We start from the raw sequence: 72,089 nt of genomic DNA on the forward strand, positions 1-72,089 counted from the left end.
GTTTCCCTTTATAATGAGGTCCCTGCCCCTCACCCCCGTTTTTTATCAAAGTCAGAGGTAATAATAAGTTACACAGATTTGTCTGTCCTCATGGGCTCCAGGTCATATTTGTGGGTACCAGCTTGTTCTTCTCCCCACCATACATCCATCTTTCTTTCCTAACTGCCTGCTATTCTCTGGCTTCAAGGTGCTGCGTCAAACATGACCATAGCTTTACAGAAACTACTTAACTAGCTCCTATACTTATGTAAAGTCAAATCCCTGTAAGATATAACTGCATTTACTTTCACATAAAACCAAGATTTTTGTGAAGATAAAATTGAATCTAAATTCACTTTATTCCTAGTATGTCAAGAGAAAATGTATCATGAAGTATTTTCTCATTTTTTTTTCAGTTTTCTATATATGAAGACAAATAATGGATATGAAAAAAACAGCAGGGTTATATACAATTTTTAGAAAGTGTGTTGAACTATGTTAAATCTCTTTTGGAAATTTTAGAGGAAAAGACTTCACCATCAGCAGCAATCATCTGATGAAGAAGGAAGGTGACAACATTGGGAAAAAATTCCCTTGAGAAATAAGTCGATTTATTTTATCTTAGGCCAGGAGAAGCATAACAACAAAAGTGAAGACTGTTATACATTGCTCTTACAGCTTCTAACTTACTACACAGCTGACATTATTATCATGTTCTGTCTCCTCCTGCTAGAATGCAAGTTTTATGAGGAGTTTTATGAGGATGGACATTCTTTTCTGTTTTCTTCTTTAAATAGTACCAAGCACAGAGGATATAACCTGGCACAAAATAAGTGCACAATAAGTATTAGATTGATGAAGAAATAAATGAAGGAGTGACTGTATGAATGATTACAGTGCTTTCCTTTCCTCAGGCTATTTGTGTTTTAATGGAAAAGGAACTCCATGTGGTTAAAATAAAAATCAGCCTCTGTGCTCTTAATTTCAAAAGAACTGTCTTAGCATATAAAAGCAACACAAATATGTTGCTCAAGGCATTCAAGAACATGACTGAGGAAAAACAAAACAATACAAAATGACAACAAAAACCCTTTTATTCCTGCTACAGGCTGAATGTTTATGTTCCCATCCCCCAATCCATGTGTTGAAACCTAATGTCAATATAATGGTATTAAGACGTGGGCTTTTACAGTGCGATTACAGGTCATGAGAATGGACACTTCAAGAATGGAATTAGTACCCTTATAAATGAGGCCCTAGAGAGCTCCCTTGCCCCTTCTGCCATGAGGATACAATGAAAAGTTGGCAGTCTACAACCCAGAAGAGAGCTCTCACCAGAAATATGCTGGCACTGTAACTTGGACTTCCTGTCTCCAAAACTGTAAGAAATAAATGTTTATTGTTTATAAGCCCATAGTCTGTGTTGCTTTGTTATGGCAGTGCAAACAAACTAAGACAATTCCTCTTCCCTAAAGTTTATGTAATCTAGGCAGTTTCTCTTAATTTTTTTTCTCTTTCCCCATTAACTGGCAGTGACACTCTTCTTCCTCACATACTAATCTTCTCTTGACTTGTTAGCCAAGCTTCTTGCCTTTTATTTTTTCAAACAATCCTAGTTCCATTTAATCTACCTCTTCTTTTAGTTTTTGTAGTTATGAAGCTGAATCCATTTAACTGAGTTTCAAGGCCTATATTAACTCAACAAGAATTTTTACAAAAATTAACTCAAAATGGATTAAAGACTTACATATAAAACCTGAACCCCCTAGAAGAAAATGTAGGAAAATAACTTCCTGATATTGGTTTTGGCAAAGATTTTTTGCATATGACACAAAAAGTATAAGCAACAAAAGCAAAAATATACCTGTAGAACTACCTCAGTTAAAAAGCTTCTGCACAGTAAAGGAAACCCTCAACAAAATGAAAAAGCAACCTATGGAATGGGAAAAATATTGACAAGAAGCTAGTTTCTGACAAGAAGTTAGTGTCTAAAATATATAAGGAACTCTTATAGCTCAATAGAAAAGCAAAAAACCACAAATAATCCAATTTTTAAAATGGGCAAAGAAACTAAATAGATATTTATCCAAAGAAGATATACAAATGGCAAACAAGTTTATGAAAGGTGCTCAACATCACTAATCATCAGGAAAAATACAGGTCAAAACGACGAGATATCATTTCATTCCTGTTACAATGGCTATTATCTAAAAGACAAAATATAACTGCTGGTGAGGATGTGAAGAAAAGGGAGCCCTTATACATTGTTGGTGGGAGTGTATATTGGTGCAGCCATTATGGAAAAGAGTATGAAGGTTCCTTAAAAAATTAAAAATAGATCTGCTATATGATCCAGAAATCCCACTGATGTGTATATATCGAAAGAATTGAAAATAGTATCGCAAAGAGGTTTCTGCATTCCCATATTTATTGCAGCATTTTTCACAATAGTCAAAATATGGAAACTACCTAAGCATCCATCCATGCATGAATGGTGAGTAAAATGTCACACACACACACACACACACACACACACACACACACACACACACACACACATCCAATGGAATATTATTCAGCAGTAAAAAAGAAGGAAATCTTGCTATTTGTGACAACATGAATGGAACTTAAGGACATTATCCTAAGTGAAATAAGTCAGAAACAGAAAGACAAATACTGTATGGTATCACTTACATGTGAAATCCCCCCAAAAAGTCAATATCAAAAAACAAAGCATAGAATAGTGTTTGCTAGGGGCTGGAGTTGGCGGGAATGGGGAGACGTTCGTGTCAAGACTAGCTAAGCCATTCCATGGCACTGCCACCTTGGCATCCATTTTGTTTGGCCAAGGGGCCGGCAGGAGCCTTAAATTAACATTAGCCCATCATGCAAGCATATGCCCTAGATAACAGCCCACAGAGTCACAGGTAAATGAAAGTTCCTGATATGACTTCCCCAATGTGATAAACAGTCTCTTCTACCTCCCAGTGCCTTCTTGTGCACCTCTTAGGTAAGACCCCATGGAGCTTACCAAAATTCCTCTTTGTGGGTTGACTTTGTCACAGGCCTTAGCCCAGGAACCCCAAAGCATTCCACCAACAGACCCTAATAACGGCACATCACTCTCGCTCTTCCCGCACCCTGCCTTGACCTACCCATGTGGCTCGTGAGGCATGCCTTGTAGTTCCACCAAGACCTGTGAGTAATAAATATTGAGATAACTATTTCAGTTCCTCTCGTGGCCTTTTGTTGAACTGTGCTCATCATATGGCACCCTGTGGTTCTACTTAACAACTGTTGATTTAACAAAATCATAACAGTTGTTCAAAGAGTACAAACTTTCAGTTGCTAAAGTTCTGAGGATTTAATGTACAGCATGGTGACTATACTTAATGCTGCATTGTATATTTGAAATTGGCTGAAAGACTAGATCTGAAGCATTCTCAAAAAAAAAAAAGTAATTATGTGAGGTGATAGATGTGCTAATGAACGTGTTTGTGGTCATCATTGTATCCTCAGTGCTTGCTCTATAATAATTGTTTAGAAATGCTTGTAAATAGAATAAATAACTTGTTGAATCATATTTCTTTTTGGATCAAAGCGTTAATGGTATTTTAAAAATATTCTTGATGTTGGTATTTTTCTACCTTTGCAACAGATCTATAATTTTATTATATCCAGATCGATAAAATTTTCTTTATTTCTACTTTTTTGGGATTGTTTTATTCCTACTATATGATGCTTATTTTCTTTATTTCCTAATTTATGATCAAATTTTGTGGTTATTCCAGAGACATTGATGGTAGAATCTCTCTGTTCTTATGGTACAGAGAGATATTATTAGGCTTAGGGTAGGGTTAAGGTTGTACTACATGGGTCATTGAAATTAAAGCTATTTTATTCTTAATTAGATTTCTACATCCATATTTTGGGGGGTTCCACATGAGCACTCATGTGCTAAGACTGGTAAACTTTTTAAAAAATATAGCTCTAGTGAAGTAAGTTTGATTTTTATTGTGGTTTATGCCTTTATATATTTTAACTCTTTATTCTTTGTCTTATTTCATTGTCTGTATTAAGTTTCTGACGATGTATTTTTTACATGTGCAAAAATCACATTATTCTGTCCAAAGAGTAATGATAGATCATGTATTATGGGGTCACTAGGAAAATATTTTCTATTTGGGGTCACAGTTATGAATAAAGGTGGTCTGTTTCTGAATCTCAGCATTGCCTTGCCTTGATGTAGTGTCTAGAGTTACTTCAGCTATTCACCAATGGACAAAACTAAGACACAAAGGGTAGCAGAGTAGAAAACATTGTAAAATCTGGCCTTCATGCTGACTTGAGATGATAAGTCTTCTTATTGTTAAAGAAAATTACACGGAGCAGACATTATCCAAACATGCAATCCTCTAAAAGATTCTCCAAGAAAAATCCTGGTAATTGTACACCCCTGTTTTTTTAAATCTTTTGAGGTGCTTTGACTCTGTTCATTTTACACTTCAATGACAGTTTGCTTGTAAAAATTTTGGTTCACCCTTCTTTCCATGAATACTTCATACGGTATTCTTTCTTTAAACAATGCAAAATTATAATATGGAAAAGCCTCAGGAGAATTAACTTCCTTCTTTTTTAGGTTATTTGATTTTTATAACATGGATGCCAGATTCTGCCCTTTTCTCTGATGTGCAGTAAGTTTACTAAAGTATATCTTATCCTATCATTTTTCTTTTTCTTTGGAGGGAAGCAGTATGCACTTTTAGTCTATAGATGTGTTTTGTTTTCTTTCTCAATTACTGTACTGCCTTTGAACCATTTTCCTTTCTTTTATTTGTTTGGTTCTCTTCTTTGTAGATACACATTATCTGTAAACTGGACCTTTTTTTTTTCTTTTTCTGTATGAACATTATTTTTTCTATAAAAGTGGTATGTATATGTATTTTTTTGCATGTGTCTGTGTAGAAGATTGTTCAATAATAGGACTGAAAAAAGTATTCTCTTATAATTCTTTTGATTTCATTAGGGCTTATGATGTCTTATTCTCATTTCCTTTTTAAATTATGTGCACTTTTTCCTTATTATGTTATCAATCTCTAAATGTTGATCTCTTCTACTGTTTTATATGAAAAGAATCAACTCATACTTATTCAGTAGTTTTATCAGCATTTTGTGGTCTACCTCATTATTTTATGCAGTTATATTTATTCTTCTGCTTCCTCTTAATGTTTCCAGTTCTCTATCTAACTTTTTGATCTGGATGATTATTCAATTTATTTTACCATCTTTTCAATAAATATATTTAGTTAAGTTTATGAATATTTTTCTAAACACACTTTAGCTGTATCACATAGGTTCTAGTAGGTCATGGCATTAGGATAGTCTGTTCCAAGATTGAAGGTTGGTGAGAATAATGAATTGCCATTTGTTCAAAGTTGCTTTCCTTTGGTTTAGTCTTCAAGCACCTACAAATATGCAAAGTTTGTGAACATGGTGTCCTGTTTGCCTCTAGATTGTCTCATAGAGATGCACAGGATGTCGGGATTCTTGGCAGACATCCCAGAGTGAGATACCTGCCCAGTTAAAAGATAAGTATTGCCCTTTATGTCTCCAGACTTACAGGAACCCCAAACAAGATTACACCAAAATATAGAAAATAATATTCCTACCTGTGACATAGAATTACCGTCACTATTATTCTAATATTTTGGGACAATCCTTCATTATCTTTGTATGGAGTATAAGACCTAGATATTTTCCATTTGTTCTATTAGAGGCTTTCCAAATTCAAACCTGGTCATCACCTGCTATAATAGTAAATGTTTTACTTTAATGTGTCCTTTAGAGAAAATAACTTAAGGTGTCTTACTTTAGAATTTATCTACTTGGTTTATAAATTAGTTCATTTAATTTAATAAACTATTCTCACTGAGTGTCAGAGGAAAGAATAGGATACTTGAAGTTAAAAGATCAGAGTCTGAGGTTAAGCTTCATTAATCAGGAGCATGAGAAAATTCTTAAAACTAATTTATAGATTTCTACTTTGTAACAGGATACTAGTAGTATTTTTTGAGAAGTTAATGTGATAATATATATGTAAATAATCAAATTACACACAAAGAATAGTTATCATACTTGTTTTCCTGATAACAACACCATTGTATCTTACTAATTTTTAGTGTTATAATCTTTCTGGGTATAATACATTAAAGATGAGAACTCATTCTACATTTTCTATTTTAACCAAGGGATTTGATCTACTTGAGCTCCCATGTAAAATGTGAGAAATTCCAGAGTAATAAATTAGAAAATATAGGTAATGAAATGGCATATTTACACATAGTAGATTCTTAAGCTGCTGGTCATAGTTTTTTTTGTTTTTTTAAATTGACGTATAGTTGATTTACAATGCTGTGTTAGCTTCTGCTGTACAGAAAAGTGATTCAGGTATACATATATATACATTGTTTTTTTAATACTATTTTCCATTATGGTTTATCACAGGATATTGAATATGGTTCTCTGTGCTATATAGTAGGACCTTGTTGTTTATCCATTTTATATATAATAGTTTGGATCTGCCAATCTCAAACTCCCAATCCATCCCTCTCCCACCTCCATTCCCCTTGGCAATCACAAGTCTGTTCTCTATGTCTGTGAGTCTATTTCTGTTTTGTAGATAAGTTTGGTCATAGTTTTTGGTTTTTTTTTTTTTTGGTTTTTTTTTTTTAGAATTACTTAACCAGATAACTCTTGATTGACTTTTCACTTTGGAATGATTGCTGTGGCATTTGAAGAAACAGAAGATTAAAGTATAGCTATTTTATAGCAATCCCCCATTTATTTATGTGTGATTGTTTTTGTTATATTTCAAAATGTGAGTTATATTTAGGGATTATTAATGAGATGGGCATAGTAATGTCATCCACAACTTATTTCTCTTAGGAGATGACATTGGCTTAAATTTCATTTTCAAGTGGTAATTGGTATGTCTGTTTTTTATGCTTTTCAAAAGCATTTTCTTGGTTTTATTTGTGTATGTACTTGCAAGAGCACTAAATAATTTTTATTTGAATTAATTGGTTTGATGTGTGCAAAAATAGTATAATCAATAGATTCAATTAACTCTTACTGAGAACTTGTGCAAAGCACTTTAGCACAAAAGATAAGCACAGTGCGAAATACAGTCTTGAGTTAAACATGAGATTGACTTCATAGGGCAACATTCACTTCACATTTATTTCATATCCTCTTCCCATATTGATAACATATCAAAGTTAATGAGCTGGGTGGTTAGTGAACTCTGCATGTACTCTCAGATGAAGAACACACTTAGTGTGCCTTATTAGGATCTCATTCTGAATATAATAAGGCTGCTTACTTTTTTAAAAATCTTAGTGATAAACCAATCTACTGATTATTTTTTAAAGTCCAAGTAATACATTTTTAAGTGATCATGCAAACCATCTGTCAAAATAATTCAGAAGCTGGCATTTTTTACTTACACGATGAAATTAACCTACAAACTAATTTAGAATACTACTCAACTTTAGTGCAACTAAAATGCAGAAATTATATTCAAAGCAAGACTATATTCTCTGAATGGGCCACAGATTTTTGAAATTGGGTCTATTATGACTACAGTTAAGTTGAAAATAATGAGCTGCTTGTTTTTCATTATTTACAGGACATTTAAAATAGAGTGGGATACAAAAAAATTGGATTTTATGTTCAGCAACTGGCATCAGTAAGGAAGTGAAAATTGTTACATATACAATATATACATATATCCTTACTTTCAGCTCTAGAAGATAAATGTGACCTGTGTTTTGTTGAACTGTTAATAAGTATATGAGTAGAAATGCCTTACAGGCAAGTTACAAACTCTATGTTACACTGCAGTGAAAGGAAAGAGATGGGCACTGTCTGGAGGATAACAAGGGGATAAACAGGATTAAAATTATACCATTATTGTATTAGAGAGATTTGTATTATTTTAGAGAGATAGATGGACATAACAGGTGACAGAGCATAGAAATTACCTATGTATTTATCCCAATTCATCACAGAGTATTATTAAACATTTCAAAACTTTCTAATTAAATATATAAACATCTTTATAGGTAAGTACTACAAATCTCCATTTAATTGGCTCATTATTTTAAAAAGTTCAGATTTAAAGAAAACATTGTAAATTATTAACCCAGGCCTAAATCACTTTAACTGTTGATTAACTGGATGAAAATTATTAGTATGTTTCCTTTGTTATTTTGTCACCAACTTGAGATACATACTTACACACACACACACATATCACAAGTTGATGGAAGGAATATAGCACATATTTTGGGAGAAAGAAAAATTTCCTTTACTGAATGAGCATTTCACTAAGGTTCATAACACTCTTATGAAAACAGAAGGTGTAACTTAATATTATGCTTGGTACAATTTATCAAAACTGAAATAAAATTCTAGTTCTGACATTTGATGAAAAGACCTAGACTTCATGGTCTTGCATTATTTTCCATACTAGTCCAGTTTACTGTGTATCCTTCCTCCTTGCCTATTACCTGACAAATTCAGAACTGAACCAACTAGCAGATCGTTAAAGACTGAGTACCTAATGCCATTTTTATTGAGGTTGTTAGTCTGCAAAACCCAGGTACATTCTCTGCTCTCACCTCAAAACGATTCCAGATATCCAATCATACCCACAATTGAAGCTAGACTCTGACAAAGTTTTATTTGACGGTGAGTGTAAAATCTAATATTCCATTTTTGCATGAAAAGTGACTAACGCATTTGTGCAGCAATGGTTATCTAAGGAAGGAACAATAAATACTAGCATACTGTTAGGGGGAGTATTGCCATAAATGGTCTATTTCTATTTACCTGTTATCATAAAAATTATGACTCTTTCTATAAAATCAAAGCAAATAGATCAAATTTTTGTGTTTGAAATCATCATTAAAATTGACCATGGACAGTTTATTTGATTCCTCTAAATTTCTAAAGCTAAAATAGGGGTATGTTCATGTTTATTTGTATATTGGATAAACATTTTTTGTGGTAATCTTAACATTTCTGTTTGTAAATTATTCAAACCATTTTCTGATGCTCAAATTGGTTTGCTCACAGCAATGTCGTTCTGGAAGTAAATGATATAGAGCTGGTCCAGCTTCCTGGTTAAAACCGGAATGAAGAGCAGTTTCTGTAGGTTGCATCTAAAAGTAGAATTTGGAGACAAATTGGGCAGTTGGAGTGGGGGTTGTCGGGGGGGAGTTGTCTCTATGATGATGTGGTTTCGTGAAAAATCAATTACTGATCCACTTTATCCTATGGAGTACATACATTGATTGGCACTTTTTTAAAAGATTTTTTTTTAAGTTTTTGTTTGTTTGTTTTTTAATGCAGGACAATAAAAGACGTATCTTGAAAACTGAAATGCACTAAATGTTGGCAAGGGTAAAGAAGACTATGTGGCATTTCTTTTAGATGAGAAAAATGGTTTAATATTTCTAACATACCTTTCTCACAAATCCCTTTATACAGAATGCATCAATCTATGAATGTCACCTTTGTCACTGTCATCATTAGTATTCCTTCTGATAGTTCTATTACTGTATAGGCACTAAAGTAGGCGCTGTCATAGCCTGTAAGAATAGGGGAATGGAAATCTTTCCTAATATTTGTTTTCTCAGCTCACTCCAGAGTTATATAATGTTACTGTTTTTCTATTTATTTGCCATCAAAATTATTGACAATGTTACAAAGTGGACCAATTAGAAATTGATTCTTTTTCAAGGAAAAAATCTAGGGCCATACATATGAAGAAAATAGTAGAAAGGTTTACATAAAAGGTCCCAAGACCAACAAAAATCTTTAAACAATGGCATATTCTGATCCAAAGGAGATCTATAATTTTTCAATTAGTGAAAATAGATAGTTTAAGCTCCTACTGTATCAGTTTGTAGTTTTTATCTTATATTAATTCATCATTCTTTAAACTGAGTAAAGATACAATTATTTTCAGTTAGGCAAAGGAAATTATTTTTAAAAGTTGGTTTGTCATCTTCCTAAATGAACTCCTTCTCACAACTCACACTTACCACACAATTTTTTTAATCAAATAATGAGCCTATTTAATATTTTCTCTTACAAAATAAGATGCATATGAGCATCACTTTTTGTTACCAGTCTTACAAGACATAATTCTTATATGAATTAGAATTTGCTGCCATTCTGGGTTATATCTGATATAAATAATTTGTAAGATAAATATATTCAATTCCTAGAGCTACCATAACAAATTACTACCAACTGGTATCTTAACATATCAGAAATTTATGCTTTCACAGTTCTGGGGATGAGAAATCCAAAATCAATTTGTGGGCAGGGCTATGGGTGGAATCCTCCCTTGCCTCTTCCTAGCTCCGGATGGTGGCTTTCAATCCTGGTGTTCCTTGGCTTGCAGTTGCATTTTTTCAATTTCTGTCTCTGCTGTGCACCATGCTGGTGCCCTCCTATGTATCTCTGTGTCTAAATTTCCCTTTTCTTTTAAGTATAGAAGTCATATTGTATTAAGGCCTACACTAATAACCACATCTTTACTTGATTACGTCTCCAAAGACCCTATTTCCAAATAAGGTTACACAGGTACTGGGGGTTATGACTTTAACATATCTTTTTGGGGGACACAATTCAACCCTTAACAATAAAGGTCATGATAGGCAGGTGCTGTATAATGATAGTTATTCAGGTACACATAATAAGTAGTAATCGGATCAAAGATGCTCATTAGCAAGTAGAATTCTCTAGAAACTCAGCTGGGGGTCATAAATAATGGTTTCAAACCTTGTGAGGGAGAAAGACAAGATAGTGGCAGGCTCCCAATACTAGAGTAGCTTTACTAAAACATAGATCCTATACATGAATAAAAAACAAGGACCTATTTCCTAGGTAAGACTCAAAATTCAGGAACTAGACTGCTAGCAATAAACATGGAACTGGTGTCATTTCTTCAGAATAGAATTTCTCCTGCATGTTAAGATAGACACAATGCACTGAGAAAAGTGTGAAACCTGAAGTTAGGAAATCAAGTGGAAATTTTGGAGGTCAGAGAAGAAGTACAAAAGTTAGAAACCAATTATTAAAATGCACACATCCATATATTTTCTAGTATTATTCATGTAATATATCTGACTTTTTCAGTAAGTCGAGTCTAAAATTTCAATACATTACCCTAGTTTAAAAAATTTTTTCCCTTAAAACCCTTACAAGTTAATTTAATTATTAATAAACATATGCAGTTTAGAATATTAGCCATTCAAAATGGCAGTGCTCTCTGACAAGTTCCAGCGGACTGTATTTTTCTGATCAAATACAGTTTGGGTACACTCCACTGTATTCTTCCTCTGTCTTCTCTAATTGGACAGCAGTCTCTGGTATGTCATTGGGCACCTAACTACATAATTAAATAACAGAGTGTGAAATAAAGCCTCACCTGTTTCTGTAAGTTCAGTTTGTAATTATATTACCTATATTAATTGCATTTGTCCATTACATGCATATTATATTATTTCATATTTAGGATTTTTGTATTATGCACTCTTATAATGGGTTTTTGAATTAGTATTCATTAAAATTCAAGAGTATTCATCTGATTATTGGTAACAAGTATTAAAAATATTCAGCCAGGCAATTTTTAAAGTATTTTACCTATTGACTCAGTAATCACAATAATCATATGGATTAGTTAATATTAACATCTTCGTTTTTAAGATGAGAAAACTAAAGCACAGGGAGACTAAATAATTTCCCTGTGGTTACTCAGGAGGTAAATGTAAAAGTCAGACTATACATTTACCCTGTCACACTCCAGAATCTAGCCTCTTATGCTGTTCATTGTCTCTCTGAGGTTGTGAGATGTGTTCCCAAGACAGTATAGTGGAACTGAATAGGAGCATTTAAAGGATGCAATATTGAATTTTAAAAGTTTTAAAACTGTTTTAAAATTAGTGGGAGAAAACTGGTATTTGTGTAATGGAGAACATGAGGAGAGTCTCTGTAGTATGAGGATCTATGAGTCAGAAGTTTATGAAGTTACACTTACACATCTAGAACCTGAGTAGTTATTTGGGGACAAAGTTTTTCAAATATCAATACATTGTTTCTGGTTTTACAAGAATTTATGAGACCTGGAAACTGGTATTTGGAATTAGTGATGCTTATTCATTCAGCAAACATAGGAATAACTTATTTGAATCTGGAACCTTGGTAGACATTAGGCAGATATTTAAAAATTATATATTATATGTAATATAATATATAATTATATGTTAGAAATATATATGGCAGATGTGGCATCAGGAAAGACTACATAGATACAGTAACAACATATGTGGGAAGAACATTCTAAAAAAAAGATAACCTGTGGAAAGGCCCAAAAGCCAGTGCCATCATGCCACAGTCATTACTGTGATTTCTCTGCCCTTCTTTCCTTTGTACTGCAAGGGGCTGACCCCTGCAATATTCCCAGGTGCACTTGCTCACTGGCTCTATGTTTTACTAATGGGAAGCACAGGAAAAAGACTGGATGGTAAAGAAGGCAGGATATTTCTTCCATTTCATCCTTTTCAGATCCTAAGTTTTATCCACTATGGTTCCAGCTCCTGATTGACATCTGCTCTTCATGTAGTTCCAGTTCCCATTAGAAAGCCTAGTATCCTGGGCTCTGGTCACGTGAACTCTTCCCTTTTTCCTCTCTGTTCCTAGGCATGGTGGCTGTTGCTTTTACTAACCTCTGGGATACCTGATCCTCTTTTTTTTTTTTTCTTTTTGCCTTTAAAACGCTTCCAATAAGTTTGTATTTGCAGTATTTAAAGCACAGTTTGCAAGTGAGTTCACTCAGAGGCAAGGTATAGAGAAGAAAAACGTTAGACAAAGAGATCTGGCAAAGGAAACTGAGAAAGGAAAGATAGGGGAAAAAAGTGGAGAACCAACAGAGTAATGCCATGGAAGCCAAGAACAGTTCATGGAGCAATGTTCACCAATGTACAATATCCAGGGAAGAGAGTCTGAGTCGTTTTTTTTGGAAAATCAGGAGGTTATTGGTTTCTTATTGATAGGAAAGAGAGTTAAGTTTGGGCAAGAAGTTTAAGGAGAAATCAAAAGTCTGAATGCTCACTAAGTGGGGAATGAGAGAAAGAGCTGTCCAAGATAAGCTAAGGGACTGATGAAGAGTGTTAATGGCTGAAAATCATCAGCTTTTATGCATTCTCCCTAGCACTTCTTAGGTGCCTAGGTACAGAACAAGAAAACTTCAATTGTAGAGGTAATCTACATTTTATAGGTTATACAGAAACATATAGAGGAGAAGCTATTGCAGATTCCAAAGAAAGTGGATCAAGTGACCAGCTACAGATCTAAGATGGGAATGGGAGAAGATTAATAATGTGGAATAAAATGGTGATTACACAGGGTTGTGATATGTATAAAAATCATACATATATTTTACAACATAATAAGGCATATATAAAGATGTTTATGTCTCTGAACACCTCAGAAGAAGAGGTGTTCTAAGCTAAAAGAAGAGCGCCAAAATCATTCAAGGATGATAAAAGGCTTGGTGAAGGCTAAAAGAGAAGTAGTCTTTGAAGGAGATCCTTCAATGAAGCCCCAAAGGGATATGATGCTATTTGTGAAGATATTACGAGTGTAGGAGTATTTATTTATGATGAAATGGTGGCCCCATATGGTATGGGTTATAGTGAATGTCAGTAGGTGAATAATGAATCCAGGGTTCAGGATTACAGAGCAGTGTGAGAAACAGCATAAGAGAAAAAAAAATTATAGATCCAAACAGTCTGTTTTTTAAGATGGGAACAAAAATAATAGGTATGTTGGACTGCATTTAACTGGTGGGCCTAATTACCCCAAATTTCCAAATATGCTATGATAAATATTGAATCCTAGAGCACTTTTATGCCTTTTAATTTTAAATATTCATATTGGTTTCCCTTACTCCTAACCTCATTTCTTAAATTTCTGAAAATGTATATGCATGTGTGTGCCTACCTGAGCCAGTCTGTTTCAATCTCTCTAAAATTTTTTTATTTCTCACTGTGTAAAAATTTGGAGTAATACATCCTTACGAATTAGATGTTCACAAAGAGAATTAAAAATCCCAGGAAAGAATTGAAAAATAGAGAGCAGTCAGCAAAAACTTTCCCTACTCAAATCTGAAGAATTTTTAAAGCTATTTCATTAAGGTCGGCTGTTCCCTTACACATCATACATAGGTTTACTGGCAAATGCCTGTGAAAGACAAAATAATTATGGTATATTAATCATGGACTCATGAATTCATTTGATTCATAAAGACAACAAGATGTTACTTATTATTATTTTTTTTTATATTTCATTCTGGTTGTATCTAATTTTTAAACAAACTTGGTGACCCTGCCGCATGTTATTCCCAGATTAGGTCTTCTTTTGTCAGGTCCTGTTCTACAGTCGAACTAAAATATGCTAGGAAGGTAAATCTGCAGTGAAACCATTGCAGTTATTGCAAAAATATTTTCTAAAAATATTTGGATTAAACACCTTTTGATTATTCATACTACCATTTCTGTCTTTCTCTAAAAAACTTGAAAGACAGAAAGACAGAAAAGGCTTAAATATTCAGAGAATATGGTCCTTACTTATTCTTGTAATTTGTCAGTATTACACTAAAGATAGAGCTGCTTCCAAAAAATATCCCAAAACAACACTTGGAGGAAAAAATTAATAATTTTGCACAATGATATGAGGGTAGAATGTAATAGTCATAAAGTATAATCTTCTAAAGCAGTTGGGTATTATGATATGAAGGTAGAATATACTAGTCATAATCTTCTGAATCAGTTCAGGATCAGTTAAGAGAAGAACTACCACTGTATATAATTTTTAAATAAGAAAATTTTTCATTGGACTAAGATCTTACATAGTGAAGCTATGATAGTAAAGAACACAAAAAGGAGGAATGAGAGAAAAACCCACACCAGGCCTCCTGAATCAGTGGTGTGGGTAGGCATGTTAGAGCGTGCAGAGAGTTCGGGAAGCCAGCCATGTCCTGCTCTTGCAGGGGGCCTGAGGAGTGGGCTTTGGAAGTCTGTTGCCTCTTGTCATGCATGTTTCAATGAATTTGTTCCAAGCATATGAATGTGAGTCCCAGAGTTGCAATTGGTTAGCAGGGACCAGGGGAAAGAAGAGCTCAATGCAGAGTGGGAAGAGTGAGGAGAAGGAACTTGCTGGTCATCCTTCTTCAAGGACTCTAACCATGATGACCTTCAGAGAATAATAACAGACTCAACTTCCTCCTCCAAATTTTGCTTAATTATTTTCCTTCAAAGTCAAGGGGATTCTCTGAAATGTAGTGTCATCATTTCAGATTCTATTATCTTTGTTTTTTTTAATTTTTTTGTAGTAATGGACTGCTTCTGCCATTATATAGCTTCACTGGAAGAGAAAATAGCATGTGTTATCATAAACACTGTAAAATGCCAAAATATATATAATTTTTACTAGTGATTGCCTGGATGCAATGTGTTATTCTTTTTCAATATTTAAAGAAGCTCAGGTATCAACCAGGTGGTTGATATTGCAAATTTTTTTGCCTAGCCTTCATTTTTTTCACACTATACTTTATATTAACCTATTGCCAATAATACCAATAATCTCAAAGACGTTTTACACTTGAGGCAATTAACTCATTTCAAAACAAAAAAGAAAACAGTGGTTTCATATAGTAATTAGGTTGGCCCAGTATAATAGTTATGGTAATGCTAAATGTTGTAACCTACAAACACAAAGTTACATTTGTTCAAACAAATTAGAATAATAGGATTTTATTATACTCTAACATAAACTCCAAAATAGTGTTTCTGATCAGCAGTTTTCCTCTAACTGCTGATTTATAAAGCATCATAAATTCATTCATTATGAATCATAATTCACAAAGAACTAGATCCTTCTAGTTTATGACTCAGCTGTCCCAAGATGGCTTTCCTCATCTGCACTTGGATGAAAATAAGAAGAGCATAGTTATTTAGATATGACATAGTTTAACGAGCCTTACATCAAATAGAACAGTTATGTGGCCTTGTGTGATTTTCCAAGAGCCTGGAAACTCAATTATACTACATGACTATGTAGAAGAGAAATGAATTCGAGGAGCTGCAAGCCAGTGTCCTTCAAGCCAGATGAGTTGGAAAATATTATTGAAATTAGTTAGTTTGGGGAATATTGTGTTCTAGAAAATAAAGTTAATTGTTTGGGAATATTTTAGTATTTCTTACTTCACATTTCTCTTTCCCACTTTTGCATCTCACATGCTTTCTGGTTAGCTTATGATGTTTGTGAGACATTCAAGGTCTAAAATTATTTATTGTCACGTTTCTTTGCACCACAACATAAAAGATCGGGAAAGTTATCTAAAGTTTGCACATGAGAAAAATGCTGAAGACAGTTGGATCCTTAGAAGTCATGACAAAAGTCTGAAGATTTGGTGATGTGTGTGTTTGGGGTGAGAGGGTGATTAATTAGTATAATTTTCACAGTTACCAACTGTGAAATCAGTCAATCTAATTTTCAATTTAATGAGGTCATTGTTACTTTATGGGATCGAGCATAGTCTACATGCTGAAGTTGGAGAAGTGTTTGAGGGCCAAACAATTCTAAAAGCATCTTCTGGGAATAAGTTGTGCATGGTGACTGGGAGATCCTTCCTACTCATTTTGGTATCCATGATTTCTCAAAGACTATGAAAGACTAGATAGTCACACTTCTCATACAGAATCCAGTACTGACCCCACTAAATCTGATGTGGAGAATTAGTCCACTTTCCCTGATATCCCAGCCCACAGTCTAGCATGAGGTGAAAGAATATCAATATCTGTTTTCCTCTGTTAATAGCCACCACAAAATGGAATAGTGCATTTGAAAAACAAAGCTATGCAAAGGGCTTCAATCAATATTCTTTAAATTTTCAATACCAATGACACTTAAGATAATGCATTTATCTTCAGAAAGTAACCAAGTCCTCTTAGGTTTGATAAGTATTTTCATAGTTAAATTATTTCCATGATATTGTTTTATTGCAAACTTGACTTCCCCTTTGAGATTTATGTTATCTAATAATGCGGGGTTATTTTTAAATTTCCATTAATTGGTTATATTATAAACTTGACTTTTCCTTTGAATTTTGTATTATTTAATAAAAGGGTTATTTTAATATTTTCATTTTAAGTTATATGTCTATTATAGTATGAAATAATTACCAAGTTTTATTTTTAGGAATTAATTGATACTTTCATCGTTACCTAATATGGATCAATGCTTTCTCGTGCTCTAATTTGATTTAAAGGTGTATTATCTAGGTGCACGATTTATCATTTGAGATATTTCTTATAAATAGAATATTTATTAATTTCTTATTTTTCATTGTTAATTCTTTTATATCTAATTTATTTGACAAAATCAAATTTCTAACAGCATTTTTTTCTGTTTGGAACTTCATGAACATGAAAATGCTATTACTTAATTCAACTGTATACAAAATTGTATCCTATATAGAAATATCTGGGTTTTGCTATTTATTTATCCTACAATAATTTTTATCTGTTATTTATATTTTAAAACCTGGTTATCTTGTTTTGTGTTGCAATTTTTTGATCCCCTCCCCACCCTTCTTTTTAAATGTCAACCGTTCTGCTTAAACATCTTCTACATGAATTCTGTTAGAGTCTTAGTCTCAAACATTGTAATACATGCCTAAATGTTATATACCAATTTTAGTGCATTCCAGTTAATTTGCACTCTAATTGAATTTTATTTAGCTGTCCTGCAGAGGGAGACTAGGTTCTCAATGTCTCCTTTACTTAAGGTTTTGAATAAGTAAATATTATTTATTCTGTAAATTGGTACAACCACTATGGAGAACAGTATGGAGGTTGTTTTGAAAACTAAAAATAGAACTACCATATGATACAGCAATCCTACTCCTGGCCATATATCCGGAGAAAACCATAATTCTGAAAGATGCATGCACCCCAATGTTCATTGCAGCACTATTTACAACAGCCAGGGCATGGAAGAAAACAAAATGTCCATCAACAGAGGAATGGATAAAGAAGATGTGGTACGTATATACAAAAGGATGTTACTCAGTCATAAAAAAAAGTGAAGTAATGCCATTTGCAGCAACATGGATGGACCTAGAGATTATCATACTAAGTGAAGTAAGTCAGACAGAGAAAGACAAATATCATATAATATCGCTTATATGTGGAATCTAAAAACATGATACAAATGAACTTATTTACAAAACAGAAACAGACTCAAAGACTTAGAAAACAAAGTTATGGTTACCAAAGGGGAAAGGTGGGGAGAGGGATAAATTAGGAGTTTGGGACTAACATATACACACTACTATATATGAAACAGGTAATCAATAAGAACCTACTGTATAGCATAGGGAATTCTACTCAATATTCTGTAATAACCTATATGGGAAAAAAATCTGAAAAAGAATGGATATGTATGTATGTATAACTGAATCACTTTGCTGTACACCTGAAACTAACACAGCATTGTAAACTTTACTCCAATATAAAATAAATTTTAAAAAATATTTATTCCAATATAATAGGATGGAGCTCTTTTCTTGCCAAAAACCAATAAAAGAAACACTAAATTCTTCAGAGATAACTGGTTCCAAATCCAGCTTCTTTCCTGTTCTTCCTCTACTTTTTTCTTTCTTTCTTTCTTTTTTTAAAGTAAAATAACACATCCTCACACCCTGGTATATCTCTACCCTTCCCTGGTGTATCTGGGGTTTAGCCAAGGCTCTCTGCAGAATTTACACGACAAAACAAGGGTTTAATATCTCCTCCCCTCCACAACTCAGAAATCTTTATTCACATTGGCCTCATTTTGAGCAAGATCAACACCAAGTATTCTGAGCTATACACAAATTCTGCAGGGATCATTGTGTCTACAGGGTTTACATATATGCATTCTGCACAGAGAAAATCAAACAAACAAAACTATATAAAAACAAACAAACAAAACTATATAAGGTGTTTTCTAGTTAATCAAATGATTGTACTATATGCCTGTTGAAATTTGGTTAAGTTCAAAATAATTTTTCTTCAACATTATTCAGTGGTTCATAAATTTTGTTATATATCAGAATAATCTGGGAATTTTTCTTTTTAATGAAAATAACGGACCACAGTCTGAGGATATTCTGGCATGGACTCTCCCCTCAAGATTTTTTTTAAATTAAACTTTTTTGCTGTTTTTTATTTTGAGATACTTGTAGATTTACATGCAGTTGTAAGAAACTATACAGAGAGAGCTTGTGTACCTTTAATCTGTTTCCCAGAATGGTAGCATCTTGCAAATCATAGTTCAATGTCATAATCAGGATATTGATAAAGTAAAAATAACGAACCAAGGAGTGCAGGATTTGTGTTTGAACTATCAGAATGGCAGGAAATTGGGGAGGGAGACTTAAAGGGGTGAATCCTGAAATCCCTGCACAAATTCTCCTTAAAACCATAACTGACTCCAAAACTTGTTCATGCGTAGGCTGAGACTCTGAGAAACACAGGGGAAAGCTAGAGATGTGATGTTAAAAAGCTTAGCAAAGATTTCAGAAGCTCCTTCCTGCCAGAGAGGTCAAGTTTCTAGATTAAACTAAAAATTAGAGCTGTGCCAACTAAATGCAACATTTGATCCTGATAAGAGACAAAAAACAATAAAATGAGAAAGTCTAAAATATTTTTTCATTGAATTTTCAGAAAGAGATGAGGGAACGACTGGGGTAGAGAACTGTTTGAAAGGATAACGATTGAGAATTTTCTGATATTAACGATAGAGCTAAAAAGAAGAAGCCCTATGAACCACAGGAATAAGAATAAAATCACATTGAGGCACATCATTGTAAAACTGTAAAAAATCAAAGTAGAGAGAAAAACCTTAAGGCAGCCAAGGAATAAAGGGAGGTTACCTTCAAAGAGGCAACAGATAAAAAGAGATTCTTTTTCTATGAAAACAATGCAGACCAAAAGGCAATAGAGTATAACCTTTCAAAGAGTTGAAAGAAAAACCCTCCTGACATATAATTTTGTGTCCTTTGATAGTATTCTTTCAAGAATGAAACAAACACTGAAAGAATTTTAATAGAAGAACTGCATCAAAATTGAAAAACATCAAAGCATCCTTCAGAAAAAAATGGAAAATGAACTCAGAAAAGAAGCTCAACTTGGATGAAGGAATTAAAAAAAATACAATGACTAAATATTAGGGAAAATCTAGATAAATACTGACATATAAAACAATGATATCTTATGGAATTTTAAATATATACAGAATTCAAATACCAAGAAACAACTGCACGCTAGCTGGATAAACAGAAAGCAGAAGTAAAATGTTAGAAAGGCCTTGTATTTTTATTGGTAAGTCAAGAATACTAGTTTTCATTATTTTATTATTTAACAATAATAAAAAGTATATAACCAACGAGCCAATAAAATATTCAATATAGATTAATGCAAGGAATGAGAGGGAGAAAAATGGACCCACACACATATGATCAATGTGTTTCAACATAGATGCTAAGGCAAATTTATTGGGGAAAAGAAAGTCTTTCCGATAAATGGTACTAGAGATATCCTAAAAAGATGCCTACAAGAAAAAAATACATTGATTAGTATTGACAAATTTTTAATTACTTATAGAACTTGGTGTAGAAATTAAGGTAACAACAAGGAGATATGTTTTAATAAGTACTTCCAAAGATACAATATTTTTAAAGCAATTTTTTACTGAATATGTTGCAGATATATTTACAATGTTGATGCTGTTATTTTTGGATGGTAATAACTGTGATGCTTACTTATATGTTAGTTCTTAAAATATCATGTAAAATATGACAAATCTACACTTATATAAACATAAGTCTAGATCTCAGTTTATTTACTCTGTTACTTACTACACATGACTACATTTCTCAAAGGAATGTTTACCTCTATTATAATTTCTTCATGTATCTTTTCAAGATTAATCAATTACCTAAAACAATAATTAACATGTTCTCACTATATTCTTTGGCATATAACAGCAAACACCATGTTTCATCAACTTTTGTATATTCTCTCTGTCATTTACTACCTCCTTCAAAGAAGGGATTTTAAATGGAACTAAAATTCAAAAATACATATATGTGTTTTTGTATATGTATTTATAGATACGTATACATTCACAAGTGTGTTGGATTTTAGTAAAATAGTAATTAGGAAAACTGTTTTTAGGAAATTGGCTTTAGGGAAATTTAAAGAGGTAAAAGTTTACTACTTCCAAATGTTTACAGCAATTTGAATTACTAATGAAATATTTCTAAGAAGTAAGTTGAGCACTGTAAGTGGAAACATAAATTATTTTTAAATTACATTATCTATTTGCATACAAATTATTATTATTTTTTTTTTTTTGCGGTACGCGGGCCTCTCACTGTTGTGGCCTCTCCCATTGCCGAGCACAGGCTCTGGACGCGCAGCCTCAGCGGCCATGGCTCACAGGCCCAGCCGCTCCGCGGCATGTGGGATCTTCCCGGACCGGGGCACGAACCCGTGTCCCCTGCATCGGCAGGCGGACTCCCAACCACTGCGCCACCAAGGAAACCCCAAATTATTATTATTAATAATAAAATGTTAACAATAATATTTATGGACTATTAATACATGCCAGCCACTTTGCTAAACACTTTAAACAAGTTATCCCTATTAATTTTCATAACAGCATTTCATAGGAAGGCACAGTTATTATATTTCTTATCAAATAACAAAAGACAGAAATAAAGTGACTTGTTCTTTAACCCATCCAATAATAGAAGTTAAAACTCAAAACTAGTCCCAGCTAATATTGGAATTTGACTTCTCTATACTTCGTTTGATTATATTGCTAAAGTTCTCCAAATATCCTGCTTTTGCAGTGAAGTTAACATACACCTATGCTATTTTACAATATTTGCTCAGCAAACACTTTCTTTGAAAAGTCTTATTTTTCGATTTTTCAAAACTTAAATGCCAACACAAACTTTCCAAATGTTTAGATCTTTACATTAATGGAATCTGATTTACTGAGATTAGCAAATAGAAGCAAGAATTAAGTTTCTCTACTGAATCATCAAAGATATGACAGTAACCCCATATTACTGTCTACTGAATAAAATAATAATACTATACATAACAACAATAATAATAGGGATATATTAGTAATAAATAATTTTATTACTGTATTAGCTCATTTAAAATAAGATATTGATTTTAATCTCCAATTTTTTGTGACTTAGTACAAAAAAAATTTATTTCACCCTTAACTAAAATCAAAAGCAGGTGCTCCTGGTCTGTAGCAGGAGTGGCAGAAACTTAATGAGCTATATTTCACACAGTTATTTGGGGATGGGATTTCAGAATTTCTAATATCTTAAATATGTGGCTTGCAGATTTTTCATCAACATCCAGTGGGCACAAAAGGGAATAACAAGAAGACAAATCCACACTTTACCATCTTCAGATACAAAATAGACATTTCTGATGCTTACTCTTCATTGTAAGAACAAGTCACCCTACTTAGAAACAAGGAATAAGAAATATAGTCCTTGGTTGGTTCAGTAGTTTGAGGCAAAACTCTAAACCATGGAAGAGGACACAGATCTTTTCTAAACATCTAGTTACACAAAGAGAAAGCTGCAATTTGAGAATGTATGTATGAAAATTTTGATACCTAGACTTCCTTAAGCAAATGAGTAATAAATCAAGGAAAGTGACATAAGAAGGCTTAGAATTAAAATATACTAAATTGGTTTGGCACAGGCCTCTGGCCGAAAGACAAAATACTGGCAGGACATAGAATTTGGCAATGCAGAAGTTGTGTAAACTGTTCGGTTTAAGACTTGAAAGATAGATTTTTCCTGGCTTATCCAGTCATAACACTGGTATTCATAACTTCCTTGTTACAGGAGAAAAATGTAGTAATGGTGCTCAAGAGAGCTGGTTTACGATCCTAAGAAGTCCTTGTTATTTCACACATTGATCTCCTCTGGCTGCCTGACTGGAGATGTACATTATAGGAAGCTGATGGAACTGCCAAAGTGATGGAGAAGCAAGTACTCAGTGTTTTCATGACATAATGAAGATATATGCAGCTCCACATCAATAATATGAATCCAAAAATTAAAAGTATTTTCATTTTATAAAGCAGGAGTTTCTACTGTATATCACAACTCTTCTGCAGAATTAAATTCTCAATGTACTGTAAGGATTTCAAACTTCTTTTAGGCTAATTTGGATGAAATTAAACATATACATCATTCTAACAAGTATCTGCCAAATGATTGTGAACTTTGGAAATGAGAAAGGGATTAATGGTAATGTATTCCATAATCGTGTCCTCTCTGTAACAGTTCAATTATTTTTCCATGAGAATTTATTATTTCTTTCCAACAGACATTGGACAGACTTTTAATAGACACTGCTGAAAGTAACATAGAAAATGATTCTGAGTTCAGTAAACTTCACAGCTGTTACTTTTCTCATTATCTAAGTGACAGGCCTAATAACCCATGTCAAAATAACAGGCGAAAAATAAAGGGGTAGTACACAATCCTCTTTGTGGTTTGAAAGGATTAAGTGACAAATGAAAGCATGAAAAAAGTTGTAAACAAAGGAGGTGTAAGATCAACAGAAGGAAGTTCATTGAACACATGGCAACCATTTTCTTCAGGAAAGCAGTATGCATCAAAGACAGTCTGCAATGGAGAAGACAGTACAATAACTTAGCAAACATGATCCTGCCAGCTAGTATATTAATAATTATAGCACCGAAAGAGTGAAACTGAAGATGTACTACAGTCATTTAATTTCTGCTATTGGTGTATTTTTAAGGGAGGACAGAAAGGCAAAAATCATGCATTAACTAAGTGAAGTTATATCAGATACTTTCCTTTTGATTTTAAGTAAACACTTTGATTTGCAAATGAAGCAACCAACAAGGTATTAATCTCCAAAATACACAAACAGCTCATGCAGCTCAATATCAAAACAACAAACAACCCAATCAAAAAATAGGTGGAAGACCTAAATAGACATTTCTCCAAAGAAGACATACAGATGGCCAACAAACACATGAAAAGATGCTCAACATCACTAATTATTAGAGAAATGCAAATCAAAACTACAATGAGGTATCACCTCACACTGAGCAGAATGGCCACCATCAAAAAATCTACAAAAAATAAACGGTGGAGAGGGTGTGGAGAAAAGGGAACCCTCTTGCACTGTTGGTGGGAGTGTAAATTGATACAGCAACTATGGAAAACAGTATGGAGTTCCCTTAAAAAACTAATAATAGAACTACCATATGACCCAGCAATCCCACTACTGGGCATATACCCAGAGAAAACCATAATTCAAAAAGATACATGCACCCTAATGTTCATAGCAGTACTATTTACAATAGCCAGGACATGGAAGAAACCTAAATGTCCACTGACAGATGAATGGATAAAGAAGATGTGGTACATCTATACAATGGAATATTACTCAGCCATACAAAGAGACAAAATTGGGCCATTTGTAGAGATGTAGATGGACCTAGAGACTGTCATGGAGAGTAAAGTAATCCAGAAAGAGAAAAATCTTGTATATTAACGCATATATGTGGAATCTAGAAAAATGGTATAGATGATCCTATTTGCAAAGCAGAAATAGAGACACAGACATAGAGAACAAATGTATGGATACCAAGGGGGAGAGTAAGGGGGTGGGAGGAATTGGGAGATTGTGATTGACACATATACACTATTGATACTAGGTATAAAATAGGTAACTAATGAGAACATACTGTATAGCACAGGGAACTCTACTTAATGCACTGTGGTGACCTGAATGGGAAGGAAGTCCAAAAGGGAGGGGATATATGTATATGTATGGCTGATTCATTTTGCTGTACAGTAGAAACTAACTCAACATTGTAAAGCAACTATACTCCAATAAAAATTAATTTAAAAAATAATACAGTTAAATGAAATTTAAGAAAGAAAAATTGTTTACTGTTATTAGGACAATTGCCCAGTGAACTATGAAATTTGAATAAAAAGTAATGTGACAAGATCCATTAATTACAATCCTATAATTATGTTTATGTTTATAGTCTGTGATGACAAAAATATTATTCCCATCTAAATTAACATTCCAGAGCATATAATTTTCATGAGGCTGGTTTAATTATTGTATCTATCATTTGAGCATCCCTTGGTTCAACAATACATGTCTTTTTCTTCCTTTTTCCAGCAATACTGTTCACTGTGTCCATCTATCATGTATAGATATCCAATGATCCAATGTGGAGGCTCAACATTCAACCCAAAGACTTGGAAAGTTACGTCTGTGACTTTATTACCTTAATTTCTCAGAACTTTTTAAAAACCTTTAAGCATGTAACTTAGAGAAGTCATCACTCTTTTTTTTAAAAAAACAGCTTTATTGAAGTACAATTGATTTATAAAAATTTTCACATATTTAATGTATACAATGCAGTGAGTGTGGACATATGCACACATCTGTGAAACCATCACTACAATCATTGTAAAAAAAACAATATCCAGGGCTTCCCTGGTGGCGCAGTGGTTGAGAGTCCGCCTGCCAATGCAGGGGACACGGGTTCGTGCTACGGTCCGGGAAGATCCCACATGCTGCAGAGCAGCTGGGCCCGTGAGCCATTGGCCGCTGAGCCTGCGCTTCTGGAGCCTGTGCTCCGCAACGGGAGAGGCCATAACAGTGAGAGGCCCGCGTACCGCAAAAAACAAAAAACAATATCTATCATCTCCAAAATTTCCTAGGGCCCCTTTAGTTTTGTTTGTTTGTTTATTGGTGTGGTTTATGTTTTTGTGTGGTAAGAACACAAAATGAAATCTACCTTCTTAATAACTGTTTTAAGTACTCGACAGGACATTGGTAACTATAGGTAGTATGTTGTAGAGCACGTCTCTAGAACTTATGCATCTGCACAACTGAAACTTTACACACATGGAACAACGCCTCCCCATTTCCCCCATCTCTAGCCTCTAGTAATCACCAGTCTACGTTTTGTTTCTTAAATTGTCTTTCTTTTTCTGTTACTGTTTTTCTTTTCTAGAATAAACCCTACTTGGTGTATTATCATTTTCTTATATTACTGAATTTTCTTAGCTGATAGTATGCTCATAAGGAATGTTGGGGTGAAGTTTTTTTTCCTTGTGGTCTCGTATTTTTTTTCTTCTTCTGACTTTAATATCAGGGTAATGTTGGCCTCACTGATTATTGGGAAGATCTTTGTTTCTCCTCTATTTTATGAACAATTTGGGCAGGATTGCTATAACTTACTTCTTAAATGTTTGATAGAATTCACTAGTAAAGCCATTAGCACTTGGATTTTTCTTTGTGGTGAAATAACTAGTTATGAATTTCTTTGTTAGATTTAAAACTACCCAGAATTTCTGTTTCTTCATGAGTCTGTGAATATAATTTGTGCCTTTCCAGGAATTTATTTGTTTCATCTAAGTTGTTGTACTTACTGACATAAAGATGTTAATATTTCCCTATTATCCTTTTAATGTCTGTAGTGATAATGATATAACAATGATAAATTTTTCCCCTTCAATTTTTTAATCTATCTAGATAGCATTTATGTCTCTAGATATAAGGTGCAAGCTTATATAACTGATTACAGCTTTTCTTCTTATACAATATAAGCATTTAATTCTGTAAAATTTCATCTAAGCACTTGCTTTCATGTATCGCATAAATCTGAATAAATTTTGTATTCATTTCCACTTATTTCAAATTATTTTCTGATTTACCTTGTGATGTCTTATCTGACCCCTAAGTTATTCAAAATCATGCTTTTAAACTTCCATATATTTGGTGATTTTTGTGTATCTTTCTTTTATTTAATTTCAACTTATTTTAATTTGTGTGATTTCAATTCATTTAAATGTTTTGAGACTTTTGTCATGTACTATCATATGGTTTTTCTACCATTTAAACTTGAAAAGAATGTGCATTCAGTTTTTGTGAGTTGAACTATTTCATAAAAGTGAATTATGTAAAGTTGGTTGATAATGTTTAATTTTTGTATATCCTTAATGATTTTATATCTATAAATTTATTAATACTATATTATGGCCCAACACATGGTCAATTTTGGTGAATTTTCCATGTGCATTTTAAAAGTAACCTCTGTACACTGAAAACTATAAAACATTGATGAAGGAAGTTATAGAAGAGACATAAATGGAAAAATATCCTGTGTTCACTGATTGAAAAACTTAATATTATTAAAATGTCCATACTACCTAAAGTGACCTACAGATTCAGTGAAATTCCTATGAATATCCCAATGGCATTCTTTACAGAAATAGAACAAAGCTATCTAAAATTTATATGGAACCACAAAGACCCTGAAGAGCCAAAGCAAACTTTCACAAGAAGAACAAAGCTAGAGGCATCATGTTCTCTGATTTCAAAATATATTATAAATCTATATTATTAATTAAAACAGTGTGGTACTGGCATAAAAACAGATATCTACATCAGTGTAACAGATTAGAGAACCTAGAAATAAACCTACACATTTATGGTCAACTGATCTTCAACAAGGTTGCCAAGAACACACAATAAAAAATGACATCTCTTCAATAATTGGCATTGAGAAAACTGGATATCCCATGCAAAAAAATGAAATTAGACCATTATCTCACACCATATACAAAAATCAACTCAAAATGCATGAAAGACAAACATAAAACTTGAAACTGTATACTGCTAGAAGAAAACAAAGGGGGCAAGCCTCTTGACATTGGCCTTGAGCAATAGGTTTTTGGATATGACACCAAAAGCACAGGCAACAAAAGGAAACAATAACAACAACAAGAAGTGGGATTGCATCTAAAAAAGTTTATGCACAACAAAGAAACACTCAACAAAATGAAAGGCAATCTATAGTATGGGAGAAAATATTAGCAACCCAGATATCTCATAAGGAGCTAATATCTGATATACGTAAGGAACTCCTACAAAAAAAATAAAACACCTGATTAAAAATTTGGGCATCTGAATAGACATTTCTTCAAAGAAGATACACATATGGCCAACAGATATATGAAAAATACTCAAAGTCACTAATCATCAGGGAAATGCAAATCAAAGCCATAGTGAGATATCACCTCATACTTGTTAGAATGGCTATTACTAGAAGACAACAAGTGTTGGTGAGAATGTGCAGGAAAAGGAACCCTGGTATACTGCTGATGGGAATATAAAGAGTACACCATATAAACTGGTATAAACTGGTATATAAACTGGTATAACCATTTTAGAAAACAGTATGGAGGTTCCTCAAAAAATTACAAATAGAACTATCATATGATCTAGCAATTCCACTTCTGGATATATAGCCAAAGGAAATAGTCAATATCTCAAGGAGATATCTGCACTCTCATATTCATTGTAGCATTATTTATAATAGCCATGATATGGAAACAACCTAAATGTCTGTCAACAAATAGTGAAAAAAGAAATCTTAGTGTATAAATGCAATGGTATATAATTTGGCCATAAAAAGAAGGAAATATTGCCATTTTTGACAACATGAATGAAACTGGAGGACATTATGCTAAGTGAAATAAGCCAGACACAGAAAGACAAATTATCTTATATGTGGAATCTAAAATAATAAAACACATAGAAGCAGAGAGTGGAATGGTGGTTGCTAGGGGTGGAGTAGAGGAGGAGGGAAAGGGGAAATGAGAAGATGTTGACCAAATGGTGAAAAATTTCAGTTATGCAAGATGAAAGAGTTCTGGAGATCTAATACTGTACAGCATGGTGATGATAGTTAACTATACTGAATTGTATACTTGATATTTGCTAAGAGAATAGATCTTCAATTAATCTCAACATACACACAAGGGGAACTATGTGGAGGTGATGGATAAGTTATTGAACATGATTGAGATGATCTTTTCACAGTGTATACATATATCAAAACACCAAGTTATACACCTTAAACACATACAACTTTCATATGTCAAAAATATCTCAAAATGAGTTGTTAAAATAAATAAAATGGCTATATTTCTATACAACGCCCCCTCTAAATAAGTTGCCTTCTGCTATTGTTTATTGGTGTATGTAAAAAAATCAATTAGGTCAAGTTGTTCGATAATACTGCTCAAGTCTATAAAAAGACCAAAATATAAAAACATATATTCAAAATGAAATTGGTTGACAAAAATATGGAGCAATAAAAAGAAATATGGAGGATCTTAAATGTCTGAAAATAGAAGAAGAAAACAAGTATGATGCAATTAAATTAAAACTAAAATAGCTACCAGAGGTAGTAAATGCACACAAGTTGATGCTGAAGCGGATAACAGAAAATAAGGGAAGAAGCATCATGAGGAGAAACAAAAAGAACATTGCATACTTTATTTTTCATTATTAATTAATTAAAAAAATTGAAGTATAGTTGACTTACAATATTATATTATTTTCTGTTGTACAACATACTGATTCAGTATTTTTATAGATTATACTCTATTTAAAGTCATTACAAAATAATGGCTATATTTCCCTGTGCTCTATAATATATCCTCATTATTTATTTTATACATAGTAGTTTGTATCTCTTAATCCTCTATTCCTATCTTGCCCTCCCCCCTTCCCTGTCTCCACTGGTAACCATAACCACTAGTTTGGCCTTTGGAGAAAAAATTAATTTTGATCATAAAAATGAAATATTTATAAGGTCAGCCTGAAAAGTGAAAATGCGGCTTTCAATGGCATGACAGCCTTATATAGAGGTAAATGTACTCTGTCCATGGTTTGCTTTATTCTTTCTCTGGATCCATTTCTCTGCTGAATTTCCTTTCAGATGCCTGGATCAATTTGCTTCTACATGATAGGGTTAATAAGAGAAATGCAATGGACATGATACTATCTGATACAAAATTGCCCATGTTTTAGACAATTAATTTGTGTCTGCTCCTAAAAGCATGAATTCATTTCCTTCAAGTAAACTGATTAGAATTTTTTGAATATTTATTCCTGGAAAATGATAAACCATGTTGCCTTTCCAACCTGTGACTCAGTAGGAAGAATAACATCAAAGTTGATTTTGAACTTAATATGCCATGTCCTCATGTCAAAAGATTTGCAAAGGGAAAAAATCAAGATTATTTGATGAAATGAATAAAACTGAAGATAGCTCTAAAATAAAAGAAACTCCTTTATGTATCTGCCCACAATAACATGTATAAATAAACCTAGAAAATCAACTATAACCAGCAATTGTAAATTACTATTACTTTACTTTGAGAAAACCAATTTCATAGTACTGTGTCAGATGTTTTTAATTTTTTTAAACCATGTACTTTTATAGATTATTTTCAAAAGTGAAATTTTGTACATATCTGAGTAGTTTGAATTTATTTTTATAGTATTTTAAAAGAATTAAAAGTTTGACCATCTGAAAAAAATAGACTGCTTTTCTGCCTGTTGGGTTTATCAATTACTGAGAGAGGAATGTAAACTCTACAACTATAGTTGGGAATTCTTCTATTTTTCTTTAAGTTCTGTGACACTTTTGCTTCTTTTTTGAAGTTCTGTTGTCAGGTACACACACATTTAAGAACACTATGCCTTCTTGATGAATTGATCCCTTTATTGTAACGTCATATATTGTTTTATCCCTGGTAATAGTATTTGTCTAAAGTCTAGATATTTCCTATTGATATTGCTACTCTAGCTTTTTCCTTAGTGCTAGTATGGTATATCTTTTTCCACCATTATATTTTTATATTTGCTTCCTTGATATTAAAGTGAGTCTGGGGTCATGATTCTTAATTTTGATGCACTGATTAACTCTGACTTTTAATATGATTGTCAACATGGCTTTGTTTAACAGTACCACCTTAATATTTCTTTTCCATGTTTTCCCATTCAGACAATCTCTAGGCTAAGTATTCCATCCAAGAAATAAAACTGAATTTTAACAGTTGCTTAGTCAGTATATTAGAACATCATTATCTTTTGTTTGTTTGTCTCTTTGATACATTTGGGTATCCAGTCTTTGCACTTAGAAACTTCTGACTCCAACCAAATGAACCTATATTATGGAGGAATGGAAAGGATTTCTGGAGTCATATTTAGTTATGAAGATTTAAAAAACAAATTAATTTTTATAGAATAAAAATCAGGTAGGTCAGAAACATTTCAAAAATTTTTCTTGTAGGCAGCACTTTAGTTCCTGGTGTTCTTGGTATGAAAATCTGTCTCCACACAGAACTGGAACAAATTGATTCATGATTTCTCAAAGCAGAGATTTCCAACAGATTACATGAAATCTTTTCTACCTTCTTCCCCTCTTTGTGAATGATAAAAAAGAAGTTAGGTAACTTTGATGTAAGCCACAAGAGAGCCTTTACGAAAGACATTTAAAAACTATGACTTTCTCTTTCACATTCAATAAGTATCCCAGTAAAAGGTCTCTGTGCTCAAAGTTGTTTTCTTTTTTTACGGTACGCGGGCCTCTCACTGTTGTGGCCTCTCCCGTTGCGGAGCACAGGCTCCGGAAGTGCAGGCTCAGCGGCCATGGCTCATGGGCCCAGTCACTCTGTGGCATGTAGGATCTTCCCGGACCGGGGCACGAACCCGTGTCCCCTGAATCGGCAGGCGGACTCCCAACCACTGCGCCACCAAGGAAGACCATGTGCTCAAAGTTTTAAGAATGCCATCCCTGAAAGAGCTTGTGAACTCTGACCTTTCTTCATTTGGATGAACAGCAGATAAAGAGTTTGTTTTCCTCATATGACCTTATTACTGTTTCATCAAACATACTTCCTAGAAAATATATGGTACCTAATTTATTTTTAAATAAAGTTTTATTCTAATCACAAAGTAAACAGATAAACTTTCAAAAGCCTTGGCAAATAAATAAAATTTTGAAAAAAAAATTTAATGTTATACTAGTTAAATCCATAGCCTCAGGTTAACCATGGTTATTTTTTGGTATATATCATTATCATCTCTGTTCCTGCCTGTCTATTTCTCTCTCTCAGATTACACAACCATACACACACACACACACACACACGATCTAGTGAAACATCATTATCTTTTGAGAGAACAGATAATAAAAAGCAACATGTAATGCACAGTTAATTTATATCAGAAACCTCATTAACTTCCTTACTAATTTAATTAATATACAAACAACTCATAGGACCTATTATTATTATTCATCTTCCAGAGAAAATAAAATTGAAGTTTGGAGAAATTATGGGTCAACATATTAACAACTGGTTGAGCCATGATTCAAAACCAGCTCACTATACCTCTAAATAAGATTTGTTTAGGTTATTATTACTATTACTATTATCATTATCCAAGTTAGTCAGTCTTCAAGAATAGAAATTATCTTATCTGACCTTCTTTTATTTATACACACTTAGGATTTTCTTGTTCTTTATTCTTATATATCACTTGTCAGTGAACATCATGAAAGGGTATTTCTGGATATAGCATCTGATTATGACTTAAGAACAAAGTAGCAGAAGTTTTAGATCACATGTAAATAATTTTATTCACAATGCTATGCCATCTTCCAGAAAATGTATATTATTTCCACTATTATTTTTTGCCATGCCACTGGCTTGCGGGATCTTAGTTCCCAACCAGGGATTGAATCTGGGCGCTCAGCAGTGAAAGCATGGAGTCCTAACCACTGGACGGCCAGAAAATTCCCAGTTTCCACTAATGTTAATACATGCTGATTACAGTTTTCACATCTTAATTGATGATTCTCCAAATATGAATATAACATGTCTGAAATAAGAGTTGTGGACACACACATAGTATTACTAAGCTACTCTATGCCTCTTACAATGGATATCTTCAAAATCTTCGTTCCATTGGTTATTTAGATTGGGGGTATGTTAAAATATACTTGGAGATTATTAAAAACCTAGGGTTTCCCAGGGGTTAAGAAGGGGGAGAAGACTCAAATCAATAGAATTAGAAATGAAAAGGGAGAAGTAACAACTGACACTGCAGAAATACAAAGGATCATGAGAGATTACTACAAGCAACTATATGCCAATAAAATGGACAACCTGGAAGAAATGGACAAATTCTTAGAAAAGCACAACCTTTTGAGACTGAACCAGGAAGAAATAGAAAATGTAAACAGATGAATCACAAGCACTGAGATTGAGACTGTGATTAAAAATATTGCAACAAACAAAAGCCGAGGACCAGATGGCTTCACAGGCTAATTATATCAAACATTCAGAGAAGAGCTAACACCTATCCTTCTCAAACTCTTCCAAAATATAGCAGAGGGAGAAACACTCCCAAACTCATTCTATGAGGCCAACATCACCCTGATACTAAAACCAGACAAAGATGTCACAAAGAAAGAAAACCACAGGCCAATATCACTAATGAACATAGATGCAGAAATCCTCAACAAACTACTGGCAAACAGAATCCAACAGCACATTAAAAGGGTCATACACCATGATCAAGTGGGGTTTATCCCAGGAATGCAAGGATTCTTCAGTATATGCAAATCAATCAATGTGATACACCATTTTAACAAATTGAAGGAGAAAAACAATATGGTCATCTCAATAGATTCAGAGAAAGCTTTCGACAAAATTCAACACCCATTTCTGTATGATAAAAACCCTCCAGAAAGTAGGCATAGAGGGAACTTACTTCAACATAATAAAGGCCATATATGACAAACCCACAGCCAACATTGTTCTCAATGGTGAAAAACTGAAGGCATTTCCTCTAAGATCAGAAACACGACAAGGTTTTCCAATCACACCACTATTATTCAACATAGTTTTGGAAGTTTTAGCCACAGCAATCAGAGTAGAAAAAAAAATAAAAGGAATCCCAATCAGAAAAGAAGTAAAGCTGTCACTGCTTGCAGATGACATGATGCTATACATAGAGAATCCTAAAGATGCTACCAGAAAACTACTAGAGCTAATCAATGAATTTGGTAAAATGGCAGGATACAAAATTAATGCACAGAAATCTCTTGCATTCCTATACACTAATGATGAAAAATCTAAAAGAGAAATTAAGGAAACACACCCATTCACCACTACAACAGAAAGAATAAAATACCTAGGAATAAACCTACCTAAGGAGACAAAACACCTGTATGCAGAAAACTATAAGACACTGATGAAAGAAATTAAAGATGATACAAACAGTTGGAAAGGTATACCATGTTCTTGGATTGGAAGAGTCAACACTGTGAAAATGACCATACAACCCAAAGCAATCTACAGATTCAATGCAATCCCTATCAAACTACCAATGGCATTTTTCACAGAACTAGAACAAAAAATTTCACAATTTGTATGGAAACACAAAAGACGCCAAATAGCCAAAGCAATCTTGAAAAAGAAAAACGGAGCTGGAGGAAACAGGCTCCCGGACTTCACTATACTACAAAGCTACAGCAATCAAGACAGTATGGTACTGGCACAAAAACAGAAATATAGATCAATGGAACAGGATAGAAAGCCGAGAGATAAACCCATGCACATATGGTCACCTTATTTTTGATAAAGGAGGCAAGAATACACAATGGAGAAAAGACAGCCTCTTCAATAAGTGGTGCTGGAAAAACTGGACAGCTACATGTAAAAGAATGAAATTAGAACATTCCCTAACACCATACACAAAAATAAACTCAAAATAGATTAAAGACCTAAATGTAAGGCCAGACACTATAAAACTCTTAGAGAAAAACATAGGCAGAACACTCTATGACATAAGCCACAGCAAGGTACTTTTTGACCCACCTCCTAGAGAAATGGAAATAAAAACAAAAATAAACAAATGGGACCTAATGAAACTTAAAAGCTTTTGCACAGCAAAGGAAACCATAAACAAGATGGAAAGACAACCCTAAGAATGGGAGAAAATATTTGCAAAAGAAGCAACTGACAAAGGATTAATCTCCAAAATTTACAAGCAGCTCATGCAGCTCAATATAAAAAAAAAAAAAAAAAAAAAACTCAATCCAAACATGGGCAGAAGACCTAAATAGACATTTCTCCAAAGAAGATACACAGACAGCCAACAAACACATGAAAGAATGCTCAACAACACTAATCACTAGAGAAATGCAAATCAAAACTACAATGAGGTATCACCTCACACCAGTCAGAATGGCCATCATCAAAAAATCTACAAACAATAAATGCTGAAGAGGGTGTGGAGAAAAGGGAACCCTCTTGCACTGTTGGTGGGAATGTAAATTGATGCAGTCACTATGGAGAACAGTATGGAGGTTCCTTAAAAAAACTAAAACTGGAACTACCATATGACTCAGCAATCCCACTACTGGGTATATACACTGAGAAAACCATAATTCAAAAAGAGTCATGTACCCAATGCTCATTGCAGCTCTATTTACAAGAGCCAGGACATGGAAGCAACCTAAGCGTCCATTGACAGATAAATGGATAAAGAAGATGTGGCACATATATACAGTGGAATATTACTTAGCCATAAAAAGGAAACGAAAGTGAGTTATTTGTAGTGAAGTGGTTGGACCTAGAGTGTGTCATACAGAGTGAAGGAAGTCAGAAAGAGAAAAACAAATACTGCATGCTAACACATATATATGGAAGCTTAAAAAAAAAAAAGGTTCTGAAGAACCTAAGGGCAGGACAGGAATAAAGATGCAGATGTAGAGAATGGACTTGAGGACACAGAGGGGGGAGGGTAAGCTGGGACAAAGTGAGAGAGTGGCATGTACATATATACACTACCAAATGTAAAATAGATAGCTAGTGGGAAGCAGCTGCATAGCACAGGGAGATCAGCTCAGTGCTTTGTGACCACCTAGTGGGGTGGGATAGGGAGGGTGGAAGGGAGACACAAGAGGGAGGAGATAAGGGGATATATCAGCTATATATATAGATAGCTGATTCACTTTGTTATAAAGCAGAAACTAGAGCTTCCCTGGTGGCGCAGTGGTTGAGAGTCCTCCTGCCGATGCAGGGGACATGAGTTCGTGCCCTGGTCCGGAAGATCCCACATGCTGCGGAGCGGCTGGGCCCGTGAGCCATGGCCGCTGAGCCTGCGCGTCCGGAGCCTGTGCTCCGCGACGGGAGAGGCCGCAGCAGTGAGAGGCCCGCGTACAACAACAACAACATAAAAAACAAAAACAAAAACAAAAGCAGAAACTAACATACCACTGTAAAGCAATTATACTCCAATAAAGATGTGAAAAAAAGAAGGGGATAGGGTGGAGAGAAATGTGTGTGATTATAAAAGAACAATATGAAGATCTTCATGGTGATTAATGTAGTGATACAATATTTTCAAATAAGGTCATATTCTGACATTCTGGGTAGTTTGGGAGGACATTATTCAACGCTTTACACATAGTTTGCTTCATTTCTTGCCATGATTCTGCCTTTGGTCGCTCTCCAGTCCCTTAAAATAATTGCTTTTATATTGTTTACATTTTTTATTATTGTTTTTGGATGAGTGGTAAGTCTAATACAAGCTACTTTTCTATGAACAGAACGGACTTCTACTCCAATTTTCTTTTCTCAAAGAAAGAAGAAAAAGGTCACCTGATAGTTGCTGCTATCAGCTACATTCCCCAGAGTACTTTGCACAATGTAATACGTATGATAAAGGCTCAAATATTGTTAGATTAGGTGCATCCATGCATGTTTCCATTACTAAATTAAAATATTATATTGTTATCGTGTTTTTGTGTCTTTGTCTGCCACAAAGTTGAGTGTATCTTTGTATGCGCATTGCCTTACTCAGCATCTGGTGTATAGAAAGAACTCAGAAATCATTTATTTAATAAAGTCTGTAGTTGAATGAATGTAGAGAAAAGGAAATAATTATAATGATCTCAGTGTTATGAAGAAACAAGAAACCTACTCAGATATATGACAGCAAGAAGAAAGCAAAAGAACGTGATTTGAGTCTGACTCTAATAAAACTAATTATTTTGATTAAAATTCAATAACCACCACTTATGTGCCGGGCAATATGATAATTACATTTTACAGATTGTGCATTTTAAAGTTAGTTTCATGAGATATTATTCATAGGCCTTTGTTATCAGCTGGACTCCTAGAGAAAGCATCCTGCCTGAGATGACTCAACTAACTGCTACTTAGAACTCTTTTTTTTAAAAATAAATTTATTTATTTATTTATATTTTTTATTTTTGGCTGCATTGGGTCTTCATTGCTGCGCGTGGGCTATCTCTAGTTGCGGCGTGCGGACTTCTCATTGTGGTAGCTTCTCTTGTTGCAGAGCATGGGTTCTAGGCGTGCGGGCTTCGGTAGTTGTGGCACATGGACTCAGTAGTTGTGGCTTGGGGGCTCTAGAGCACAGGTTGAGTAGTTGTGGTGCACCGGCTTAGTTGCTCCGCGGCATATGGGATCTTCCCGGACCAGGGCTCGAACCCGTGTCCCCTGCATTGGCAGGCGGATTCCTAACCACTGTGCCACCAGGGAAGTCCAACTTGGTACTCTTACTCTAGAAAGTATATTCAATTTTCTCCCATGGGTTATGATTTAATTTTGAAATCAGTTTAATTTTCTTGACCATTTTAATATATAAAACCTAAGCCTGGGAGCAACTGACTCAATGAACTGATAAATCTGACCTAATTTGCATGTGAAAAACTGGGCTCAGGGTTTGACTTATGAATGACACTCTTTTGTGCCTGAAAGAAGAAGCCTGAGAAGTTTTGCATCCTAGGTGTATTAAATTGCTCTGTTCTGCTCTATGTAAATAGAGACAGAATAAACATGTCAAAAACTGGGCTGAACTGGAAAGAGCTTATCTGGCAGGTGTGTCAGAGTAGTGATTAAGACAACAAACCAAAATGAATGTAACAGTCAAGCCTTTAATCACTTGTAGCAAGAGACTAAATAGAGAAAGTTCTAACTCCCCGTGTCCCATTCTCCCCATGGAAGAGTGCTGTGTATGGGTCAAATATATCAAAACAGATCAGGGTGGGTGGCATGGTGTCATAGCTGAGGGAGTTCTGAACAAAGGATTCCTGCATTTTATGGTCTCAGGGGCAAGGAGAAGAGCTAGGAGTAGAGAAGTGATGAGTAATGACTCAGAATGGAAAAAAGTCTCTTGAGTGCCCTTCCTTTCCCTCTATAAGGAGGTCTCAACAGAAGCACCTGAGGAAGCTCTCAGGGGTGGGCCACTAATAGAGGTCTCTGAATGGAGATGTCAGGGCTAGGAATGCAATTGCACAAGAAAATGGCCAGCAAGGTGGACCTGAGTCCAACTCTCTTCAGAGACTACAATGCATTGTCTGTTCACCATTTTTGGTGTAGGGAGGGCAGCTTTTCCCATGAAGCATGTCAGAAAAAGCCTTTGTAGTTTTCTATGGTCAGCACTGAAAGATCACAGGTAGGATTTTGGCCTGGAGCCAAACTCTTCAATTCGGTTATCATTTATTGATATTTTAAAGGCAACCAATTTACAACTATGCTCAAATTGTTCATTATGCTACAGGGAATGTATTCTTTCAACAAAACTATGTGTTAACATGCAGAATGCTAACTAAAATAGTTCAGCTGCTATTCACATATTTTGGGTTGAAAGAAAATGCACATGTGACTTTACTGGAACAAGGAGAGAGCTGCATGGTTTTGCAGTGAAAAGCTGATTAAAAATTTCACATAGAGTCATTATCACAATGCAAACTATGGAATTGTAAAGTGATACATGCATTTTTCTAGATCAATTAAACATGACAATTATATATCTCAAGGCATGTAAGTAATAATGTGATATGATATTTTTTTGAATATATTTCCTTTTACATAAGTGCAAAGAAATAAGTGATAAACAAATGACATAGTTAAAAACTTAAAATTAATTACTTTGTAAAACTTTTTTTTTTTGGCCACATGTGCAGCTTGCAGGAACTTAGTTCACCAACCAGGGACTGAACTCTGTCCCCCAGCAGTGGAAGTGAGAAGTCCTAACCACTGGAGCCCCAGGGAATTCCCTGTAAAATTTTATAGTCTGTTTTTTTTTTTTTAACCTAGGAAAAGACATTCCTTTGCTCTTTTTATGCAACTCTGTCAGAATCATGGATTTCTTTTACTCTATCAGTAGAAAAATTTTTTAAATGTTTTTAATTTATTTACATTTTAAATTTCCAATTTTCTCCTGAAAAAAAGTATTAGGTTGACTTGGATAAAAAAACCTGCTATAATTAAATGTTCCTCTATTGACTAAGCTGAAATGGGGAAAAAGTAGAAAAGAAAATCAGTCATTTTCTAAAACACTCAACAAATTATGTAGACTCTAAATATAAACCTAAAATATAAAAACATACCCCAACTGGATCTCAGCAAAATATTCAGAGTTGGTAGCTTAGGCATTAAATGCACTGTCTTGCTTCTATTTCTGACACACACACATTTTTATATAGATATATGTAGATACAGATATACAATATTACGTACATATGCATATATATGTACATGTGGTAATTAATTATTTGAATGACAGTTCAGGGGTATGAGGCATGCAAAGGGAACCCATATATTAGGATTTTTGTGTTTGTGCTCCTAACTTGAAAATGAGATATAAATTTTGAGAGATATTTTCCTCATAAGTTTACTTCTTTTTATTAAACTAATTAAACATATTTAAGCCTTTCATGTCATAACCATTGTAGGAATTATTGAACATTTTAAGGTGTGATGTTAATAGGCATTTATTATGTTTGTAAAATAATGGGACTAGTTTCTGACATCTACAGAAGGCATCAAACTCATGTCACTTAACATTGCTATTGGATATTTCTCATTATGATTTTGTTAAATGGTAGGGAGGAAAATGATCTGTCTTTATATATGCTTAAAAAATTGAAGGGCCAGCAATGCAACATAACTTTCTTGGGAGTATATTGCAGTTTTTTTAATTACAAAAATGTTGAATAATATAGTGAGTCCTTGTGGAAAGAAAAGTGTTTTGTTATGTCCAGAATATTTAATAAAAGAGGCAGAAAAAATAATTTCCCTCAGGGTAGTACAATGAAATAATTGAAATTTCATCATCCTTTCAAACACGTATCAGCTACTATGATGTGATAGGCAGGAACAAAGTACATAAAAATAACAAAGTATATAAAAGTAAGTTGTGATGGTGTCTGGCTGTGTGTGTGTGTGTGTGTGTGTGTGTATTTGCAAACAATGTGTGAGAGGGAGACAAAATATCAAAGATCTTTGTGAAGGAAAATGTTTTAAAACATATATTGTGTCCATTTCTGATTTATCTTAGCATTTCTTGGTTATTAAAATTACCGAAGATAGCAGGTAATAGTAATTTTCTTTCATCAAGAAAACATTTGGTTTGTATTATATGTGAAGACAATGTGTCAAATTATCAAATCACATTCACATGAATCTCACACATTATCATTTAAACTAGTGATTTAAGAACTACAGGTTTATAACACAGAGGTGAACCATTCTTTGGGAAACTTTGATCCTGTTAGACATGCCTCCCTAGAAAAGGCCCTTTCTTTCTTGTATTGGGCCAATGTCTGATTTCAGATTTAATGCAAATTACATTTTGATAGTAGGATAACTCCATTTTATTTTCCCATTAATTGCACAGTTTGTTTTTTATTCATTTCAATAGATGTAGAAGAAGTATTTGACAAAATCCAGTACTCTTTCATGATACAAAATCAACAAACTGAGATCTGAAGGAACTTTTTCAACCTGATAAATGATAGTTATGAAAACCCCACAACTAATATCTTACTTGATGGTGAAGGACTCAACGTTTTCCCCCTAAGTTAGGAACAAGACAATGAAACCTTCTCTCATCACTTATATTCAACATTGTACTGGACGTTTTAGCCAGGACAAATAGGCAAGAAAAAGAAATAAAAGGCATTCAAATTAGAAAAACTATATTTGCAGATGAAATGATCTTATATATAGAAAATCCTATGGAATCCACATAAAAAACTATTCAAACTAATAAACAAGTTCATCTAGTTTACAGATCAATCTACAAAAAATCAGTTGTACTCTCTATACCAGCAATGTACAATCCAAAAATGAAATTTTAAAAAATATTTACCACAGCATTAAGAAGAATAAAATACTTAGGAAAAATAAGTACTAAGTATACTTAGGAAAAATAAAATAAGTGCTAAGTATACTCTGACAACTTCAAAACATTGTTGAAATAAATTAAAGAAGGCTTAAATAAATAAAAAGATATTCTATGTTTATAAATTATAAGACTTATTGTGGTTAAGATAGAAATACCTCCTAAACTGATCTACAGATTCAGTGTAATTCCTATCAGAGTACCAGCTGCCTATTTATTTTTTGCAGAAATCAAAAAGTGTATGCTAATAGTCATGTGGAATGTTAAGGGACACAGAATAGGCAAAACAACTTAGAAAAGAACAAAGTTGGAAGACTCACATTTCAGATTTCAAAACTTCTGACAAAGCCGTAGTAGCCAAGACAACATTAGACTGGCATAATAATAGAAATATTGATGACTGGAATAGACATGAGAGTCCAGAAATGAACCCTTTCACTTATGGTTGATTGATTTTTGATAAGGATGCCAAGACATTTCAAAGGTAGAAAGAATAGTCTCTTCAATAAACAGTGCCAGGACAACTGGACAGTAAAAATTTAACTCAAAATGGATCATAGCTATAATAAAAGAGCTAAAACTATAAAACTCCAGGTGAAAATGCAGGAGTATATCTTTGTGACCATGGTTCAGAAAAGGCTTCTTAGATATGACACCAAAAACACAAGTTATAAAAGGAAATAAACAAACAGACATATACATACACAGAACTTCATCAAAATTAATGATTTTTTTTTTGCTTCAAAGGATTCCATCAATAAGGTGAGAGAACAACCCACAGAATGGGAAGAAATATTTGTAAATCATATATCTGATAAAGGACTTATATCTAGTATATATATAAAAGACCTCTGACAATGAAATAATAAAAGATTAAATAATACATTTTTTAAAATGGGCAAAGGATCTTATTGGACATTTCTTCAATTGAACAAAAGGTACATGAAAAGATGGTCAACATTATTAACTATCAGGGAAATGCAAATTTAAACTATGAGATAGCACTTATCACTAGGGATGGCAATAATCAAGGAAACAGAAATGTGTTGCCAAAAACATAAAAAATTTGGAACTCTCATACACTACTGGTAGAAATGGTGCTTTTGACAGTAGTCTCTAATTCCTCAAAAGGAAAAGTTTAAGTTATCATATACTCCAGAAATTCTTCTCCTAGATATATAACCAAGATAAATGAAAACATATATCTGCACAAAGAATTGTGCACTAATGTACACGGTAACACATTCATAATAGAAAATGTAGAAATAGCAAAAATGTCCATAAACTAATGCATGGATAAATTAAATACATGGAATACATGTACATGCAATGGAATATTATTAGGCAACAAAAAGGAACGAAGTACTGATACATGCTAAGCAAAGGATGAAACTTAAAATATTATAAGTGAAAGAAGCCAGTCACAAAAGATTGTACATTGCATGAAATGTCTAAAATAGGCAAATATATAGAGATAGAAGGTATCTTAGTGGTTGTCTAGGGCTGGGGAGGGGGTATAGGAAATTATTACTAATGTGTATCGAATTTCTTTTTGGGTGATGAAATGTTCTAAAATGAATTGCAATTATGGTTATAGCCATCCATGAGTACACTAAAACTCACTGATTTGTGTACTTTAAGTGGGCAAATTCTATGTTATGCAAATTATATATTAATAAAGCTATTATGTTTAAAAGATAATAAATATTCAAAACAAAAAAATTGGAAGCAAATTCAAAACAAAAAAATTGGAAGCAAATTCAATTTTCATAAAAGAAAGACTGCTTCATGTTTTTTTTTGGAATCTGTGGCCAGCATTCAGGAGACATCAAAAATGTGTAAACAGCTGCATATTTCTAAAGAGAACTGAAAACTTTTAAAGATAGGTAAATAACCAGAATTTATTAATAGGAAGCCAATTACAACTGTCATCAGCATCAGTCTACTCCTTCCTTTGAAAGGCATCCCTTGAAATTATTGAAGTCATTGTTCTTTTGCCTACTGGGAATATATATTGTTTCCACTCTTTGTGGAATTGCAAGATATTTCTCTATTTACCACATCATGTGGGAGGACTACAAAAGACTCAATTATGGTGATCAGAAGTCACTGCAAGAAGGTGAAGTGTGCATCTGTTTTTCACAGATGGCATCTGCTTTTGTGTGAGATTTCTTATTCTGCATCTCTTTTTTGAAGAAAAAAAATTGACAAAATAAGAATCTTTGAGTTTTCTGTATGTCAAGTGGACTATGTGGAAGATGGCCAGGCATGAGCCCTCTTTTTGACATTTTTCCCAAAGAGGCTGCCTTCAGAAAACAAAAACAAAAGCAACCCCCCAGAAAACTTAGTTGTACTACTACAGGCAAGAGTTAAGCAGGGAGTCTTGGGAGAGTTCCACCTGAAGTGAATTTCCATCCTGCAAACCCTCTTAAACTTCTCCCTTTTGTTCTATGCCATTATTGTATATCAGTAATTTGGAAGACTGCTTTACAGATAACAATGAGAATCAATCTTAGTCAGGGGAACCAATAGAGGACAGAGCAGCACTAATGAAATAAGTGTTAATTTCTTCCTCTTCTGCAGTCTCCCCAATGCATTCCCCAAACTGGAAGAAAGTCACCCTGTAAATGGAAGATAGAAGTAGGTTTGGCCTCTTCCCTATTCAACTTTGGCTTAATGCTTGGGAAAGGATGAGTGTTAAATTACATATGTGACTGAAGATTTAACTGGGCTGATTTTATTACATTTAGGGTTTGGAAGTCTGCCTAAGGTATAAGGAAAATCAAAGAGATACAAAATGAATGATTTAAGATAGTGAGAGGAGAAAAATATAGAGTACTCATTTTTAAACAATATTCGTAAAAAGAAACAAAGTACAAGCCAAAGGGAATATAAGTAGATTCAGAAAACATGGGTTAAAAAAATTTATATCAGATGATCTCAGATTACATTGTAACTTCAATATCTTCATTGGTTTATGGCAAGTGGAGGGTACTGGTGAAGTTGGCTAGTTAGGGGAATGCAAAATGTTCATAATATTTAAATGGGAATTCCAGAGTGATTAATAAAAAAAATTGTTAAGGCTTAATTAATTTATAATGCACACTTTTTAGAAAGAATCTTAATATTCAGGTGACTCTCTCCGTTAGTTTAAATGGAAATAAGGAGATGTGTTTGTCGGAGTTCACTCATCTTTCTATTGCCAAAATTTTCTTATAAGCAAATAATGTTCCCAAGGATGTGTTAGACTTCAGGTGTGAAATGAAAAATATTCCAGATATTATCCCTTGAAGAAGCCTGTGGTATAGTAAAGACATTATATAAATAAGTTAAACAAACACATTAAATATTATTGAATTCTGCAGAATACTATGAAGGAAGCAAACAACGCTGAAAGTTAAAATCAAAACAAGTATATGGTTGAATTGACCTATTTTTTGGATGTTATCCAAAAAGCATCTTCTAGGAGGTAAGATTGAAGCTGTAATTTGAAGAACAGTGATGAATTATTGCCTGTGAAGGTGAAATCAGGGCTAACAACATTTGCTGTGTTTGGAGTAGGAAAGAGCTCAGTACATGCCAGGAATGGACATAAATGAATAGAGGTGTGTGCAGCACATAGGGGGGATGCACACTGAGGGTGCAAGATAAAGGGGAAGAGCACTTGAAGTCTTTGAAAGGTTTTAGGTGAGCAGCTATGTGATTGCATTTAATTTGTACCATGACTAGTTACAGCATGGAGTATCCAAAATTTAGGGAGAAAAGAAGAAAGGACAATTAGGAGACCATAACGATAAATAAAGAATGCAAGTGAAAATCTGGTGACTGGACCCATGTAGCCTCTATGGAAATGCATAGAATTTAAAATATATTTTCTAGGTACATCATGTATGGATTGAAATCAAGGAGAAAATCAAGAACTAGATTTCTGACTTGGCCACTGAGAGCTTGATGGAGACATTTTTCAAGATAAGGGAGAAATGAGGGTGGGGACACAGCAGGTTTAAGGGTAGGAATCAAACACTCAATTTGGGGTGTATTAGTTTAAATATACTTGTGTATGATCAAACTGAGATATAGAGTAGGTTATTGGATAGAGGAGACCCCTGATCTTTGTTCTAGATAGAAAAGCATTGGCGTGGCATTGAGAGAAATGTCTCATACAGAGCCGCTGAAATTACTGATCCAGTGAGGAAACCTCTATTGCATTTGCCAAGCACTACATGAGTTGTCACTGCTGCTTTGCTTTACAAGGGGTCTGAACATGCCTTAATCATTTCTGCTCCAGAGACATTACTCCATGTTTCTTGTGTATTTTTAACAAAATCAAATTAGTGGAGTCTAAGTTACGTAGCATTGCCCTTTTGTAAGGAAACTTGGAAAGTGAATATCTGCAGTTTCAGGTTTGTTAACAGGAGGCTACATGTGCTTCCCACTGAGATCCACAGAAGGGTCAATTCTCCAAAAGAAGAAAAGGGGTTCAGATGTTACAACCCCCCCCAAGATTATAAATGTTCAGTGCAAGCCATCATGTTTTCTGTCTAAAATAGATGTTCCTACCATACATAAATTTACCTTAACTCCTGAAAACACTAAGTACAATGAATCTATTCACTATATAATCAATAACACCAACTCATTCTCACAAGGCAGTGAACCAAAAATCACTAGATACTTCATCAGTTCCAAGATCAAAATATTTGATGATAGCCATTTCTTCTTTAGCATTTTCATGTTCCCCTTTTGAAATAGTAGGAAAAGGAGGAGAAATGCCTTATTTAAAATGAAACAGCAAATAAAAGAATATGAAAAGAAATTTTGTCCCAATGCTGTATTTGGTGAATATGGTTTTCCTCATCTATAACAATTCATGTTCCTTTTACATTCTGTTGGTGCTTCACTGGTCAGAGTTCTTTACTTGATGACATGAGTAGATTATTCCTGAAGGTCCTGATTACTTGGAGCTCCTTGCTGTATAGGTTTTCATTAGCTTTTATTACTTTTAATGATGAACAATGACAATACTGGAGGTTCTCCAAGAATCACCTTGATTCAATCCATGCTTCTTCCATTTCCTTATAAAGGTCAAGGTGAACACGCTAACCAATGCTAAAATACATTGTTTTGGTCACTATGAATACCCCAAATGGCCAGAGAGCACTTTTGGCTCCTAAACAAATACAAACTTTGCTTTGTTCCTTAACGGAGGCAATTATAATTGGATATAAAAATCTCTAAGTAGGGGAATTCAGAGTCAATGAGATGGAAAAGAAAAATTTGCTCATGAGTTATTAGGCACAGTTTTGGAAGATGCCAATTGCTTCAAACCCTTTGAATCCAAAGTAAATACATTAAAATGTTGAAAAAAGTTCCACACATTTGCTTCCTTGTTCACAGCATAAACAAGAATCTATGATTTGAAGCATATTTTACCAAGTTAGTACATGGCAAATTTTTGGACACTCAACTCAATACTCTAAATAGAACCAGTTAAGATTGTTGAAAAGATCAACTTGAAGAACATTTCTCTACAGGCAAATTGGCATCAAATTACACTCTATTACTATTACTTATTTCTGTGTGAATTTGTGTATGTGTGTGAAAATCCATAGAATATCTTATAACTTTTGATTCTAGCAGTAAGTTTTTATACCCAGATGAACATGTTTGATGATTCTTATTGAAGCAACAATATTTATAAATGAATAGCTTAAACTTCTGCCTTGTCCTTTAAGAATCCCATAGTTAAAAATGATTTCCAGTTTTAGTAACAAACATCTGCCAAATTGCCAGTTTTCAATTTCTCTGTTTTTCAAAGGCTTTTGTAATATCTGTTTACAGTACACCTGTCACCAAGCTGCTATTGCTGCTAAGACTTCCACTAACTATCACTTAGCCTCAAAACTGGTTGTCCTGAAGATTCTGGACAAGGTTCAGAAGGTCACCTGGGCCTTCAACTCTTCATTGAGATCTTTCTATTTAACACTCTATCCACTATTGATATCACTGATTTTACCTTTCCATTTTTATAAATCTCTTTAGAACTTAGAAAACAGGCTCAAACTTTACTTCTGGGACAGACCATCATAGAGGAATACGTTTCTTTCTGTCCTGATGATAGATACATTCAAAAACAAGAAACACTTCATAAAACCTACTCTATCCCCAGCCCTGAATAGCTAGACCTACTTTATTGACAATTGTATGGACCTTGTAATTGGAAGCAAGCAAGAAATAAAAGAATTCTTCTGACCTTGGCACATCAAGTGAATAAAAGAAGGGAAAACTCTGATCTGTATCTAAGAAACAGAAACCACAACCATTAATAAAACATGAGTCAATGGGTCTCTCAGACTACTGAATTAAAGTAGCTGGATGAAAAAAGAAGCTTGAGGATGAAAACTAGTGGAGGAATATGGGCCACAGGAAAAAGAACAGAAAAGGAGTATAAACCCTTCTAATCAACATTCATTAAATAATAGGAAAGGAGATTTGAACATTAACAGATGATTTTTATGCACACTAGCACTTGAGAACCACTGATCTGAAAGAATGTATAATTAGCAAGCATTTTAGACTATCTCTTTCAAATAGTAATTATCTCAGTCATGCTTTTGTCATATCCTGGAAAACAACAAATTTATTGGCAAATTATGAGATGAGTGCCTTATGTGCATATTTTATATAATGATTCAAGATAAGTCCCAATGATTCAGAGCATGGATGCTAATACTAACATTGTGTTGTTAAAAAATTTGAGATCATGAAAAATAATCTTTTAGCTAACATAGACAAATAGTATTTCCATATTATATTAAATTTAGGGGTGACATATTATGACATTCACTCTAAAGGTGTGCATGGTATAAGGTGCTTTATTAGAGATACAAGAATATCTGGTTTAATTGAATTATAAATCAATCTCAGGTAGATACAACAAACAGGCAATAACAAAAATAATTTTATACCAACATTATTCAAAAGATGATGTTATTGCTCTTAATGATAAAGTATCAATCATATATAAAACATCAAAAATGTGTGCCTTTGGGAACTATTATTTAAATTCAAGAAAGAGAACACATTTTTGTGTTATTTTTTTCTCAGTTTCTTTGAGATTTTCTTTTTTGAGAAGATAAGAATTGCATCTGCTTTCAATAAAGTGACTGTTTATATGAGTGCTTACTTTGATTAATGATCTGAGTAAAAATTTTTGACTTGTAGGATCTGTGCTCTCCTTTTATATTCTTCAAAGAAAATTTAGAAGGATTTTTTTTTCTTTTTACAATTCCAATGTGACTTTCCAAAAAACTAAGTTAGAGCTTGAGAAAAGTAAACTCATAATTTAGGTAAAAGTAAAACATATCAGAGAACCGATACTTAAGAATAACTAAGAACTTTAAGAGTTAATCTTAAATTATGAAATATTAACCAGGAAAAAATATCTACTTTCTACTGAAGAGCTAATTGCATCTAAGCTCTCTATGGACTATTGGCAATTCTTCTTTCTTTAAGGGACAACACAAATGAAAACTACAGAACAGAGAAAAGCCTATTTCACAGATAAGTGACTGTCTTTGACAATAAAGTACTTGTAAAATGGAGTCTGGAGAGAGAGAGCTCCTTCACAGCTAAATGCCTGCTTCATAGTGCAGACACCATGGTGAAAAATGAAAAGCAGAAGAGCTGCTCTGGAGGAAAGTTGTTTGATTCCATAACACGTTTTTACTATTTAGATGGAATAAAAAGTTGTCAGACTCATCTATTAAAGCTTAGTGCTGAGCAAGAGAAAGAAAGGTTGTAAAACAAAACTTAATCTATATACTAGTTGAGAGTTGTCTAAATCAATTTCAATATATTCTAGAAAGTTTGTATATTGCAGCAAAGTTTCCAGCCATAAGACTTGAATTAAATAAATATGTTTTTAATATTGGAAAGAAATAATTAATATGTGATATTATTTCTTGGCATAGTATCTTATGGAATAATGATTAAAGCCTCCTCCAACAGGATTTGATAGAATTTGAACCTTGTTAACACTATGAAAAAATAATACAATATAATAAGTTCTTTGAATAAATCTGAGATTACACAAAGCTTGTCAAAAATGGATATACAATAACAATCAACTGTGCATTCTTGTCTTCATAATACTAATATTCATTTCAATTTTTTATAAAAAAAGTAAACTCAATGTTTCAATAATTGACCGCATAATAGGTTTGGACTTTTAAGTTCCATCATACAATTTTGCTTATTTAGATTGTTGGTATAGATTTCCAGAATACAGGCTGCATATATTCAAAATGCTATTGTAGTGCCTTGGTTTCTTAAGTTTTTATCATATGTTTTTATGTTCTCTTTTATAATTTCTATCTTTATTGCTAAACATCTCTTTCCCCAGTTCATATTTAATGTAATAATTTCTTTTGTGATTGATTCTATTAATTATATTAACTTTTGTGTGCCTTGTCAATTTATTTTCTCTCATGTCTTTTGATTGTGAATGTACATTATGGTGCGAAACAATGATAAAAATAATAAGTAACATTTCATTACATTCTCAAAAGAACCCTATAGTCTGGGGTAAACTTTTATCTCTCTTTTAGAAATCAGAAGATTGAGACACAAGAAGTTAAAGTAATTACCAATAAGAGGCAGAATTCAGAGTGTTTGCTATTTTACCCCACATATACAAAAGTGTGTGATTTTATCCTTAGAATATAATCTTCATGTCCCAATGTTTTCATACTGTAACTTATTATAACAAATTATAATTATTATTAACAAATTGTAACTGCCACTTAACTCAGAAAGAAATGTTATTTTATTGATTTATTGAAGACATTTAGGGAAAATGGCTTATAAATTATGCTCTTGTGCAAAAGAAAATATTAGATATCATAGGTTTAGTTGCTGATTGTTTTATGCATTTAAATGCAGTGTTTTAAATTGTATAGTTTAAAATATGTTTATTAAAGTGGAAAACTATATTCTTAGCTTTAATGAACATCCCAACTCTTCAGAATTAATTCTGATAAACACATTCCAAGAGATTTGCTTCATCATTTTCTCATTTAAATCATCTTCAGTGACACACCATTTAATAAGGCAAGTAATACAGGTACTGACAGTTAAAATTCTGTATTTATCACAGGCATTTTTAAGTTGACTAACATAATAAATCCTAATCGTACCAAAGTCACTATCTTTTAGAGAAATTAATAAGCTATCAACACTTCAAACGTGGCATTGGTGTTATTATTCATGAACTATGGAGTCCTTTCATTTGTTTATTGAGTTTCTAAATATTTCCTTCCTAGAATATATTTTAAGTGATTTTTATTTCATATTCTGGTTCTATTTCAGGTTCTATTTCCAAGGAAAAATTGTTTTTAACAAAATAATCTTTTGACATCAAAATTTTTTCCTTGTTACCTTTTAGGAAAAATCTATTAAAGTTTAAAAAATATAGAAAATAGCACACAAATCACAAACATTTTGCTTGATGGAGTTTCACAAAGTGGACACATCACTTATAGCCCCAGGACCCAGAAGCCCTTTGATGTTCCCTCCAAGTCACAATCCCCATAATAGAAACCAGTATCCTGACTTAAATAACATAAATTAGTTTTCCTGTTTATGGATATTATTTATAAATAGTTATATAGTATCTACCCTTTTGTGTGGTTTCTTTCCCTCATTATTTACAAATATGAAAAATGTTAATATTACAACCACAGAAAATTTAACATGATTCCCAATGCAGAATACCGACGTAGTTGAAGGAATACTCAACCAGATACCTTTCTGAATAACGTGTAGCTCATAGAGTATATTTAATCTTTGTCTATGCCAGTTGCCAGTGGACTAAGTAGTTTCTTAAAAGTAATACTACAATTCTTTTAGTGTTAAAATGTCACAAATTAAATACAATTTGTGAACACTTTAACAGAAACTATATTTGAGCCACTAAGCATTAAAAATACCATAAAATGTGTTGTTCCAATGAAATACATTTGCCTATTTTGTGTTATTACATATCCATTGCTTTGAATTCCAAAATTATTTTAGTTAAAATTTAAGTTATAAAATGTTAAGTTTCATTAGTTTTGATGAACAATGTGATTTGCGTAATTTAGACATCATATGATATTTTGTTTGTTATTAATGAAAACACAGTGATATTCTAATTCATGCATTTCATTTGAAGAAATACCTTTTTAAATTCCCTCAGTGCCACCCTGTGGCCAGCATTGTTCAGTCTTTCTTCAAGATATATGGCACATTGTCTGACTATGATTTAGTGGAAGAGCCAGTATGCTTCCTTATAATAAAATTAGTAAAGCTAATTTCTTATAATTTTTAAGTGTTAATGTAAATATAAATGTAGGTACCAACAGGAAGTACAGCTGCCAGCAGAGAAGTTGAACACTGATGAGGCAATGAAAATTATAGTAGACAAGATTACAGTAAGGAAAGATTCTGCCACTGATCTTTCCCTGGAGTTTTGGCCTTCCTGGGCACTGGCAAGGGGCTGAAAGTTCTAAGCAAAGCTGGGTGTAAAGACCAGCAGATGATGCATGTGGGAAGCCAGAACAGCTAATGGTGGAGACCAGGGGTTCTCAAGAACATATTAGTTTTTCCCCTCAGGACATTTGCTGAATAATAGAACATTGTGCAGTATTAAACTAAAAGCCTAAATGTAAAAATCTCTGAAAAACCGAATGAAAGTTTTCATCATTTTCACTCGGAATATAGTTAAGAGCCTCCTAGGGAGCAGTTTCTTCCAGAAGAAATTACACTTTTAGTTAAAAAGCCTGGAAGTCAGGTGCCAAGTCTTAGTTAGACTGGGCTCCCCTAGAACTGCAAATTAGTCTCAAATCACCACAATCTCTGGTTGGGAAAGTAACCAGCCATACTCTACTTGACCAAAGAAGGGAAGGGTAAACTCTGCCAGGGAAAGAGATTATCCTGAACTTGTGCAACTTTTTCATATATAATCTTTGGCATTTGAAAAAAATCACTATACATGTTAAGAATATGAGCAAAACCACAAAAAAGCAAAACCAGAGAAAGCACAGAAAATAAAAACTACTTCATAGGTGATCCAGATATCAGTTTGGCTGTCAAGGACACTGAAAGAATATCATTATACTATTCAAGTAAATACAGAAAAATATGAAGAAATATTTTAAAATATAAAGAATTTCACTAGAAAATAAGAATATCTAAACATGAAACAAATATTCCTTCTAGAAATAAAAAAAATCAAATATATAAATTTAAGGATTTGTTTTATGATTTTAAGAGCAGATTGACAGTGAAAACTACAGGATTAGTGAACTGGAATATTACATCAATACAAATACAAAATTTGCAGAACAGAAAGGGATAAAAATGATGGAATATCCCAAATAGCTTTAACTACAAAGAGGATTCAGCAACAATGGTGAATAAAATGTGTAATTGTAGTCCCCAGATAAGAAAAGTGTTGAGAATATTAATACAGATAAAGTCTATTTTCAAAATTGAAGAAAAATATGAATGAAGATTTTCAGGAAGTTCTGTAGATCCCAAACAGAATATATACAAAGAAAATTACACTGAGGCATACTAAAATATGTGTGGTGAAAACCAATGTGAAGGGGAAAATGGTAAAACTGCCAGAACAAAAAGAAACCTTACCTTCAAATGGTGAAACTTCAACATTAACAGCTTCTTAAATATATGAAGAAATGCCTTATAAAAAGAAAAAAAATTAACAGTTACATTGAAATAATTATCCTTAATCATAATTGAAAACATGTAAAAACTGGAGCAAGTCTTCTAAGCATTTTATTTAAAAATTGTAACATCTGAATATAAATTTGTGTTGAATGTAGACACCTAATTTACTACTGATGGCTCTATCATTTATTTGTTCACTTAATCAGTGTTTATTCAATATTATCAATGTAAAAGATGCTTTTCTTTGGATATGAGAATACAATTAGAAAAAGATGGATGAAGAAGAGGTAAGCAAGAAATAGAAAAAGAAAATAAAGAAAAATGAGAAGGAAAGAGAAGAAGAAATCATCAATGTCTTCATTGTGATTTTTAGTAGAGAAAAAAGACACTGAGTTTAATTTTAAAATTATATATTTTAATAAATGATGTAAATAACAAAAATGTCTTGGAATAAAAATAATTGTGTGTACATGTGTTTGACATTTGTTTTCATAATCGGACAGAACAAACTTTTAGAGAAATTATGATAATCATGATGAATCCTAAAGCAAATATATTTCCAGTCATGTGAAACAGAAAAAGCACACTCCAAGGAGCACACACAATATGTATATAGTTCCTGAGTTGGAAAATGTTGACCCTCTGAGAAAATGAAATAAGAGTAGACTGGATGGATCATAATGTGTGTTGGGGGAGTTACATGAGATAAAGTTGAAGAGATAGACAGAAACCAGATAATAGAGGGGCTGGTAGGTCATTAAGGTGTTTGGATTTGATCGTGAGTGATTTGGGAACCCATGTCTGGCAAGCTGCAAAAGAAGTGCCTAATTATTTACTCTTTAAATAACTGTGCCTTTTTTTGTTAGGACTTTGCCACTCCTCCTATCAAAAAGTAGAATAATTTCCCATGGTTTGAGTCTGGAATGGCCTTGGGCAAATTATAAGCCTGGGCCTCAAGAGCCTTGTGTATTTTGACACTCTTTTGCTCTTCTACTTTTGTCATGGTAATATGCTTTAGCTAGTTGTCTGCATAATAAGGAATCACAGGAATCACAGCCAAGACAGCTCAGTTGTTCCAGCTGAGGCTCTGAGCATCTTGGTTGACAGAGCTCAATCAAGATCCACAAAGCCATTTAGCCAGACCAATGCTGAGCATAAATGAGACTTCTGAGCTGAGCATGGGTGAGCAAACGTAAGAAATAAACAATTCTTGTTCTTTTAAGCTGTTAAATTATGTGGTGCTTTGTTACATATCAATAGCTCACTGATATAAAATGGAATACTTTTATACGTGTGAGAGACAATAATATATTAAATGTTTCTAAAAAATTATTGAGAGGATACATAAAAATAGCAATTAAGTTATTTGGAACACTGTTTCCATAGTCTATGTGAGAAATTATGAGGCTTTTACTAGGTTAGTGGCCATAGAAATGAAGAGAAAGGAAGAATTCAATATATAGTTTGCGGTTACAATCAACAAGACTCACTGATGCAGTGGATATAGGGGTATGGGAAGGGAATATATAAGCTTAATTTATAGAGTTCTCTCTTGAATAATTGAGTATGTTGTGGTGCTAATTTTTAGGATAGAAAAACCAATAACAAAACCAGTTAGCTCTGGAACATGGAATAGGGAAGACCACAGTTTTACTTTGAATATTATATATTTGTTTTTTGAGACCTGAAGATACCTGGTCCAATAGTATTAGTTGTGGTTTACTGAAGGCAAGACTGGAAGGATAGTCAGAGTGGTTGTGCAAAGAGAAATTATATGAATCTTGAGGAGTTTTGGAAACATGTGACTTTTTGGAATCATAGGGCTTAAATACCAGGGGAAGGGATATTTCTAGGTTTGGATCTATGACCATATCCTGCTTGAACACTTCTAGTGATAAGAAATTTTTATCACATAACAGCCCAGTTTATTCAGACAACTGAAATTGTTGCATCATTTTTCTTTTAATCCATTTATTTTTTGAGGGCATCTTGCATACTTTTATCCCATATAAATAAAATATATATAGTTTTTTGTTCTTGCTTTGGTTTTTTGAGGCAAATATATATATAGCATAAAAATCATAGGGCCTTGTGTCATCGTTACATATGCTAGGGATTCTGCTTCTCCCTTTCCCATCAAATATATTTGCCAGACTTCTTTGCCAGTGTATGCTCCCTTGAGGTCTGAAAAGGGGAGGCAATCATATGAGATTAGAGGAAATAAGATGAGGTAGAAGACATATGCTTGAGGCAGTGACTCTTGTAGTGCTGACCAAAGGGATCCTTCAAGGTGACATCTGCTATCTGAGTTCTGGATTTGGGGTTAACATACTCTTCAGTCTTTTGCTCTTCCAGTCCTTCGACTACTTTTGATAACCAACTCCCCGGATTAAATACTTTTTTGTTTGGAAGATTTAGAGTAACATCCAAGTTCTTGAGTTGATATTCACAGTGTTTGGATGATGGATGAAATAAAAACCTTTCCTCACCAAATTGATAGTGCCATATTAATGTTGGATATGAATTCAAATGGTTGCTAGAGTGGTAACTCTCAAGAGTACATATTCCTCAGGGGTATATTCTATATATAGAATAGCTAAAATATCATGCCTTTTAAAGCTGAGGATAAGATCATTATTATTTAAAAGAAAATGATGAAGCAAATAAATTTTATAATAAGATTTTTGACATTTTCTAAACCCTCTTTTTTCAATCTCAGGAGAGAGAAAGTAATGGCAAATTATTGGGCATATAGGCATATTTCAGAGATACTGCCAGTTTAGCTCCTGACCACCACAATAAAGCTAATATCAAAATAAAGTAATACAACTTTTTTTGATTTCCCACTGTATATGAGTTATGTTTACACTATAATATTGATTAAGTGCACAATAACAGTATGTCTAAAAAAATGTACACACCTTAATTAAAAATACTTTATTGCTAACAAGAAGCTAACCATCATTGGAGGCTTCAGCTGATTATAATCTTTTTGCTGACAGAAGCTCTTGCCTTGATGTTGATGGCTACTGGTTGATCAGCATGACGGTTACTGAAGGATGGTGTGTCTGTGGCAATTTCTTAAAATAAGACAACAGTGGAATTTGCCACATCAATTGACTCTTCCTTTCATGGATGATTTCTCTGTAGCATGCAATGCTGTTTGATAGCATTTTCAACCACACTAGAACTTCTTTCAAAATTGGAGTCAAGCTTCTCAAACTCTGCCACTGCTTCATCAACTAAGTTTATGTAATATTCTAAATCTTTTATTGTCATTTCAACAATTCTTACAGAATCTTCACAAGGAGTTGATTCCATCTGAAGAAACCACCTGCTCTGCTCATCCATAAGTAACCCCTTATCCATTAAAGTTTTATCATCAGATTGCAGCAGTTCAGTCACATTTCAGGCGCCACTTCTAATTCCAGTTCTCTTGCTACTTCCACTACATCTTCAACCATCTGAGGAGTGTTTATCCGAGAATCTCTGCTGAAATGTGGAAAACACATCTGGGTTTGCAGCATACTTCCATCCTCTTCTCAGGTCTGCCACAGCCTTGAAAGCCAGCAGTCTCATTATCATCGCAGCTGTTAAGATCAGCAGCCTTGCAAGCACAGGAGGAAGAGTGGAGATCCTCCAAAAGTTCCATCTCTAGAACACTGTCACTACCTGACCCCTCTCACAACGGTCTGGGAAAGCCCCATTCACTGCAATATCTGTAGGGGACAAATGTACAAGTTGTTGCTGCTGAAAACAGTGTTTCCTGCATCTTTACAACTGCTTGTGTCCAATGGCAAAACAGGAAGTGTAGTGTAAAATGAAGGGAAAAAAAAGGCTATTAAAATATGATAGTAAGGCACCAAAGAAAAAGTTGATGACTAGAATTAGCAAAATAAAAGACCCAAGAATGAATTATAAAAGCCATTTGCTAAAAAAGATAGTACAAATCACTGAAAATCCCATATTTAGAAAATAATTGAAAACTTTAGAAAGACATTTTATTTCATAAAGATTTAAATTAAATGGTCAGAAGAAATCAAATGAATACTTTCACAAGAAAAGACAATTAACACAGCAATCAAAATTCTTGTTAATGGAGAATAAAGCTAAAGCAACTCTATGATTAAAACTTAATAATTATCAACCTACCACAAAACTACTAATTATTCACAAATAAGAGGTTGTTATAATGCTAATTATGTATAGTTATAAATTTCATTGTCCTAATTCTATTCTCCCTCATTATACTTCACTGATTTCCATTCGGCATTTGTCTAGCCAAGTGCAAAGAATTTTCAACCCACGTATAGTCATTTCATTTTATAAGAATGAGTATAATTATCACCTTGCTAGAAGCTAAGGGGCTCTTTTTGGAACCTAGCTGGAGTGAAGTGACCCAGTTAACACCTTGCATGAATACTCTGAATATTATTAATTTTATAAGATGTTTTGAGCTTAGGATATTTTTGATTGATAGGTTTCTCTTCTTGAGAAGCTTTTATCTTTTTCTCATTATCTGAAATTTGGTTTTAGAATCTCAGCTCAAAAGTTACAATCCTTTTAAAATTTATAATCATTCCAGGTGCTGTCTTACCCATGAAGTAATGTAGTTTTCTTAATGTTTCTGTCATAGAAACATATCTAGAAGATACAAAGAAAATTAGAACTACCTGCTTAATGTTTTTCTATAGGAAAAGAAGACTAACATATTTATCCATCATAGAGGACTTATATAACCATATTTAGTCTCTCTCTATAGGTATCATATATTCTTCATTCTAAGTGCCTTTAAGGTCCATTCTACAAATAAGTAGGTGAGAAACTGCTTAGCTTATGGATTATAATTTGAAAAGTGAATTAGTAAGAGAGACTCTAATAGAATAATTCTATAAAAGCTTATTGATCCTAATGACATCCATATTTTTGAAAATAAAATTAGTTTTGTATCTTTTCTTATTTCCAAAACTTTATCTCAAAACCTTGTAGTTGGACTTTCAATTCTACACTTTTTTTTTTTTTCCTGTATGCGGGCCTCTCACTGTTGTGGCCTCTCCTGTTGCAGAGCACAGGCTCCGGACGTGCAGGCTCAGCAGCCATGGCTCACGGGCCCAGCTGCTCCACGGCACGTGGGATCTTCCCGGACTGGGGCACGAACCCGTGTCCCCTACATCGGCAATCGGCAGGCAGACTCTCAACCACTGCACCACCAGGGAAGCACTACACTTTTTTTTTTTTTTTAGAATTTACTACTAACACTTTCCCCATTGAATGATGAGTGTTGGTCAACCCTCAAATGACAAAGTGTCACTCTCTTCTGATTTGTCTCCATATCTCTGGCAGCTCCTTCTAATAGCATTTCACTGCTTTATTTCTATTTCCTCAACCCTCTAAAGGTTAGTGCTTTCCTAGGTTCCATCTTTGGCCCTCTTCTCTTCTTACTCTTTGACTTCACTTGTATGATAATGATCCCCAATAAATTTCTTAGCCCTACCTCTGGAGAGTCTCAATAATAGCTGCTTATTGTTTCAATGAATATTATTATACACTGATAATAATACTGATTGCTTCTAAGACACTATTGTGTTGTTCTCATAACAATTAATGAAAAAAGAGCCCATTCATAACCATGAATTAGGGCAAATTATTAAATACTAGTTTGGAAATGAATAGTTCTTTAGAATTAGAGTTATAACCAGCAGACTATCCCAGTGGCCACAATTGAATTCAGCACACCTCAGCTACTCTGATCATTATGCTTTAATGTCACATTTCAAGGAGATTCTTGATTGAAAGACTTTGTTTTGTTTTCTCAGCCTGGGATTTCATTCCCTAGATATCTTCATGTTCACTCCTTCAATTCCTTAGGTCTTTTCTCAAATGTCACCTTCTCTAGTTGGCTTTCTCTGCTTTTTAATTATTATGAAGACAAATAGACTTTTATTTTTTTTTCACATCTTTCTTAGAGCATAAATGTTTTACAATGTTGTGTTAGTTTCTGCTGTACACAAAGTGAATCAGCTGTGTGTATATATATATATATATATCCCCATATTGCTTCCCTCTTGAGCTTCCCTAACCCATCCCTCTTGATGGTCACAAAGCACTAACCTGATCTCCCTGTGCTATGCAGCAGCTTCCCACTAGCCAACCATTTTATACTTGGTAGTGTATATAAGTCAAGGCTACTCTCTCATTTCATCCCAGGTTCCTCTTCTCCAACCCATGCCCTCAAGTCTGTTCTCTACATCTGCTTCATTATTCCTGCTCTGCCACTACGTTCATCAGTACCACTTTTTAAAATTCCATATATATGCGTTAGCATATGGTATTTGTTTTTCTTTCTGATTTAACTTCATTCTGTCATACTTTACTCTGTATGACAGATTCTAGGTCCAACCACCTCACTAAAGATATCTCACTAAGATAACTCAATTTCATTCCTTTTTATGGTTGAGTAATATTCCATTGTATATATGTGCCACATCTTCTTTATCCATTCATCTGTTGATGGACATTCAGATTGCCATGTCCGAGCTGTTGAAAACAGTGCTGCAATGAACACTGCAGTACATGTATCTTTTGAAATATAGTTTTCTCTGGGTATATGCCCAGTAGTGGGATTGCTGGGTCATATGGTAGAACTATTTTTAGTTTTTTGAGGAAACTTCATGCTGTTCTCCTTAGTGGCTTTATCAATTTACATTCCCACCAACAGTGCAGGAGAGTTCCCTTTCCTCAACACCCTCTCCAGCATTTACTGTTGGTAGATATTTTGATGATGGGCATTCTAACCTGTGTGAGGTGATACCTCACTGTGGTTTTGATTTGCATTTCTCTAGTGATTAGTGATGTTGAGTTTCTTTTCATGCATTTCTTGGCCACCTATATATCTTCTTTGGAGAAATGTCTATTAAGGTCTTCTGCCCATTTTTGGACTGGGTTGTTTGTTTTTATGATATTGAACTGCATGAGCTGCTTGTATATATTTTGGAGATTAATCCTTTGTCAGTTGCTTCATTTGCAAATATTTTCTCCCACTCTGAGGGTTGTCTTTTTGTCTTGTTATGGTTTCCTTTGCTGTGCAAAAGCTTTTAAGTTTCATTAGGTCTCATTTGTTTATTTTTATTTCCATTACTCTAGGAGATGGGTCAAAAAGAATCTTGCTGTGATTTATGTCATAGAGTGTTCTGTCTACATTTTCCTCTAAGAGTTTTATAGTGTTTGGCTTTACATTTAGGTCTTAATCCATTTTGACTTTATTTTTGTGTATGGTGTTAGGAATTGTTCTAATTTCATTCTTTTACATGTAGCTGTCCAGTGTTCCCAGCACCACTTATTGAAGAGGCTGTCTTTTCTCCATTTTATACTGTTGCCTGCTTTGTCAAAGATAAGGTGACCATATGTGCATGGATTTATCTCTGAGCTTTCTATCTTGTTCCACTGATCTATATTTCTGTTTTTGTGCCAGTACCATACTGTCTTGCTTACTGTAGCTTTGTAGTATAGTGTGAAGTCAGGGAGCCTGATTCCTCCAGCTCCGTTTTTCTTTCTCAAGATTGCTTTGGCTATTCAGGGTCTTTTGTGTTTCCATACAAACTGTAAAATTTCTTGTTCTAGTTCTGTGAAAAATGCCATTGGTAATTTGATAGGCATTGCATTGAACCTGTAGAGTGCTCTGGGTAGTATAGTCATTTTCACAATATTGATTCGTCCAATCAGGGAGCATGGTATATGTCTCCATCTTTTTATGTTATCTTTGATTTCTTTCATCAGTGTTTTATAGTTTTTTGAGTACAGGCTTTTTGCCTCCTTAGGTAGGTTTATTCCTGGTATTTTATTCTTTTTGTTGCGATGGTAAATGGGATCATTTCCTTAATTTATCTTTCTGATCTTTCATTGTTAGTGTATAGGAATGCAAGAGATTTCTGTGCATTAATTTTGTATCCTGAAAACTTACCAAATTCATTGATTAGCTCTAGTAGTTTTCTGGTGGCATCTTTAGGATTTTCTATGTATAGTATCATGTCATCTGCAAACAGTGATAGTTTTACTTCTTCGTTTCCAATTTGGATTCCTTTTATTTCTTTTTCTTCTCTGATTGCTGTGGCTAGGACTTCCAATACTATGCTGAATAACAGTGGGGAGAGTCGACATCCTTGTCTTATTCCTGATCTTAGAGGAAATGTTTTCAGTTTTTCACCATTGAAAATGAAGTTTGCTGTGGGTTTTCTTGTATATGGCTTTTATTATGTTGAGGTAGGTTCCCTCTATGCCCACTTTCTGGAGAGTTTTTATCATAAAATGGTGTTGAATTTTGTCAAAAGATTTTTTCTGCATCTATTGAGATGATCATATGGTTTTTATTCTTTAGTTTGTTAATATGGTGTATCACATTGATTGTTTTGATTATATTGAAGAATCCTTCCATCCCTGAGATAAATCCCACTTGATCATGGTATATGATCATTTTAATGTGTTGTTGGATTCTGTTTGCTAGTATTTTGTTGACAATTTTTACGTCTATGTTCATCAGTGACCTTGGTCTATAATTTTCTTTTTTTGTGGTATGTTTGCTGGTTTTGCTTTCAGGATGATGGTGTCCTTGTAGAACGAGTTTGGGAGTGTTCCCGCCTCTGCAATTTTCAGAAGAGTTTGAGAAGGACAGCTGTTAGCTCTTCTCTAAATGTTTGATAGAATTCACCTGTGAAGCCATCTGGTCCTGAACTTTTGTTTGTTGAAGGATTTTTAATTACAGTTTCAATTTCATTACCTGTGATTGATCTGTTTATATTTTCTAATTCTTCCTGGTTCAATCTTGGAAGGTTGTACTTTTCGAAGAATTTGTCCGTTTCTTTCAGATTGTCTATTTTATTGGCATATAGTTGCTTGTAGTAGTCTTTTATGATCTTTTGTATTTCTGCGGTGTCATTTGTAATCTCTCTTTTTTCATTTCTAATTTTATTGATTTGAGTTGTCTCCCTTTTTTTCTTGGTGAGTCTGTCTAAACGTTTATCAATTTTGTTTATCTTCTCAAAGAACCATCTTTTAGCTTTATTGATCTTTACTATTGTTTTCTTTGTTTCTATTTCATTTATTTTTACTCTGATCTGTATGATTTCTTTCCTTCTACTAATTTTGGGTTTTCCTTGGTCTTCTTTTTCAAGTTGCTTTACGTGTAAGGTTAGATTGTTTATTTGATATTTTTCTGGTTTCTTGAGGTGAGCTTGAATTGCTATGAACTTCCCTCTTAGAACTGCTTTTTCTGCATCCCATAGGTTTTGGATTGTCGTGTTTTCATTGTCATTTGTCTCTAGGTATTTTTTTTATTTCCTCTTTGATTTCTTCAGTGATCTCTTGGTTATTTAGCAGTGCATTTGTTAGCCTCCATGTATTTGTGTTTTCTACTGTTTTCTTTTCCCCTGTAATTCATTTTTAATCTCATAGAATTGCGGTCGGAAAAGATGCTTGATATGATTTCAATTTTGTTAAATTTTCCAAAGTTTGATTTGTGACCCAAAATGTGATCTATCCTGGAGAACATTCCACGTGCACTTGAGAAGAAAGTGTATTCTTTTGCTTTCAGGTGGAATGTCCTAAAAATATCAATTAAGTCTATTTGGTCTATTGTGTCATTTAAAGCTTGTGTTTCCTTATTAATTTTCTGTCTGGATGATCTGTCTATTGGTGTAAGTGGGATGTTAAAGTCCCTCACTATTATTGTGTTAATGTCAATTTCTCCATTTATGGCTGTTAGCATTTGACTTATGTATTGAGGTGCTCCCATGTTGGGTGCATAAATATTTATAATTGTTATGTTTTCTTCTTGGATTGATCCCTTGATCATTATGTAGTGTCCTTCCTTATCTCTTGTAACAGTCTTTATTTTAAAGTCTATTTTATCTGATATGAGTATTGCTACTCTAGTTTTCTTGTGATTTCCATTTGCATGGAATATCTTTTTCCATCCTTTCACTTTCAGTCTGTATGTTTCCCTAGGTCTGAAGTGGGTTTCTTGTACACAGTGTATATATGGGTCTTGTTTTTGTATCCATTCAGCCAGTCTGTGTCTTTTGGTTGAAGCATTTACTCCATTTACATTCAAGGTAATTATCAAAATATATGTTCCTATTACCATTTTCTTAATTGATTTGGATTTGTTTTTGTGGGTCTTTTTCTTCTCTTGTGTTTCCCACCTAGAGAAGTTCCTTTAGCATTTGCTGTAAAGCTGGTTTGGTGGTGCTGAATTCTCATAGCTTTTGCTTGTCTGTAAAGCTTTTGATTTCTTCATCGAATCTGAATGAGATCCTTGCTGGGTAGAATAATCTTGGTTGTAGTTTCTTCCCTTTCATCACTTTAAATATGCCCTGCCACTCCCTTCTGGCTTGCAGAGTTTCTGATGAAAGATCAGCTGTTAACCTTATGGGGATTCCCTTGTATGTTATTTGTTGCTTTTCCCTTGCTGTTTTTAATATATTTTCTTTGTATTTAATTTTTCATAGTTTGATTAATATGTGTCTTGGTGTGTTTCTCTTTGTGTTTATCCTGTATGCGACTCCCTGAACTTCCTGGACTTGATTGACTATTTCCTTTCCCATGTTCGGGAAGTTTTCAACTATAATCTCCTCAAATATTTTCTCAGACCCTTTCTTTTTCTCGTCTTCTTCTGGGACCCCTATAATTTTAATGTTGGTGCATTTAATGTTGTCCCAGATGTCTCTGAGACTGTCCTCAATTATTTTCATTCTTTTTTAAAATTCTGTTTCCTGGCAGTTATTTCTACCATTTTATCTTCCAGCTCACTAATCCATTTTCTGCCTCAGTTATTCTGCTATTGATTCCTTCCAGAGAATTTTTAATTTCAGTTATTGTGTTGTTTGTCACTGTTTGTTTGCTCTTTAGTTCTTCTAGTTCCTTGTTAAATGTTTTTTGTATTTTTCCATTCTGTTTGCGAGATTTGGGATCAATTTTACTATCATTACTCTGTTTTCCTTTTCACGTGGCTTGCCTGCTTCATCTCCATTTATTTGGCCTTGTAAGTTTTTACCTTGCTCCTTCATTGGTAACATAATTTTTGGTGTTTCTTTTTTTTGACGGGTGGGGCTGTATTCCTATCTTACTGGTTGTTTGGCCTGAGATGTCCAGCACTGGAGTTTGCAGGTAGTTGGACAGAGCCGGATCTTGGTGCTTAGATGAGGACCTCCAGGAGGCCTCACTCCAATTAATATTCCCTGGGGTCTGAGGTTCTCTGTTAGTCCAGTGGTTTGGACTCAGAGTTGTTATCACAGGAGTTGTGTCCTACCTCCAACCTGGGAATTATGTCCTACCTCCAACCTAGATGCCGCAAGCCATGTGGCATGGCAAAAAAAAAAAAAAAGAAAGAAAGAAGAGAGCAATACAATAACAAACAATAAAAAACAAAATAAAATTAGAAAGATAAAAAATATATTAGGAAAAATAAAAATACAATTGAAACAACTGCAACAAGGTAAAATAAAACCACAACAGAAAAAAGAAAAAAAAGAGGGGAGCGGAACAAGCCAAAAGGAGCAGAAGAATAACAAAGTATAAAGAATAAAATAAAATTAGAAAAATAAAAGATTAGAAGAAAATAAAAATATAAATGAATCAACAACAATGAATCAACAAGGTAAAATGGAACCCCAATATAAAAGAGGAAAAAAGAAAAAAAAAAAAGCCTTGGCTATGGGGGGCAGAGTTTAGGCAGGGCATGGAACTTAGGTAGGGGCAGGACCTAGGTGGATGGGGGGTTTGAGTGTGGAGCAGGGCCTAGTTTCAGGACCCATGCAGCCAGAAAAGGCCTTGGGTGTTGGGCCTAAGTGGGGCAATGTTCAAGCTTGGGATGGGGCCTCTGCTTAGGACCTGCGAGGCAGGTGAGAGGCAGCACCTCCAAAGGAGGACCTCCGGAGTGTGGGGTTCTGGAGTTTGGAGGTAGGGCCCTGAGTGAGGGTGTGTGGGTGGGATTTAGGCCCAGCACATGAGAAACAGATTTTTGATTACTGCTATGACATTTTATTCTTCTAATTTGCAATATATTCTTTTAATAAGTGTTTCTACCTTCTTTACCTTTTCTAAAAATAATTTTTAGAGCAGTTTTATGTTTACAAATTTGAGAGGAAGGTACAGACACTTTCCATATACCCTTGCCCACATAAATGCATAACTTCTATTATCAACATCATTCACCATAATAGTACATTTCTTACCATGGAGGAATCTACTGAGCATAATAATCACTCAAAATCTATAGTTTACTTTAGTGTTCAGTCTTGGTGTTCTAAATTCTACTGGGTTGGACAAATATATAATGACATGTCTCCATTATTATATTATACAGATAATTTCACTACCCTAAATATCTAATTCTAGAATTAGAAAAATAATAATATAGTGTTATTCTTGCAAAAGGGCAGCTACATGTCCCTATGAATTTTATAAAAGACTGATAATAAACTCCTCAAAGACAAAAATAGATTCAGATTTGTGCCACTTAATTCAAAACAGAATTTTTTTTAAAACAGTGAAATGAATTCTCTGTTCAATAAATATTGTCTAGTGAATTTTAAAAAAACACTTACTTTTCTCTTTTATTCTAAAAATAAAATCATCCTTTTTAAGAAAATAATTATAAACAGATTCATATAAGTGGCCATATAATCTAAAATAATCATCTCTTTTTAATTTATGTGAGTCAACAGAGCCTCATCACATATACATTTCTCACACTGATAACTAAGTAAATAAATACAAGCTCAGCAAAATATTTTCCATGAACAATAATAACAACAACTTACCAGAGAGTGCCCAGCCAAGGATAAAAGGAATTAGTATTGGAAATATAAATGAGATGAGAGAATGAAATATAAGATAGATGCTGGAGGCAACTGAAAAGTAGAAATATAAAACAATATTGCTAAAACAATAAATGCTAGGTAGGAATGAGATCTATTGGACAGAAGGGAGGTTTGTTTGTTTGGAAATACAAAGCAGCAACACTGTATTTTTGTTCATAAAGGTTTAATAACAAACTGTGATCTCTCTGGGAGTTTTAAATTAGGAAATAATCCCTACAACATGGCTTATTGTTTGGCTCTTAAGAATCAGACCACATTGACTGGGGTCTTGGCTCTGGCACTTATTAGTATAACTTGATTGTGTATAACTTGAGTTCTTCCTGTGACTTTTAAAAAAATCAGTTCAGTTTTTATTATGACAGTACCTACTTTATAGAGTTGATCTGACAATTAAATGAGCCAAAATATGTGTTGCATAATGCTAGATGTTCACTGTAGATTCATATTCCCCTTTAATCCTTCCTAAAAGATTCCCAATTTTTTCGTGCCCAGATAAAAACTACAACTTCCAGCCTCCTTTGTAGACATGTGTAACCACGTGACACAGTTCTTGTCAACAAGGTAGTTTGAAACAGAAGTCTTTGGGTGGGAATAATCCTAAAAATGTTCTAAAAGAAAGGCAGAGTCAGCTGCCATGTACTTTTCATTGGTCTCCTATCCCCATTTTCAAATTTGGCATATTTTTGTGATACCAGGTGGCCTAGAAGGAGAAGAGAGGGAGAAAGGAGTCCAAAATGTAATGATTAAATCATGGCTGCAAAATTTCCAAACATGAAGAAGGAAACAGATATCCAGGTATAGAAATCACAGAGTCCCAAGTAAGATGAACCCAAAAAGACACACACCAAGACATATCATAAGTGGCAAAAACTAAAAAAAGAGATCTAAAGGAAGTAAGAGAAAAACAAAGAGTCACATACAAGGAAACCCATGTAAGTCTATCAGCTGATGATTTTTTTTTTTGGTAGAAACTTTGCAGGCCAGAAGGGAGTGGCATGATATATTTAAAGTACTGAAGAAAAAAAAAGAAAAGAAAAAAACCTACAAGCTACCCAGGAAGATTATCATTCAGAATTGAAGGAGAGATAAAGAACTTTCCAGACAGGCAAAGCCCTATATTATTCATCAATGCTAAACTGACCCTAAAAGAAATGTTAAAGGTCTTATCTAAGTGGAAAAGAAAAGGCTATGAGAAGAAGTAAGAAGTTATAGGAAAGGAAAAATCCAACTAGTAAAGGCAAATATATACTGAAGACTGTGAATCAACCACTTAAACAAGCTACTACATATATTAAAAGAAAAAATTGAAAAATCAACAATAACTACGATAAACAGTTAAGGAATAAACATGAAGATGTAAATATGACATCAAAAAACAAAATATGGGGGAGCAGAGTTAATAAAAAAAGTTTAGATTGTTTAGAATGTATTTGAACTTAAATGACTTTCAGTAAAAAGCAGGTATATAGACCTATATTGTTATAGTCAACATATATGAACCCTATGGTAACTGCAAATCAAAAACCTACAATGGATACACAAAAACCAAAAAGAAAGGAAGTTAAGCATACCATTAAAGAAAATCATCAAACCACAAGGGAAGAAATAAAAAGAAGGAAAGAACAGAGAACTACAAAAACAACTAGTAAACATGTAACAAAATGTCAATAAGTACATACCCATCAATAATCAGGTTAAATGTCAATGAACTAAATGCTCCAATCAAAAAACATGATGAAGTGGAATTTATTCTAGTGTGCAAATCAACCAATGTGATATTCCACATTAAAAAAAGGAAGAATAAAAATCACATGATCATCTCAATAGATACAGAAAAAACATTTGAAAAAATTCAACATCCATTCATGATAAAAACTATCATCAAAGTGGATATAGAAGGAATATATCTCAACATATAAAGGCCATTTATAACAAACCCATAGCTAACATTATACTCAATAGTGAAAACTTGAAACCCTTTCCTCTAAAATCAGGAATAAGACAAGGATTCCTACTCTTGCCACTTTTATTTGACACAGTATTGGAAGTCCTAGCCACAGCAATCTGAAAAGAAAAAGAAATAAAATGTACCTAAATTGGAAGGGAAGAGATAAAACTGTCACTGTTTTCAGATAACATGATACTCTATATAGAGAACACTTAAGTCTCCACATCAAAATAATTAGAGCTAGTAAATGAATTCAGCAAGAACTAATTAGAGCTAATTATTAGAACTAATAAACTAAATGTAAATTGGTGCAGCCACTATGGAGAACAGTATGGAGTTTCCTTAAAAAACTAAAAATAGAGTTACCATATGATCCAGCAATCCCACTCCTGGGCATACATCCAGAGAAAATCATAATTCAAAGATACCTGTACCTCAATGTTCATAGCAGCACTATTCACAATAGCCAAGACATGAAAGCAACCTAAATGTCCACTGACAGATGAACGGATAAAGAAGATGTGGTATATATATATATATATATATATATATATATATATATATATATATGTACAATAACACATTACTGAGCCATAAAAAAGAATGAAATAATGTCATTTGCAGCAACAAAGATGGACTCAAAGATTATCATATTAAGTCAAGTCAGTCAAATACAAATATCATATGATATCACTTATACGTGGAATCTAAAAAAAAATGGTACAAATGAACTTATTTACAAAACGGAAGTAGACTCACAGACATAGAAAACAAACTTATGGTTACCAAAGGGGATAGCAGGTGGGAGAAGGAGATAAATTAGGAGTTTGGGATTAACATATACACACTACTATATATAAAACAGGTAAACAACAAGGACCTACTATATAGCACAGGAAACTATACTCAATATCTTGTGATAATATATAATGGAAAAGAATCTGAAAAAGAATATATATATATATATAACTAAATCACTTTGCTATACACTTGAAACTAACACAACATTGTAAATTAAATATACTTCAATAAAAAAGAAATAAAAAATAAAATCTCTACCCCAAAATTATTAGAACTAAAAAATTAATTCAGCAGGGTTTCAGGATACAAGATTAATATATAGAAATCTGTATATTAATCTAATAATGAACTATCAGAAAGAGAATACAAGTAGACAATCCCATTTAAAATAACATCAAAAGAATAAAATACCTAGAAATAAAATTAACGAAGGAGGTGAAACCCCTTACTGTTAAAACTATAAAATATTTATGAAGGAAATCAAAGATGATACAAAGAAATGGAAAGATATCCTATGTTCATTATTTGAAAGAATTAATGTTAAAATGTCCATAGTACCTTAAGCAATCTACAGATTTAATACAATCGCTATTAATGTACTCATGACATTTTTCACAGAACTACAACAAATAATCCTGAAATTTATATGGATCCATGAAAGACCCTGAATAGCCAGAGAACTCTTGAGAAAAAGAATGAAGATGGAGGTATCACATTCCCTGATTTCAGACTGTAGTACAAAGCTACAGTAGTACCAATGGTATCATACTGGCACAAAAGGAGACATACAGATCAGTGGAATAGAACAGTGAGCCCAGTAAAAAAAAACCCACACACTTTGTTAATTAATCTACAACAAAGGAGGCAAGACTATACAATGGGGAATATACAGTCCCTTCAATAACTGATGCTGAGAAAACTGGATGGTTACATGTAAAAAAAATGAAATTAGAACATTTTTGCATACTACATACAAAAATAAACTCAAAATAAATTAAAGATCTAAATGTTAAGACTGGAAACCATAAAATTCCTGGAAGGAAGATAGACTATAAATCCAGCAATATTTTTTGGATTTGTCTCCTCAGCCAAAGAAACAAAAGCAAAAATAAACAAATGGGACCTAATTAAACTTAAAAGCTTTTGCACAGCAAAGGAAAGCATTAACAAAGCATAAAGATAATCTACTGAATGGGAGAAAATATTTGCAAATTATATGATCTATAAGGGATTAATATCTAAAATATGTCAACAGCTCATATGACTCAGTATCAAAAAAACAAAACAAACAGCCCAATTCAAAAAAAGGCACAAGATCTGAATAGACATTTTTCCAAAGAAGATGTACAGATGACCAACAGGCACATGAAAAGATGATCAACATCCCTAATCATCAGTGAAATGCATAATCAAAACCACAGTGAGATATCACCTTGCACCTGTCAGAATGGCTATCATCAAAAGATCACAAATAAAAAATGTTGGCAAGGATATGGAGAAAAGGGAACACTAGTACATTATTGATGGGTATGTAAATTGGTGCAACCGCTATGGAAAACATTATGAAGGTTCCTCAAAAAACTAAAAATTGAACTACCATATGATCCAGAAATTTCACTTCTGGGTGTATATCAGATAAAATGGAAACACTAATTCAAAAAGATACATGCACCCCAATGTTCATAACAGCACTATTCACAATAGCCAATATATGAAAGCAACCTATGTGTCCATCACAGATGAATGGGTAATGAAAACGTGGTGTATATACATACATACACACACACACATACATACATACATACATACATACATACAGTGGAATATTACTCAGCCATAAAAAAGAGTGAAAATTTGCCCTTTGCAACAAAATGGAAGGACCCAGAGGGTGCTATGTTTAGTGAAATAAGTCAGACAGAGAATGAAAAATACTGTATGAGTTCACTTATATGTGGGATCCAAAAAATAAACAAATGAATGAATATAACAAAACAGAAACAAATTCATGGATATAGAGAACAAACTAGTGGTTCCAGTAGGGAGAAGGAAGGAAGGGAGGGGCAAGACAGGGGTAGGGGACTAAGAGGTAAAAACTACTATGTATAAAATAAATAATCTACAAGGAAATACTGCACAGCACAGGAAATATAGCCAATATTTTTAAATAACGTAAAGTGGAGTATAATTTATAAAACTATTTAATCACTGCATTGTACACCGAAACAAATATATTGTAAATCAAATATACTTCAATAAAAACCCTGTCAAAAATTAATAAAATGCCACTAAAGGAAAAATCTAAAATAAACAAGAAAAAAGTGATAGAAATGATTTATATGATATTGTAGAAAATTAAATGTTTCATCTTAAAAGAAGGAAAACAGGCACGTGAAAAAATAATTTCAAGTACTATCTGTATCTGTCAATGCCTAATAACATGCTAAATGACAGCATAAGCAAATAGAATCTAATGATCTCTTTTAGAGATTATTTATTGCAACAGGCACATGCTGTATGAAATTGTACTGTGTGTAATATATAGCTATACACTTGTAGGTCAATCAGTTCTTACATGCATTTAATTTTTCTTTATGCTCATACACACACACACACACACACACACACACACACACACACAAGCATAATGAGTTAACTTCAGTTCCTCTAACTCAAAATATTGGGATAAATTTCTTGGTACAATTTCCCTGCTAGGCCTTTTATGTATGGAGCAATTTTTGGCAAAACCGACTTACACACTTCAGCTTTCACAATTGGCAGAAATTACCCTAGCTAAAATAAGTTTAAGGTAACCTGTATTTAAAATCAAGAGAGCAAGATACTTGTGCTCTGTCTATATTCTATTTAAATTGCAACACAGTTTTCCCCCTTTTTGCCCAGCTTATTATTATCTAACCAATTCATTAAAAAAAGGCTTGGTTTTGGTAGTAGTTATTCAGGAATTATTGGCAAATGTATAATATGGCATTGCTATTTTTTAATTTAGAAATAAGTGTACCAATAAGATAATTTTTATAAAAAGCAACATGAAGAAGCTAAAACAGTGTTATATATAAATAAATTCTTTTGAAATTGATTTTATTGTCCTGGTGAGTAAAATCCATAAAGCTATCTTATACTTACTCACTTCACTAATCGTTAAAATAAGAAAATACTGAGTTTCCAAATGGCTTCATGAAGCCTATTATGTTTATAATTCAGGCAGTCAAAAGTACAGAATAATCAAGTAGATCCATACCCCTGCCTAATTTTACCACAAATCCTTTTTCAATAATCTGAATATTCTCCTTTATTTCTCTGCTCTACATACTCAGGGGACAAATGCTTCTCAGTCTGTAGGTTATAAAGAGATACATATGCCTGAAACTTTAGAAAATGGAATTTCAGATTAGCTTTTATATTTCCTAAAACTTATTTTCTTTA

This window comes from Pseudorca crassidens, chromosome 4, assembly GCF_039906515.1.
Source record: "Pseudorca crassidens isolate mPseCra1 chromosome 4, mPseCra1.hap1, whole genome shotgun sequence".
Lineage (NCBI taxonomy): Eukaryota > Metazoa > Chordata > Mammalia > Artiodactyla > Delphinidae > Pseudorca > Pseudorca crassidens.